Source organism: Prionailurus bengalensis, chromosome A2 (assembly GCF_016509475.1).
Source record: "Prionailurus bengalensis isolate Pbe53 chromosome A2, Fcat_Pben_1.1_paternal_pri, whole genome shotgun sequence".
Lineage (NCBI taxonomy): Eukaryota > Metazoa > Chordata > Mammalia > Carnivora > Felidae > Prionailurus > Prionailurus bengalensis.
The window spans coordinates 63,383,988-63,456,076 of NC_057348.1; positions in this window are offsets into that span (position 1 = coordinate 63,383,988).

Consider the following 72,089-nt stretch of genomic DNA (forward strand, 5'->3'; position numbering starts at 1 on the left):
TCCCTCACTCACACACATTCTCTTTCTCTATTTCTCTCCCTCTCATAAAATAAAATAAAATAAAATAAAATAAAATAAAATAATAAATAAGATACCTGATAAAAAAAAATTTGACATGTGGCCATTGTTTCATATTGAAAGATGTTCATTGAAGCATTGTTTATCATGATAAAATCTGGGGAGGCCATCCAAGAATCAGAAAAATTTTAAGGAATTCTACTAAATCTGTATGATTTAGTATATCTGTTAAATAGCGTTAAATAGTTTAAATAGTTTTAAAATATTTATTTCTGACAAAGAAAAATGCTTATGAGCCAAACTGGTTATAATCAAAGTTGTAAATACCAAATGATCCTAACTATGTAAAAAAAAAAAAAAAAAAAAAAAGAAATATTTATTATTTTAACTTGGGTTCCTTTGGGATGTTTGGATTACAAGCAATAATTGTTTTCTTATTTATAATTTCCTGATATGCCACCAATTTTCAGGCACTAATTGGTAATGAGAGAAAATAAAATGAAAAGAAATGTTCTTCTCTCACTAGGTTGAAATATAGCCACAGGCCATTCTTTATTAATAATAGATTTTGTCTATGAAATTTTCAGCAGAACCTTTATCTTAAGACTATAATTTTTTTTTTCTCCTGAAAGATCAGACATCCTGCCAGAATACAGAACTGGTTGCGAATTGCAACGCCTATACCCAGGGTCAACAGGACCAGAGTCCTGAAGTTAAGTAAGGATTTCTCTTGGCATCTCTTCACTCTTCCCATAATTAACTCATTATTCCTTTTAATCATAGTTTTCCTGGTTTGCAACAGCACATGCAGCTTCATTCTCAATCCCACAAACTCTAGAATCAGTCATGCACCCGGGACAAGATTGAAAACTAAGTTTAAATAAATAGAAAAAGCCATACTGAGGATACCATGAAATTAAAAACATCTCCAAAGGTTATAAAGGACGGTGAGCTTTGACCTGAGCCTTCAAGGGCAAATTCAGTTGGGTAGTTAGTTTGAGGGTAAGTGAATATGAAGAACAAGTTTCTTCTGTTTTAGGATATTCAAGTCTTGGGGTTTCATGTATTTGAAAACCAATTTTTCAGAGCATACAGCCTGCAATACTTTCTGTTGGGCACTGGGAGTTAGAAACAAACAAGTCAGACAGGGGCACCTGCCCTCACAGAACCTGAACTCAAGTGTGTAAGGTACCCCCCCCCCACACAGACCTAAAACAAGTATGGTGATACATAGGTAGAAAAAATGTTTAGATGGCCTAAGTTGGAAAAAGTTATAGTAAGTAAAACTTTCAGTCAAAGTGGAGGAGTAGAGAAGAAGAAAGATTCAAAAAAAAGAGAAAGTAATAAATATATTTAACTGTTTTTCTGAAGGGGGAAAACCCCAACTGACAACATTTGTCAATTTCCATGGCATTGGGCAATTGAAAACCAATGTGATTTCACTACCACTCAGATACCTCACGAGCATAGAGAATGGTAAAGTGGAGAAAATAATTTGAAGGCAGTAAGTGATGAGCATTTATTACTGTTGCTTTTAATTGATTTCATTGTAAGTGTCTGTAATTTCATTTTCAATGATGGCCGCATCCACAGCTGAATGACAAAATTTTGGAAAATGTAGCAATTGACTCTCATAAGCCAGTGCACACAAGCTCCAACATCACACTGAGGCATGATTGGTATGTGTCAATAGCTGGGTACTTTGGGATAACTGGATGATTATATTGAAGAAGAAGAAGAAGAAGAAGAAGAAGAAGAAGAAGAAGAAGAAGGAGGAGGAGAAGGAGAAGAAGACAACGAAGGAGAAGGAGAAGAGGAAGAAGGGTCCCTGGAGATAGAACAGGACATTTGACACAGGTCAAGTTGCAGACCTGGAATGCCAGTCTCATGGACCCAAGTCTGCAGCCAGTGGGGAAGCCATGGAGGCATGCATGTGTCCACACGTGCTTTAAAAAACCCTCGTGACGTAGACACTAAAACTTTGGATCCATATTCATGGTGGACTCAAATAGGTCAATGTTGGAGAAAGGGAAATCAGTTAGGAAGCTTCACGTCTCTTCAGGGAGGAAGGTAAAGAGAGCGTGAAGAAGCAGAACAGAAGCCAGGACAGCGAGCAGGAGCAGGCTGTGAGGATCACCGTACCGTGACCTGCAACCCGCCTCTGGCGTTGAGAATTGTCACTTATGCACCACACTTACAGTAAGAAAACTGTTCTCCAAGCATAAACGCTGGCAGTTACCAAGAAGAAAAAGTTAAAATAAGGTTGAAGGGAATCCACACTCAGTAAAGTAAAAAATTCATGTTGGTAGTTTGCTGTTCCCTTATCCTTCCAGATTCCTTTTATGACATGCCTAATCTTCTTATCTTGATGCTGTTAGCTAGCTAGTATTTTAAAAGGGAGATTATTTAACCTTCATTATGTCTAACGACTCAGTGGGGTGATTTTTAATAGGGTTTCTAACTCTAGGATTCCTAGGAAAAGAGGATAGCTGTGTAACTTTATCTAAAGTCTATGCCATAGCTTTAGAAAAGGAAGCGCCAGGCTCTATGTGGTTTTTCTATGCGGTATCGCAGGTATGAGTGAACGTTCTCTATCCAAAAATCAGAATAGATTTATGAATGTTCAGCCCGGGGGTTTGAACTGTAATTAAAATGCAAATGTGTTAGCTTAATATAATAGCTGGAAGAAATCTTAAAGATCAATCTCATTGAACCATTTTATTCCATAGATGAACGACTGGAGACTGAGATGTATCACAGACAGATGGCGGTGAACTCGAAACCAGAGAGGTCACGTGCACGGCAAGCCCGGGACCGGCCAGGCAGGACTCACTCCATGAATGTTCATCCAAGCTGGGGGGTCAGGGGACCGCCAGCATCAAGTTTCCATCTCAGCCCTGCTCAGTGGCCCAGGTAATGTCATCGTTTTTATTGCTTTTCACATGGTTGTTTGAAAGTCAATGCCTTTGCAAGCATGACTTAGGTATATTTCTGAACTGTATGTCAGCTAAAAAATTTTTGTTTTAGTTTATTTATTTTGAGAGAGGGAGAGCGCAAGCAGGGGAGGAACACAGAGAGAGGATGAGAGAGAGAGAGAGAGAGAATTCCAAGCATTCTCGACATGGTCAGCACAGAGCCCAACATGGGGATCGAACTCCACACCTTGAGATCATCACCTGAGCTACAATCAAGAGTCGAACACTTAACTGACTGAGATACCCTGGCGCCCCGATGAACTGTATATAAATTTTATGCAGAGAGCACCTCAAATAGCTTTATTGGATAAATGGTGAGACCTTTATACTTCATTTCTACATTCTGGCCCCCAGGTACCTATAAAATGAGGACAACAGTAGCCCTTTTGTGTGGTTAACCTGAGGATTATACTGGGCCCTGCACACACATTGCAGGGCACTGTGCCTGATACTGCTTCTTACCACACTTTGGTACTTCAAAATCAAGCAAAGCGGAGGTTGAATTATATCACTTTCTGATAATGGCTGACGGCTGATGGCACTTATCCATAATTAGAATGCAGACTCAGAAAAGCTCAGGGTCGTTGGAGAACTTCAGAAATACCAAATCCGAATCTCCCAATTTTATAAGTGAAAGTTAGCTTTTTCCGAGAGGGATCTGGTGAGATGCCCTCAGTAAGGACAAGCACCCCCATGACCACTCAACACGACCTGGAAGGAAGTTCTTCCCAGGCACCCTGGGTTTCCGGGGCAGAAGTTCCACCCTACATCAGGTTATTCGGGGGAATTCTGCACTGAACTCTTTTAACACAGATTCGCTTTCATGTCAGACTGAGAACAATTGAGAAACTTCTCAGATTCCTGGCTGATCCCTTGGCAAGAGTACTCACGCTCTCTTTGGCCATGACTCACTGTCCAAGTCTAACCCTCTCCCTCAGGTTTTTTCCCCCATTTTACACCCCAGACTCAAGCTTAGGCCTTCTTACCTTATTGACCTGTGTCTCTAGTAACAGACGCTGTGCTTAAGTCAGCCTCATAACCTATGTTTTTTTTTTTCAACTGTTGGAGAATAGATTTAGCTATATCCTCATGCTTTAAGCCAAATAAGAGAAATGTTATATATTAAGAATGTAATCAAATTGCATAAACCTCACTGAGCAGGTGTAGACGCTCTGGGACTAATGCTAGAAATACTTCGATAAGTAAGTAAGTAAGCAAGTAAGACATGCTCTTTTCATCAAGAACAACATCTCCCTCCAAAGTAAGGGGAACAGAAAGCAGACAAGCTGTGTCAGTTCAATCATTTCTCGGAAGGCACGCAAAATGCAAAGAAAACACAGAACACCTATACCAGCCTGGGGATTGCTTGGAGTAGATGAGATCTGAACTAAATCCCCATGGTCCAGAGAACTGAGTCAAGCCAGGAGAGGGGAAAGGATACAAGGAGATTATATGGCCATGAACATGGCTGCATAGACGGCGTGGCTTAATGAAGAACATGTTTTATTAAGGGAGAATAAGCCCCAGGAAGCAGAAACCTTGCATGACCCACACCTTCCTGTCTTGTTTAGTGCCTTGCGGTCATGCTTAGCTAGGTTTGGCTAATCTAAAATCAATAGAAAGGGGCACCTGGGTGGCTCAGTCGGTTGGGCGTCCGACTTCAGCTCAGGTCATGATCTCGTGGGCCACGAGTTTGAGCTCTGTGCTGACAGCTCGGAGCCTGGAGCCTGCTTCCGATTCTGTGTCTCCCTCTCTCTGGCCCTCCACCGCTCACACTCTGTCTCACTCTCTCTCTCAAAAATAAGTAAACATTAAAAAAAAAACTAAAGCAATAGAAAACCATCTAACATGTTCAACAAGGAAAGTGACACGATTCAATTATTATATAAAGCATTATGGAGTTCAGGTCTGAGGGGAGAATCTGGAAACTGGAAGATCCACTGTAGATTTATGATGATAGATCCAAGGGGAAATGATGAAGGTCTATCCCAGAGGGAGACATAAAATGTCAGCCAGTCACAACACTGTCTAATTCTGAGTAAAAACGTAACAATCTAAATACTTTGGTTCCCTAAAATTATCACTCATCAAGAGGTTAAAGAAACTATAATCCTTACAATTTCTAATACTTCTCTTCCCGCTCTCTGGAACCTCATCGAACATTCCGGTTCCGAGGCACACAGCTGCTCCAAGGACCAGGGTCTACTCTGATGTGGTGTGTTACATTTTCAGCCAACCACAAGATTGTCCATTGACGATGTATGGGTCCATGAGATTAAAGGGACAGAATTCGCCCCGATAGGCCTCTCTGTGACAGACAGCAGCTTCAGAATTTCCATTCAAATGATACAAGTCCCTGACAGCCAGACAGTTCAGCCTTCCTAGACCTGTTACTTCATTTTCTAATTAGGGCTGTCTCTAGTTTTGAAGTTTCTAACCAGAAGTCGTAGAGATTGTTTAAGTATACATTTGCAAAGGGTAGATACAATCAACACACAGTAAAAAACTACATAAATATCCCAAAATGGGCTGTATTGAGAGTCAGTCTGATAGCTCCCTTTTAAAAGAGAGACACCGGTTAGTTCCCAGGTGTCCTGACTGAACCCTGCCCCGCATGACCTTCAAGGTTCCTGCTGTTTGCTAGTCTTCTCTTGTTCTCACGTTTTGATTTTGTTCTCAGAGAGCAATGTGAAAAACAGGCTGATGGCATTTTCCCCTACACAAGAGTCCAGCTCACAAGCAAATAGAAATTTCTGTTTTAATTTCTGCTTTTTATTTGAAGAAATGGCCAAGAATCTTTTTTACCCTGCAAAGATATTATAAACCCTACTGTCATCGAAATGCACTGGGCTGGGGGGGATGAATTCATCTGGATGGGCTTGACCAGGATCTGGGGAAAACTCCCACCCAAACCGTGCAGGGGATTCCATTTATTCGGCAGACCTGAGGGAGAGTCTCAAGAAGGGTCTAGAAGGGGATAGACAAGACCAGCATGGGGAGGGCACTGGGCTTCCAGGGAAAGTGTGTGTGTGTATGTGTGTGTGTGTAAGAGAGAGAGATGGAAATAGACAGGCATGGGACAGAGTTAACAGAGGACAAGGATACATTAGAAACATCAACACTCCAAATGCTCAGGCTAGGTTTGCTAGTGGTTTCTCCCACAGACACTGAAGGTAGGTACACCCTCAGTGGAGGAACAACTAAATGTGTTCACTCTCACAAGCCTGCATCTCTTGTGTGAACAGAATTGCTTTTCTTTTATGCAGTTTGATTTTCCCTGACTCAGCACAACCCAACATGCCCTACCCTGCTTACAATGTTTCAGTGACTTTTCATCAATCTTAACAAAAATAAAAATCCCTATTCATGGTCCTCGAAGTCCCCCTGCCTGGCCCGTGCCCAAGAATACCACGGTGATGACTTCGTGCCAATGAACTGTGACCAGGCCAGTCAGCACCTCTCCAGGGAGAAGGTGAGACTGTGGCTGGTCTGGCTGGTGGATGTGGATCTTGAGAGGATGCATTGGTGAGTAACGACAGTCCCAGAGAGTCAGCACCCTAGAAGCCTGGCCCTGTCTAGTGGGTGGTCAGGAGAGGTAAGTTAGAGAGAGTTAATTCTAGAAAGTCATAGGTGATGCTTCGAAGTTGGTCCTGGCTACTGAGTTTGGGATTTTCTGTACAAAATAAATGCATTTGTGAGGCGCCTGGGTGGCTCAGTCGGTTAAGCATCTGACTTCGGCTCAGGTCATGTTCTCACGGTTCATGGGTTCTAGCCCCACTTTGGGCTCTGTGCTGACAGCTCAGAGCCTGGAGCCTACTTCAGAATCGGTATCTCTCTCTCTGTCTCTCTCTGCCCCTCCCCCACTTGTGCTCGTTCTCTCTCGGTCTCTCAAAAATAAATAAATGCTAAAAATTTTTTCAAAAAATCAAAATACATGCATTTGAGTGGAGATAGTGGGCTGTACAGTGGTAAAGATTAATCAGGGAGCAGTAGAAAAAACAGACTAAAGAAGAAGCTAGTAGAAGCAGAGATATTTGGGGAATTTATTGAAAATATCCCAAGTATAGAGTAACAGAGATAAGTCATCTGCATCCTAAAGACCTTTGGTTCGAGTCCAGACCATGTAACTCGGCAAAGAACTTAATTAACTATAAAATGGAAACATTGCTTCTTAGTTTGTGAAAGTACTTTGGAAACCAATGAGTGTGAACATGTTTTATAAACTCTCAAGAATTGTTAATAAGAAATTCATGATATTCTTTCATTCAATGCACCCAAAACCAATAGCTTCTCAAATCTCTTTTTTTTTTTTCTAGATGTTCCAATATTTCTTTCAAGGATTAAGGCCTACCAGCTACTTCCCAACACTTTCCATAAGCAAAGCCTGCTTCATAATCTGTATTTCTTAGTTGTCTCTGCTCACGTTTAGAGTAAATATCTTTACATCCTGGATGACAAATGTGGCTTTCACCTCTTGAACACCCAATTATTATGATAGTGGGCTAAGATGATATCTTGTGCACAGAGTGCTTATTAAGAAATCCCAAGTAGCTGAAAATCTGCAGCATAAAACAAATATCCTTCTTTGGCTTACTAAAATTAATCCAATATATTCTTGTAGCTCACTTCCTGCGGTTATCGGGTTCTTGTGAAGATGTTCCCTTATAGACTTCACTCAGCTCTGACTTTGAACTCCCTGAGACTGCAGGGAGACATTTCTCTGTTTTTGCCTGAAGTTAATTTATTCATTACATTAAGTAAGGGCTCCTCGGTCAGCCGTCCCCTCTCCATGGACTCACATCCTCTTCCTTCAGCATCAGATTCCAGACTCCATGAAGATGATGACCATTTAAGCTCTTGACTTTGGAGCATGAATGCGAGTCAACTTTAACTCTTCCAGCTCTCTCGACACTCTCCCATCCAATAACTCACCACCAAGATGTTATTTCTTTCTTCAAAATCACCCCAGAACTTCCGTTTTCATTGATAGCACTATCTGAGCTTTGTAGACGTTCATAACTTATTGAAAAGGATAACGATTGCACCTTAGTGTATATCACCACTGCCTTTAGGAGCTGACAAAGACTTTGACATCTGATCCTCACAAAAACCTTGGGCAGAATACATTATAATCACCACTATTTCACAGATAAGGGATAATGAAATCAAGAGGCAGAAAGTTCAGAAACTTGCTGATAGATTAGAAATTGTGACCTCAGAAGAGGTGCCTTTCCATAAACCACTAGAGAAAATGAACTTATATGCTCTTTTTTGTTTTCCTTGTCAACTCAAATTTTATCTTAATATTCTGAGTTTAATTTAAATTTTAATGGGAGAATGCAGGGATCAGGGTCAATGTCACAGTATATCCAGGTAGATCTCTTGTTTCAGATTCACCCAGACTTGCCAACATCGGAGACCGCACACATCACCTAGCTCAGCCTTCTGCCCACTGGAGGCCTGCTGTCTACCAAAAAATGACAGACTCTATTCTACCCACTTCTATGTGGGCATCCCTAGTCTGGGGTCACCTACTGTCCTCTTGCTATGTGACTTACCCACTACTAAGCAGCTCTGGTTCTTTGTGTTTCCTCTCTTAGATGTCACAAAGAACACATTTACCTTTTTTCTTGTAAAACTGCCCTTCAGTATTTTGAAGTCATTGCTGTCTGCAATAGAAAAGTGATTTCCAAACAAATACTGGTTACATGATTTTACTCTCATCAGCTGACAAGTGCAGCATTCCAACAGAACAGAGTCTGGAGATCCTGAGGTTGAGCAGAGCTGTGTTTACCAGGCAGGCTCTTGAGTTTCTCATCAGGTCGCACCACGAAATGGTTTTCAAAAGGAAAATTTACTCCATGGTTGAAGGACTTTCACATGTATTGAATGAAGATGAAGACTACAGTGTTGTGTGGATTCTCAAGAACTTACCGTCGGAAAACTGTACCGTTGAGGGAGACGAGGGCATCTTAGATGGATTTCCCACCCACAGTTTTCACTTTGAAAAGCGTGTAGAACTCACGAGCCCTCACTGAGAGGAGGCAGTGGGCTTGTCAGGAAGTTGGCTTCTCTGAAAGGCAGTGTTGTCATGCTGCTGTTGCAGATGCCACGACCGAGAGATGAATCAGCCATGGTCACGCAGAGTTGAATTCAGGGCTCTGCTATCTACAGTATACCATGTCCTCCTTTTATCTAGGAAAAGTCACCTATTCCATTGTTACATATAGTTTCATAGCATGAATGGTGTCGTTATTGGTGGATATGATATCATCCACTATACTCGAATTAATATGTGTAGATACGTCCAGGCAACGTCAAGGAAACTGTTCTTAAGAACAGTTCTGTCAGAAATTCACCACTTCAGTCTAACCCTAAAGACATACAATAAAGATGACCAAAGCCACTCAGCATCCAAGTAAAGGCTAGTGGGACCACCTGCATATTTCTCTGCCTCTGTGTCATCCCAGCATCCACAGTGAGGGGCAGCCCAAGGCCACATGGGGACCCAGCCTATAGCTAACCTTTTAGAATGGTTTCTAAATACCTTTCTTAAGGAAACTAATGTAACTCACTGTCCTTTTCTTCACATGGACAATAAACTATGTGTATCATCATATAAAGCAATGCAAACTAAAAATTAAAAACATCTACCATTTGCTTGGCCAACAGTGCCCCTCATGTTCTGTATTAGATGATGAGAAGCCATTTGTCTGTGGGTTTAATAATCACAAAAATACTATGCTATCCATATGCTTTTATAAATGGACTGGACATAGATTGGAAAATCACAAAATTATTTATACAAACACACATTCCAATTCAGCTCATTGGAAAACTAACTATAAACTCACATCTTGATAGTTCAGTGACAGAGTCAGTTTCAGATACTGTTCGGACCCTCCCTACTCCCTAGAGTCACATCGTAATCCCTGTGGCTTGTAGTATTAGGAAAATGGAGAAACGCATCATTATCAGTACATCACAGTCAATTTATTGTGCTCAAGACATGGAGGAAGTATGAAGGAAGCAGTCATTACAGAAGTATGGGTCAGCTAAGGGAGCAAATGAGAGGGGAGCCCTCAGAGAGCATCTAGCGAAGGGAGAACCCAGCAGCCTGAAACTCCCACCTCTTCCTGAAAGTAAGTCAATGAAAAATGCTTCAGGTCTCCAAATTCACTGAACAGAAGAAACTATTACCCTCCTTAGGCAGAGGGAAGCATCACTACCGCCAAGAAACACACACACACAGAATCAAAAGACCCCCTTCTCTCCCATTGCTTCTAGGTACAACGGACTTCATCCATTCATGGGAATCTTGTCCTTTAGTAAACAAATAGTATTTCTAGACTCCTGTTTCTCTTTTGGTCCTGATGCCCAGTGTCCCTTAGTGCAGTGACAAGAAAGACCTCACTTGAAGTATTCCCCAAATACAGCTAAGAAGAAATACAGAGTAATGTATTGTAATCTATGAAACACTGCACAGAATAATGATCCTTATCAAACATTTAAGAAGAAAGGAAACATATATCATTGCAGAAGAGTGAACTAAAATCCTACTGGGTGACTGAGTCTTAGAATATACTCTTAAATATTATTTTTATTAATCCTTCCAAAGTCCTATAAGACCTATATAATTATTCATATTTACAGAGAAGGACTTGAACTACAGAGATGTTGACTAACTTGTCCAATTTCAACAATTAGACCATCTGACTCTTCAGAGAAAATGAAACATTCAGAACTTTGATGAATCACTCTGTCTAGTAGCCAGGAGAAAGATACATTGGAAGCACCAAGAAGAAAGAAAGACCAATTGTATCTAGATACTGGCCATTCAATATTGGCTAGAGTTTTGTTAATTAGTAAGCCCCAGTGACTCATTAAGGGATATAAAGATTACCCAGACTTGACTATACCATATATCCACAAAAAAAAAAAAAAACAGAAAATCTAGAAGCAATCCAAAAGACTTCATCAAAAGGCTACTGTTGTGAGTATAGCCAGAAGGTGATGGTAGGGAGGGGGTTGGGTCAGAGAAAAGAAGGGACAAAAAAAAAAAAAAACACAGGGATAAATAAAGGTTGGGAAGGAAGAAAGGAAACTGTCTTTGTTTGCAAATGACATAATCATACATGTAGAAAATAAAAAAGAATTGACAAAAACACCCCAAAACTAGTAAACAATTATAGCAAGTTTACAGTTTATAGGGTTAATGTACAAGTCAATAGCTTTCCAATATACCGGCAACGGGTATACACAATACTGTTTATTCTAGTACCCAAAATGTAAAATATTTAGGCATAAATATTTTTAAATATTGTTTAAGGTTATACAGGGAAACTTACAATTCTAAAGAATGAAATTAAGGACTAAATAAATGTACAGACATTTCATGTTAATGGATAAGAAGACTCAAGATTATCAAGATTTCACTACTCAACTTGATCTATAGATTTAGTGCAATCCCAATCAAAATCCCAGCAAGTTATGTTGTATATATCAACATACTGATTCTAAAACTTATATGGAGAGGCAAAAGACCCAGGCTACATCAATATTAAAGCAGAGGAACACAGTTAGAAGATTGATAAAAGATTGACCTGGCATCAAGACTTCTAGAAAGCTATAGTAATCAAGACTGTGTAGTGTTGAGGAAAGACTAGACCAAGAGATAAATGTAACACAATAGAGAGCCCAGAAATAGACCCCCATCAATGTAGTCAACTCATCTTTGACAAAAGAGCAAAGACAACACAATGAATTAAAGATTGTCTCTTCAACAAACGGTTCTGGAACAACTGGACAACCACATGCCAAAAAACCAAAAAAAAAAACAAAAAAGAAGAAGAAGAAGATTCTGGCCACAGACCTTACGCCCTTCACAAAAATTAACTCAAAATGGATCATAGATTTATATGTAAAATGCAGAACTATAAAACTCCTAGAAGATAACAAATAAGAAATCTTTGATGACCTTGGCTATGACAATGACTTTTTGTTATTATTTTTCAGTTTATTTATTTATTTTGAGAGAGAGAGAGAGAGAGAGAGAGAGCGAGAGCATGAGCAGGGGAGGGGCATGAAGGCAGAGAGAGAGAGAGAGAGAGAGAGAATCCATGCTGTCAGCATAGAGCCTGACAAGGGGCTTGATCCCATGAACTGTGAGATCGTGACCTGAGCTGAAATCAAGACTCAGATGCTTACCCAGCCTAGCCAACCAGGGGCCCCTGGCAATGACTTTATAGATACAGCACCAAAGGCATGATCCACATAAGAAATAATTGATGAGCTGGACTTTATTAAATCTACAGTCTTCTACACTGTGAAAAACAATGTCAAAGAAAAGATAAGCCACAGACTGGGAGAAAATATTTACCAAAGACATATCCAGTAAAGGACTATTACCCAAAATATACAAAGAATTCTTGAAACTCAACAATAAAAAAAGAAAGAAAAACCCAATTAAAAAATGGTCCAAAGACCGTAAAAGAAACCTCACCAGATAATATATACAAATGTCAGACCAGCTTACGAAAAGATGTTCCACATCATATGTCATCAGGGAAATGCAAATTTTTAAAAAATGAGATACTATTACACAGCTATTAGAATGCCCCAAATCCAAAATACTGACATCAAATGCAGAAAAATGTGGAGCGACAGGAACTGGGAATGAAAAATGAGATGGTCAGTTGGGAAGACAATAGGTTATTTCTTACAAAAGTAAATACATTCTTACCTTATAATCCAACAATCGTGTTCTTTATTATTTACTCAACGGAGTGGAAAACATGTTCACACAAATATCCTCACACGGATGTGTACAGCAGCTTTATTCAGAATGGCTAAAACTTGGAAGCATCTATGAGGTTCTCCGATAGTGAGTGGCTGAACAAGCTGTGGTCCATCCAGACAACGGCTGTTATTCAGTGATAAGAAAATGAACCATCAGTCCGCGAAAAGACATGCAACTTAGTAGCACGCGACCGAGTGGAAGAGGCCAATCGACAAGGTTACATACTTGACAATTCCACTTTAGGACATTCTGGAAAAGGCAAAGACATAAAGAAAGTAAAACGATCAGTGGTTGCCAGGATCAGGGGATGGAGGGGGAGAGGGATGAACATACAGAACATAGAGAGGATTTTTAGGAAAGGGAAGTAGTCTGCATTTGATAATGATGGATACGTGTCATTATACGTTTGTCCAAACCCACTGGATATAAAACATCAAGAGTGAACGTGTTGTGTAAAGTATAGATCTGGGTGATTACAAGGCATCAGTATAGGTTCATCAAGTGTAACAGGTGCACCACTCTTGTGGCGGATGTTATAATAGGGTGGGCTAAGCACATGTGAGGGCAGAAGATATACAAGAGATCTTTATATCTTCCCCTCAGTTTTGTTGTCAATCTAAACTGTTCTAAACAAAGGAAGTCTTAAAAAAAAAACATCAATGGGACTAGCCCTGTGTCTTTTGCTTAACCCAGTAACTACCCAATTACTCCTTCATCATGAATCAAATTTTCAAAAACCTTTTATTGAGCACCTATTATGTCCTAAGTACTATTTCAGGTAATCAGGATACGAACATAGTGCATCTTTATAGCATCTGTCACGTCAACTACTTACTAAAATTAATTCCTATTTTCAACTTGTGCTTAAGTAGAGCCAAATTCAGTTTCTTAATATATTTGTTCAGTCCCAGTGCAATTGCTTCAATCTAGACTTCTCATAAAATTAATTTAAAAAAGTGTAGTCAAGTATAAAAATAACATAAAACACACTCCAACAATACCCCAAGGTGCACAGGCTCAATAAAAAATTAATTTACACAACCCAGATAAAGGTGTTATCTTAAACACATGCATCTGATCTCATTCCCTCCCAAAGCCTCACCATGGCCAGTAAAGATCAATCCATCTATCCATCTACCTATCACTTTTTTTTTTAACAAAATTATATAGTACCACTTAGTATTAGTCAGCTTGTGCTACTGTAACAAAGTACCATAGATGCAGTGGCTAAACAACAGAAATACAGAAATTTACTTCCTCACACATGAACACAAGCATTCAAATGGTAGGAGTTCCAGAAAGACAAAATAGAAAAATAAATTACAGTGAATTATGTGAAACAATGTCCCAGGACTGAAGGCTATAGGTAGGCAGATTAAACACATCCAGAAGGTATCGAAAATGGAGGGCTCAGTAGACCTAACTAAAGGCATACCTTTAAGAAATCATGTAGCATATGTGACAAGGAGAAAGTCCCATAAACTTCTGCAGAGAGACCAGACTTCTCAACAGCAATATGAGAACCAGAAGTGATCAATGCCTTGGAAAATCGGAAGGCGGTTGACTTCCGACCCTAGATTCTAAATCCAACCGAAGTATCAGTCAAGCGCGGGTAAAATAAAGACATTTTCATACTGGCAAGAAAGACTCCCAAAGTGCATCAACTTGACCCCGTGTCTTGTGATGCTACTCGTTTGTAGGTATCGTGCAAAGAAGGAATCAGACATGGGAAACCGGAAATAGGAGACCAAATAGAGGAGAGAAGTAAGTGAAGATCCTGTGATGACTGCTGTGCAGTAAAAGTAGAAAGGTGCTGGAAATATGTGATAAAAACAGTGCTTTGTGTCTCATTAAGGTGATCAGAAAAGCACAGAAAACTTTAGTGTTGTCATCGCTTTTACTGATGGTTTTCACAGTGACAAGGTGATTGCACAGGACCATGGCGCGGGGGGGGGGGGGGGGGGGGGGAATGCCCCTGAGAGAGTTAACACGAAACGTGGAGGTTCCCTTTCTGAAATCTTAGCAAGAGCTCTTCCTCGCTAACGGCAATGCCATGCTGTCGAAACGCAGATCAATACATTTTAACGCAGAAAAAAAGTGCAGAAGAAAATTAAGCATGTGTCATTTCAATAGATGACAGCGACATTTCCATATTACCGTTTTCCAAAAGGAGACTAGTACCCAGATTGAACCAATCCTTGAGGTCAGCGGAACCTGACCCTCTCATTTTCCTGAGAGGTATTAAGCCTAAACACGCTGTGGGAGAGCCCCTCCCTAAGGAACGTGCTAGAGGCCACCTCAGAAAGAGGGAAGGCAATATGGCCCTAGCAACTCCTATACGGGTATGCGTAGCTCTGACACTACTGTGTAACTTGGACTGTCTCCAACCAGACTATATGTCATTACATAGGGGAGACAAAGAAATGGAAATTGCACACAAGGCTACACCCCACTGCGTTAGTGGCTCAGTTTTTCGGGTACAAACCCACCGAGCCTGTGTGGGCATGACAAATAAAGTTGATTCCTGGACAGAAAAGCCTCGGTGTCCCATCTCTCTGTGAGAATCCTGCTACAATACCAATGATAAGAATTTGGAAATGCTCTTTAAATAAATAAAACTATTCAAAAATAATCCAGTCTAGGGACTTCTGGGTGGCTCAGTCTGTTAAGCGTCCGACTTCTGCTCACGTCATGATCTCACGGTTCCTGGGTTCGAGCCTCGCATGGGGCTCTGTGCTCAGACAGAGCCTGGAGCCAGCTTTGGATTCTGTGTCTCCCTCTCTCTCTGCCCCTCCCCCCCTCCTTCTCTCTCTCTGTCTCTCTGTCTCTCTGTCTCTCTCTTTCTCTCCAAAAATAGATAATAAACATTATAACAATTTTTAAGTAAAAAATAGTCTAGTCTAGATACGTTTCATAGTTGAGTTATTTCGGTCTTAAAACCACATGAGTGGCTGCCCAAACATTTGTAGAAAAAACACATGTAGAAAAAATACATGAGTAATGTATTAAACTTTAAACTGAAATATGTTGTGGATGAATTAGATATTTGCTACAAAAATAAATGATAGAAAAGCCATGTGAAACCTGGCATGTGAACACATTTGTTAATCTACTCTCTCTTGGAACATTTGAGTGGGAAAGTCTCCCTGAGCACAGGTGGAAGGTTGGGGAACGTTCTCACAGCATTTTGATCATGGCATTCAGTAAGCTACCGGAAGGCAGGAGAAACCACTTCTACCTGGGTTTGGGGCAGGCCACAAACTCCAATTTAAAGATGACAATAAACTAGGAAAGGCATCTTTTTTCATTTAAAAAGCAATTACCCCAAAGCCTTAGTTTATAATTAAGACCTAAATAAAAAGAAGATACAGACTCAATATTCTGGAAGGGAGATTCAATAGTGTAAAGAAACCTGTTTTTTTTCTCACATTGATCCATAGATTAAAAGCAATTACAATTGGAGGCTCAGGAGTTTGTGGGATGCAACACGCTGAATTTAAAATCACTTGGAAGACCAGAGGCTGAGGAAGGAGGGGGAAGCCTCTCTGCTCTCCGATCCCAGGTAAACTTGGGAGATGAAGGTCCTTATTAGCTCCCTTTGGCCCAGCCAGTCCTGGGTGCCATCAAACGGCCTTCACTGACTCAGCTCTAGTCTGGAAGGAAATGTATTTCTTGGTGGCTCATGGAAGATTTACATAAGGTAAGGCTTGCAAAGTTTTTATCATGGTCATTAGCATACGGTGAGGCTCTCTACAGAGTAACTTCCTTTATCCACTTCCTTTATCCGCCATGTCCCGAAATAGTGCTCCTTGTAATTCCACCCGCACTTAATGGGTCAAGACACAAGGCCCCAAGTCTGGCAACCAGTCCATTCCATACAACGTACCCAAGAAAGAGGTGTCACTACCCGGAAGAAATAAGTGACCTCGATAAACTGCAAAGACGAATGGGTCTCCTAGGTGTGAAACTCTTACCTGGGGTGCAGCCCACCTCCTGCAAAGGAGCAGTCCATCGGCAGGCTTGATGGACCCAAGCCCAGCACTGGGACACTCTCTTTTTGCCAGATATTTCTCTGGCTTGTGCTCTGGGTCTTATTGGAATCTGCGCTTCTCTATACGCTTCAACAGGAAAATCCCTTTCAAATGCTTTTCAATCAAAACACCTGCTGCGTAAGGCAGAGACTGTTCTTGCGTTTCTATTTCCACAAATCCAAAAATGAATACGCAGATGAAGGCATGGCCTGTGTCCTCTTTACCGTCAACTGTTTCCAAGATACATCACTGTGGTGCTTAAATATTAAATGTATTCCTCATTAATATTTTGACTATCTTGTTATAGTGTGTGATATTAATTTTTAGTGTCTTGCTTCTAATATTATATAATTTGTGTCTTATGTTACTTAAATAAATTTCTGAATGGCAGCACATCCATTTATATGAATTATAATTGAGTTTTTATGACCATATTTAATGTATAGTGTAATAACAGGAGACATTAAAAGTTAAGCCAAATTACTATAAATATTCAAAAGCTTTGCATATACTCCGACTCCTTTGTTGAGAAATTAGCCCATAAATTTCTATGAAAATCCGTCTTCCCTTCCCCCATTAAATTTACAAATATCATAAGTCTAATGTCTTTGTCTTTATTTGTGTCAATCTGAATATCTGTACAAATGTTCCCATGTCTTGTGGGGGAAAAGACCTTAAAAACTCCAAGAATCAGAAGATGGTAAGGAACAATCTTAGATAATTTCAAATACATTTTTCTAGGTGGCCATATCTGCTAACACCTGAGTGCTTTGTAAGTGGAGGATAATGTGATAAATAGGGAATCATGTTCTTAGTATCCCCAACCTCATTTATGGGGTCCAGAAACAGGCATTGTGAATAAGTAATTTGCCTAATCATCAGCTGGTGTCAAGGTCGCAATGTCTGGAATATGGTTTGACCACTTTTCAGACGTGATATCCTGCTGACATGTACTATGTCAATAGACACATTTTCAAGATCCATGGAAAATTAAGTGGAAGTGACTGAGGGATCCCAGAATATACCAGATTTGAAATCACATGTAAATCGTCCCATATCTGGATGATTTTGTTACATCTTATATACTTACAACCTCTAATTATTTTTTAACCCTGTATAGCAACTAAGCTTATTACTGCCATGCCTGTGTTATGTAGGGAAATGCAAACGCGCCAGGAGGTTAGGTGACCGGCCCAAACTCACCCAGCTTCTCGGCAACACAGCACGTGACCGTGAGCCCGGCCTTAATCAAACTGGGGAAAAGCAAAACTATTCTAAATTCTACTGGGTAGTGCCTTTTCTGGCAAGGAGACTGATCTTCACGCTAGAGGTGAAAGACAATATGAGGACAAGGGAAATCTCAGCTGAGCTTGGAGAGAACTTTATTAAGAGAACGGCAGGCTTTTGCAAATGCATTTCTGCCCCAGGACCATGGGGGTTACCTGTCCAAACAAGGAGAAAACTGGAAGCCCACATGGCCCGGCTGGCGCTGGTGATGTCTGAGGCAGAGCAGGGATCTGAAAGAGGGAGGAAATGAAGGAGGCACGGAAATTAATCCAACAGACTAGAGGAAGCATGGTTTATTTAATTCTGGAAAAGGAAAGGATGAAAACCAGCCGTCAGTCTGCACCCAAACAGATAAATGCAGTGAATTAGCTCTGACTTCCAGAAGATTTTTCCTGGGCAGCTAAGTAGCAGTGGTCGCTCTCTATTAATTGCACACTGTGTGCCAGGCACTGGGCTAGTGGCTGTGGACTCAATCACCAGCTAAAAACTGTTGAAACTTAGGCTTTAATTTTTTTTTTCAACGTTTTATTTTTATTTTTGGGACAGAGAGAGAGAGAGCATGAACGGGGGAGGGGCAGAGAGAGAGGGAGACACAGAATCGGAAACAGGCTCCAGGCTCTGGGCCATCAGCCCAGAGCCTGACGCGGGGCTCGAACTCCCGGACCAGGAGATCGTGACCTGGCTGAAGTCGGACGCTTAACCGACTGCGCCACCCAGGCGCCCCAGGCTTTAAATTTTTTTTAATGTTTATTTATTATTGAGAGACAGAGAGACACAGAGCATGAGCAGGGGAGGGGCCAAGAGATGGGGAGACACAGAATCCCAAGCAGGCTCCAGGCTCGGAGCTGTCAGCACAGAGCCCGACGCGGGGCTCAAACTCACGGACCACGAGATCATGACCTAAGCCGAAGTCGGATGCTTAACTGGCTAAGTCACCCAGGCGCCCCTGAAATTTGGGCTTTAAAGCTTGATCTCATCACTTTCTGTTTGCTTCTTAGGGCCACCAGTTAGTGAGTTAGCACACACCAGCATTTTACTGGAATGATTTCTGTCAATGTCATGAAAGCCGCGTGGTAGGTAGGAAGTGATATCAGAGTTTCACAGGCGAGGAAGCTGAGCTACAAAAACTTTCCCAGATCCAGAGTGGAAAGGGCTTCTGGAGGGCTCTTGCACAATGCCCTTAAGCACCCCGTGCCGTAAGAGTTCCAGGGGGATTAGAAGAACACGCTAGACATTGTGTGGCTGGGTTTAAGCCAGAGGTTTGGCAGTGGGTTTTACTTTGTGTTATGGTTTTTCTCGAGGGCAAGAAATGGGAACTGGGTGAGAGCACAGAGAAGAGGGTGTAAGTGTTAGATTCTCTGACCCAAAGAGCCTGAATAACACAGCCAGCGTGATCATCATCCACCTTCCAGAGAAGTGGTTCTCAAACTTACGTACATGACTAACCTGGAAGGCTCATTAAAACACGGATCCGTGGGCCTCAACCCCAGGGATCTTGATCAGTAGGTCTGGGGTGAGGCCCGAGAACCTGCATTTCTCCAAAGTCCCGCCTGGTGCTCTAGCCACACCCCGAGCATCACATCACCGTCCTGCAGGACACCTATGTGTTTTGTGCTGTTCCCTGGGACATTCTGGTGTGGCCAGAGCTTTCGAAAGTTAACTATTTAAATTCATGAACAAGAAGAGGTTCGTTTATAAAAGCAGATGGCTAATATTTTGAACAGCGTAATTTAAACCCAAATGTTTGTTCCAAACACAGGAGACACGATCCAAGTATAAACACGTTAAGTAAGTGGATGACAATGTTATGTTCTGACCTTCTATTTTTTTTTTCTAATTGATCTTTTTTTTTTGTTCTTGTTGTCATGCACAAAATGCTTCACAGAAGAATGTTGCTCGGATTCAGAAAATAACAGTTATTTTGCTAAAAGTTTCGGTAGCATCCAGAAGGCAAAAAGCAGTGCGTACCTTGCACAGAACATGCATAGTTTCTTTCTGCTTGAAGTTTCTAGAAAATATACCTGGTACCTCGAGGAAGCCCAGGGCCTATACATCATTGGAGGCAACAGGGGCAGCTCTAGATAACTTCTTACAAAAAAATGAATACCAGATAACTTGGAAACCTATATAAGAAAGATAATGTAGTTCAACATACACAGGCCAACAAAAAATTAATATTTATATGATCTTGGGAGATTTCATGCATGAAAAAACAAAGATCAGCAGTAAAAATGTTAATAAATTATACTTAATTAATTTGTTTTTTAGTTCCCCATCAAGAGATATCACTGGGTGGATGAAAATTAGGGCCACTGAGACTAAGAAATTATTTGAAATAAATATAACCAATCACCTCCAATTTGTTACAGCACCTACTTCCCCATGAGTAAGCATTATACGTAGCCACTAACCAGTTAGAAAATCTTTGTGACCTTGGGTGAGGCAGGTATTTTTTATACAGGACCCAAAAAAGCATAAACCACAAAAGAAAAAAAATAAGACTTAAATTTTATCAAAATTTTAAAATTTCACTCTTCAAGACACTATTAAAGAAAAAGAGGGGCGCCTGGGTGGCTCAGTCGGTTGAGCGTCCGACTTCGGCTCAGGTCATGATCTCGTGGTTTGTGAGTTCAAGCCCTGCGTCGGACTCTGTGCTGACAGCTCGGAGCGAGCCTGCTTTGAATCCTGTGTCTCTCCTTCTCTCTCTGCCCCTCCCCCACTCACACTCTGTCTCTCTCTCTCTCTCCTTCAAAAATAAGTAAACATTAAAAAAAAATTTTAAGAAAAAGAAAAGACACAGACAAGGGGGAAATATTTGCAAATATTTGTATATTCGTGTATAACCGATAAAAAAATAAGTCTTTACAACTCTCTAATAATTCCAATAAAATGTAGGCAAAAATTTGAACAGGCACTTGACAAAATATATATATATGGATGCCCAATAAATGCGTGAAAGGAGGCTCAACATTATGAACCAATAATTCAAATTAAACACAGTGAAATCCCACTGCACATTTACTAGTATGACTACATATCAACAGACTAGAGATATTATGTGTTAGTGACGTTGTGGGACAACAGGAAGTCTCATTCATTGCAAGTGGTCAGGTACAATACCATGACCACTTTGGAAAACAGTTCGACAAGTTCTAAAAAAAAAGAAAGAAAGAAAGAAAAACATTAAAACAAACACTTAACATATGGTCAAGCCATTCTTCTCCTAGTCAGGAGACACCAAAAAATATTCACAACAGCCCCAAACTGGAAACACCTAAATGTCCATTACTAGGTGAATGGATAAACAGATTGTAATAGATACGGGAGAGCTGGATACTATCTACAAATATAGCTTCAATACTGTATCTATATTTCATTTGCATGTGAATGCAAGTCAACTGAATACGACTCAACACTAAAAAATAAATCAGCTTCTGATGCACACAGCATGGATGAATCTCAAAGACTACACTGAAGCCAAAAGCAAAGGAGAGCTCACGGATTCCTCTTATGTGAAATTAGGAAATGCAAATCTATTCTGTGAGTGCCAAGGAACAGAATAATGATTCGTTGGAGCTCGGAGGGGGTGTGCATTGACTGAAAAGGGACACAGGGGGAGTTTTTGGAGTAAGAGAAATGTTCTTTATCTTATTTGTGGTCGTGACTCATATATTTTTTGAAACTCATTGACGTGTGTTCATTTAAAATAGACTCACATAGAATGTGTTTATTTTCACTACACTCCGATAAAGTTGCTTAACAAAATCAAAACATAATATATAGGTCTGAAAAGAAAGAAGTTAAGTAAAAAGAGTAATTATAAAGATAAGTCCTTCTACTCTATTTCTTTTCCTTTATTGTTGTCCCCGAACATTCCTCGCTTTGGAGACCCCTGTCCCACAACATAGACCCCTGCTAGTGACTCGACATTCCTAATAACTGACCTTGATGAGGACCCCTCAACCAAATAATTTGGATCCTAACCTATTTCTCATCAACGACCACCTCCATGGCTTTGTGCACTTTAGATGATGTCCTTTGCTGTATCCATTTTCCAAGCTCCATCGTAGGTCACCATATATTTTGTAGCACATTTGAGTCGCCACAGACTCTGATTACTTGACACTTGACTGCACCATTGTTCTTTGGAAAACATCCTGATTTGACTGGCACTAGGTCATAACTTCTGCCCTTTCCCCATATTGGTCATGTTATTATGGTTGCCGCACGGAAGAAAAGACAACATCCAAATTAGGATAAGTCATGGGAAAAAATAGTTCTTACAAGAAAATCAGCATTTAAAATATTAATCTGTAGAGTCCCATCGCCTGCTTGCTACAGATTTGAAGTAAAGAACACACTTAGAAAAGATGATAGACTACAGGCCACCTGATCCACTGAAATTTACTGAAAGTTCTTGCTCTTTCTAGTGTTTCCATAGAAATAGATACATCCCTAGTGAAGGTGATCACAGGTCTTCTAATACCATTTTCCCTCGCCAGTGGTTTTAAAGAATGAGATTCTGGTTTTCTCTGCTCAAGATCATTATCTGCTGTTTGGAATTAACCAGTGCCCTCACTTTCATACAAGTTAAAATGCAGCTGATTGAAATGCAGGTTATGCCTGAAACTATTCCTTTAGAACAATATGTCTTGATTCTCTGCTCTAAATGACATCTGACTTACCCTTTGGACTCTCCTAGTCGCTGAGTGAGATACCTCTGTAGAAACTGACAGAGACAATACACTAATCATGCTGGAAACTAGGACTTCACCTTCAATGTCATTGAGAAGATGTTTTATTAACCACAAGGACAAAAGATTGACGTGACCGACACGATCAGTGGCCTTCCCACACCATGTCCTGGCAAAAGCAGGTTGGTGTGTCTGTCTTTTATCTTTTTCTACTGCCTTTGTCTGGCTCAGAAAGGAAAGATCTCCCTCTCTTGCAAGACTGCATTTCTCTTTGAGGTATCTATGATCCTTCCCTTCCTTAAGCTAGCCAGACACCATTGCTCCGGAGTGGAAAAATGAGCGTGTGCGTGTCCTGGATGTGTGCCCACACACGTCTTGGTGGGTGGCTATGGAGCGAGGCAGCTAGAAGGCTCACTCTGCCTTGGGATAGAATTTCAGAAAGGAGGAGCTCCTGTAGAAGCAGCATCCTACCTTAAAGGAAAAGGGGGTGCAGGTCCTACCCACACAGATGCAAAGTGAGGAAAGGACAAACCACCCCGTTGTTGGCACATTCCGTGAAGTTGACAGTGACAGATGAGGACTTCTTCCATCCTCAGAGACCCACCGTGGACACACTAGAGAAAGGGGTACTAGAAAGCGATCCTTCACTTGGCATGCTCTTGAGTTAGGCGTCACACAACTAAATAGTATAAAAATACAGTATTGCAGGGCACCTGGGGGCTCAGTCGGTTGAGCATCTGACTCTTGATTTGGGTGCAGGTCATGATCTCACAGTTCATGGGATCGAGCTCCACATGGGGTTCTGCACGGACAGCACGGAGCTTGCCTGGGATTCTCTCCCTCCCATTCGCTCTCTGCTCCTCCCCCACTCGCTCTCCCTCCCCCCCCCCAAAATAAATAAGATTTACAAAAATTTTAAAAATGTAGTATTGCAAATATCGGTAAATCACACTCTCCCTTACAACTACAATCCTCGTTTCCTTCAGTTGTCAAATAGATTGGAGATGAAGATTACCTACCTTCCCCTAACACCCAGTTTTCTCCAGGGGACCAGGGGACCACCGGCTTATGCCAGGTTAGCAACTCACTGCCCCCCACTTTGTGGCAAACCAGCCGTCCTCCCCCTGTGTGAGCTCCCCTGTCCACTCCACCCCATGGAATGTTTGCCCCCCCAGGCCTGGTTACACAATGGGATGCATCCCCCACTCCTCTCCACCCCTGGAAATGGCACCCACATTCACCCAGCTAGGAAAATAATACTTTTGCCCACTTTTCCCAGGAAATAGAGAGTAAAGAGCTAAGATAGAAACAAGGGATGATAAGGGCGCCTGGGTGACTCAGTCAGTTAAGCATCTGCTTCTTGATTTCTGCTCAGGTCATGATCTTAGGGTTGTGGGATCAAGACCCACATCCACGGGCGCCTAGGTGGTTCAGTTGGTTAAGTGGTCAACTTTGGCTCAGGTCTGTGAGTTCGAGCCCCATGTCGGTCTCTGTGCTGACAGCTCAGAGCCTGGAGCCTGTTTCAGATTCTGTCTCCCTCTCTCTGACCCTCCCCTGTTCATGCTCTGTCTCTCCCTGTATCAAAAATAAATAAAACGTTAAAAAAAATTTTTTTTAAAAAGATCCACATCCAGCTCTGGGCTGACAGTGCAGAGCCTGCTTGGGATTCCCTCTCTCCTTCTCTCGCTCTCCCTCCCTCTCTCTCTCAAAATAAATAAATAAATAAATAAGCTTTAAAAAAGAAACAAGGGATGATATATCAAGTTTAAAAAATAAATTTCTAAGGTATTGACTCTGGTCAATTACCCCCAACCATTAGTCATGATTTCCAATGGGGGTCTGTTTTAGTCCCATTCTTAGGTTGAATCCAAAGCCCACCCTCCACCATCCTTGGAGGTCCTTCTCAGCACACAGCCTCACATCAGAGACGATGGAGCACCCACAGGCCCTCATCTCATGAAGCACGTTTGCATCACCGAGGTGCCCACACCAGGGTCTAATATCTCTGCTTCCAGAATAGCTAAGCAAGGTCCACCAGTGACTCATTCTTTTCAGCAATCTCCACCTGGGACCGTTCTGACGTCAGCTCTTGGGACTACATTGTAAATGAATGTTTAGGAAATCTTACACGGTATTTCCTCTTGGCTTCTAAAGAAAAACTTACTGGATCCTGACGTCCAATGCTCTGTGCCTGTTGCATGTTGCATGTTGCATGATGCCTGACGAGGGGTGGGTGTGACCACCATACCCTCTAACGTGCTTTCTGGGGCTTCTACTTCTTCCACTCCAGAACCAATCAGCCGGTCACTTTGGGGCAATTCCAGGACTTAAAAATAGAGTTGAAAGGAAGGTAGCATTGGCCACTCTGAAGTTAAATAAAGAGCACTCAAAAAAATTTCTTTCTAGCCCTTTCAGCTATGCAGCCTGCTCTGAGAATAAGGAAATTGCAGGGACCAGCATAAAAATAAAATTACCTCTTTATATGTCAGTTTTCTCTTTGAAAAAAGGAAGATGTAAGTAGAAATATGTTTCCCCACTGCACCCATCAGATGTTAACTCTTCTAAATCTGAAAGCCACAGGAAATGGAAGGCCCTCTCTGCCGACACGCCCACGAGTCCCTGGGTTTTAGGGCAACGGTGTCACTAACACACCATCTTTAAACGACTTTGGTCACACAGAAGCAGCCATGGTCTTGGCAAAACCGTACTGTTTTCTGCAAGTGATTCCAAGGGGGACGTTTCCCGGGATGGCTTTCACACGCAAGGGAAAACAGAGGTTAGGACGTTTGGGGTGTGTGTGTGTATGTGTGTGTGTGTGTGTGTGTGTGTGTGTGAACAGCTTTGCTGACATGTAATTCACATGTAAAATCCATCCACTTCAATATGCAATTTCTTGGTTTTAGTATATTCAGAGAGTTATCCAGCCATCGCTAGAACCTATTTTTAGAACATACTCATCACCCCAATAAGAAAATCAGAACCGGGGGCGCCTGGGTGGCGCAGTCGGTTAAGCGTCCGATTTCAGCCAGGTCACGATCTCGCGGTCCGGGAGTTCGAGCCCCGCGTCGGGCTCTGGGCTGATGGCTCAGAGCCTGGAGCCTGTTTCCGATTCTGTGTCTCCCTCTCTCTCTCTGCCCCTCCCCCGTTCATGCTCTGTCTCTCTCTGTCCCAAAAATAAATAAAACGTTGAAAAAAAATTAAAAAAAAAAAAAAAAGAAAATCAGAACCGTTTTACAGTCACTCCCAGCCCCTCCAAATCCAACCCCAGGCAAACACAGATTTACCATCTCTATCCACATACTGACTCTGGGCACTTCATAGAAGTGGGTCATACAATATATATCTTTTTGTGTCCTGCTTCTTCCACATAACTTAGTGTTTTTCAAGTTCATGTTGTAGCGTGCATCAGTACTCAATACCTTTCTATGGAGGAATAATATCCCATTATGGGGAGAGACCATTTTCGCCCATCAACTTATCAGGTGACGAACATTTGTGTTGTTTTCACTTTTTGATTATATGAGCCACACTGTGAAAACTTATTTACTTTTTTTGTTTGTTTGTTTTTGTGGAAGTATGCTTTCTTCTCTCTTGAATAGAAACCTAGGAGTGGGATTATTGGATCCTAGGCGGGTCTATGCTTAGTTCGTCATCTTGAGGCATAGCCAAACTGGTTTCCAAAGTGGTGGCTCTGTTTCTCCTTTCCATCAGCACTGCATGAGGGTTCTGCCCTCTCCATATCCTCAACAACACTTGTTATGATCTGCCTTTTCCATCACAGCCATCCTAGAGGTGTGAAGCTATATCTCACGGGGGTTTTGATTTGTATTCCCTAATGACTGATGTTGAGTATAGTTCCATGTGCTGTTGAGAATGTGTATGTCCTTTAAGGAGAAACAGCAATTCAGATCCTTGATCATTTTTAATTATGTATTTGTCTTCTCATTAGTTGAGTTGGAAGGGTCCCTTATACATTCTGGACACAAGTTATTTTATGAGATAGAATATGCTACAAACCAGTGAATACAGTATTGTAATACTCGTTTGGGGGCACCTGGGTGGCTCAGTCGGTTAAGTATCTGACTGTTGGTTTCGGCTCAGGTCATGATCTCACGGCTTTGTGGGTTCAAGCCCCACATCAAGTTCTGTGCTGGCAGCATGGGTCCTGCTTGGGATTTTCTCTCTCTCCTCTCTCTCTGCCCCTCCCCAACTGACACTACCTCTGTCTCTCTCAGAATAAATACATATAACTAATAATAGTAATAATAATAATAATAATTTTACATAGTGTTTTCCAAATCAACTAGGATAAAAAACATGTCTAAAATGTTTATACTCTTTTTTATATTTACCTATATAAATGGTTTCGCTGATATGCTTTATATCTCTATACGGATCTGAATTAACCACTTGTCCATTTTTTTTAGTCTGAAGGACTCTTGATATTTCGTATAAGGCAGGTTTATGGGAGGCAAATTCTTTGAGTTACTTTGTCTTTCTCAGAATCCCTTTCATTTCTGAGAGATAATTTTGCTCACATAGAATATTCTTGGCTGTCTTTTATTTTAGCACTTTGTTTATGTCACCCCACTGCCCTCTGCCAATCACTGCCCATGATTTCTGATAAGAAGTCAGTTGTTTATCTTATTGAGAATCTATTGTACACAATGAATTTTTTTTTGCTGTTTTCAAGGTTCTCTCTTTGTATTTTTCTTTCAAGAAATTTACTCTGATGTGTCTAAGTGTAGATCCCTATGAGGTTATCGTATTTGGAGTTTGTTGAGCTTCTTGGGTGTGTAGACTTAACTTTTCATTAAAAATCTCTATTTCTTGAAATAGTGCTGGACTCAAAACTGGACTTTTTCAGAGTGCGTTGGTAGTTCAGTTGGCTAAGTGTCCAACCCTTGATTTTGGCTCAGGTCATGATCTCACGGTTTGTGAGATCAAGCCCCATATTGGGCTCTGTGCTGACAGTGCAGAGCCTGCTTGGGATTCTCTCTCTCCCTCTCTCTGTCCCTCCCCAGCTCGTGCACTCACTCACTCTCTCTCTCTCTCTCTCTCAAAATAAGTAAGTAAACTTAAAAAAACAGTGGACTTTTTAGGTTATATAATGTGACGGCTCTAGAGATCAGATTTTCCCATCTCCCACAGGATTTGATGTCATTGCTGTATTTCTTGTCTTTCTTTTTTTCTTTTATACCCTGCTATTTGCTTGCTTACTAACTTTCCTGGACAAATGGTGTCAGCTAATGATTGGTCAGAGGTGTCCTGAAATGCCTTGAACCAGTCAGTTTCCCACCCTGACCTGTGAGGACTCTGAATGTTTTAGGACATTCCTGAGACATTCGTTTACAGTTCTGCCCTATCCTTCATTCCTGCTGGCGCAAAACCCTAAAGTAGGCCATAGGGGTCCTCTCTGGTCTGTCGTACGTATGCACACTGCCCTGTCTGTGGCCTTCTAGATCCCCCACAATGTCAGAGCTTTATGAAGTCTCCTTATGGGTATATCCTTTCCAAGGTTTTCCTTTTAAACGTTTGATTAGGCCTTTGTAACTGGTATCACAGTGTCCTGTAACTATCGAGAGCTGTGATATTGATGATGTGCTGACCTTGGACTCCACGAGGAGCTCTAAGCCTCCCCCTGGTGGTTGTAAGGCTGACTGTTTCAGGATCTCCGGTCACTGAGGAAGGGGGATGGGCTAAGGCCAAGCCACAGAACTGCAAACCCCGCTGTTCTTACTCAGAAGCAGCAACTTTTCACGGGTAAACACTCCTCAAATTGCTTCAAGCCCATGGCTAACTCTGCGACTTTTGAGTAAAGTTGATTTTGATGCTTTTTGACAGTGCTTTAATTTGCTTTTGTGGATGAGCAGATTCATATAAATCTTTACATGGCCATTCTGGAAGTATGGCTTCTCTGGAAGCTGGCTTCTCTGTCGCTTACTGTAGAAATGACTCAATATCAGAAGACCCAGCAGACACTGAAGGGATGTTAGCATTCTTACGATGTTTGGAAAATCACCTAAATTTGATAGTCTGATGTATGATGGCGGTAAAAGGTAGCTAATTAAAAATATTTTTTGAGGATTAAATAATCCACTGCAAGTAAAGTGTTGGACATTAAGAACTGAGCGTGCCTGACATACATATAATGAGAAGTGGGTGTTAGGGATAAGGCTAGAAAGGGAAAACATGGCCAGGTTGGAGGACCTTCAGTGCCTTGAAGAGTCACTGAGTTTTATGAAGCAGAAATAGGATACCACGACATTTATGCTACAGAAAGAATCACTTATTTGCAGTATAAAGAATTCAATTATCTCTTTGTCAAAAGGCATTTCTAAAACAATGAAGAATATTAAAATTCTAAATTGGAGCTAAGAACCATAAAAATGTAGCGTAGCTCAGCCCACTTTCTCCTTCAAGTTTTCCCGGTGCCTCAGTGGCACGCGGCATCCTGGGACAGAGAGAAATACAATCTCATACTGTCCCTTGCTTCCGCCACATACATTTCTTGCATCGATATTCAGGAAGAACTTTCAAAAATCCTCTATCCACTTTAATAGTCTAATTTAAACAATGAGCATAATCCAAGGAAGGCTAACTTAGTTCATGAGCTAACGTGGTGGCAGTGAGGACACAGGCGCACTCAAGGTCAATGGCGGCCACCCTGCCTTTCACTGTTGAACTTCCCCGTGAGTCATTCCTCCGTACACAGCGGCACCTCTTACTACCAATGCTTCCTGTCTTCAGTCCTTCGCGGGAAAGAAAACTTGCCCGTAGGTATCGACTCCTATTCCTTGCTTGGAAACAAAGGATGGCAACATCCACAGAATGAAAAGAACAAGCAATTGTTGAGTATATACTGTGGAGTTGGAAGGGCCTTCACTTATAGTTCTCTTTAATTTTCAAAAGTGTATCATCATTATCCTTAGTTTACGCGAGGAAACCAAATAACTCAGAACAGAGGTTTCAGTGAACCTATCTGTCAACAGGTAACAAAAGTCAATTATGTGGCTTAAAAAGAGTCCCTGGTACTCAGTCTGCACATGTACAGGTGGCATTAACTCAAGAGGCTCCAAATTGTGTTTCCATATTGTTTACTTTACTGAAAATTAATGGACGACTAGGAAAAAATCCTTAAAGAATTCAAAATGTCTCATGTTAAGTAGAAGCAATTGGTGTGTGGAGGAAAAGTGGGTGTGTGTGGGGAAATCTTTGGGAGAAGACGATCATGTTACTTTAGTATCCAAGATGGCTCATGCCAAATATGATCCAACATGAACCTAACATTTTAGGGGAAGTAGGCGAAAAAAATAAAAGAGGCAAACAAACAAAACCCTCTAAGTGAAGATAAGTTTTATTTCAGAAAAAGGGATTGTGGAAGGGAAAACATGTTAAGAGACAGGACGCACCAAAAAGTGTAATTATAATAGGTGCAGAAGATTGCAATGTCGGAGGTCCCTCAAAAATATAATGTTGCCATGCTCGAAGCACTCTCATTAGGTAATATTTGTAAAAGATTTATCTGTTAATGGAGTCTTTTTAATGAACTTTCTTTTTTTTAACATTTATTTATTTTTGAGACAGAGAGAGACAGAGCATGAATGGGGGACACAGAATCTGAAACAGGCTCCAGGCTCTGAGCGGTCAGCACAGAGACCGACGCGGGGCTCGAACCCACAGACCGCGAGATCATGACCTGAGCTGAAGTCGGACGCCCAACCGACTGAGCCACCCAGGCGCCCCAAATGGAGTTTTTTTAAAAGAATAATCCAGGGGTACCTGGGTTGCTCATTGGTTGAACGTCCAACTCTTGATTTTGGCTCAAGTCATGGTCCAGGTCATGGGACTGATCCTCATGTCAGGCTCTGTGAAGCTGGATTAAGGTTCTCTCTCTCTCTCTCTCTCTCTCTCTCTCTGTCCTCTCCCCCAGTGACACTCATGCACTCTCCCTTTCTCCCTCTCTCTATCAAAAGATGGAGGAGGAGGAGGAGGGAAGAAGAAGGAGAAGGAGAAGGAGAAGAAGGAGGGGAAGGGGAAGATGAAGAGGAAGAAGACTCCAGATGGAATAAAAGAATAGTAAATAAGCCTTAATAATACTGGAAATTCATAAATAAACAGAATATTATAAAAATTTCTAGGAACAACAAAATGACTTGGTAGCTTTAACAAAAGCAGAGCAATGGCCCACTGCTTAGGGGAGAAAATCCCCAATAGCAACAATGACCACTCGACCACTTTACATACTGATACTAACAGCAATGGCAGTGGCTCACAGAGAGGTGGAGGAAATTGGGGTTTGACCATAAATTGGACCACAAGACAGCTCGTCAATAAAACGGTGTGTGAACCACTTAGCATAGAACAAATGACCACCCAGAAGTAGTTTGAGTTCACTGAGAAACCTACCGGATTTCAACTCATTTCCCCTTTGACAAGAGGTAACAATGGAAGGAAGAGAAAACGGGTAGGGGAACACACTCTGCCTGGAATTGGGCCACTATCACGGAGAGTTTCCCTGTGTGATGTCTTTGTGACAAAGCAATTTAAAAGTGAGCAACAGTGATGCCGGTCACCCGAAATTTGTTTATTAGAGTCTCTGTGGTGATATTTAAAGCTGCAGTGTATGATAATGCTAATGAAGGGACTAGTACACGTGTGACCTTCAAAGTCTTTAAATTAAGCTCAAGTTTCTACAAATTTGAGCAACTATCTCATGTGTGTGTCCTCCTGTGGTAAAACGTCAGGACGATTAAAAAATGCATGAATCCGCATCCCAAGGACCACATCAAAAAAACCATCAGTAAACAGTCCACTCTTCTCTCTTCTCATGGTGGAGTGTCCTTTTGCACACCCTGGGGGGTGGGCTCCACCAGCCACACATCTGGAAAAGGATTTCGGATTCTATGACCATGAAGGTGCCTTCCATGTTTGAGATTGCAAAGATGGGTGCTAAAAATGCAGATATGTTTATTTATAACTCTTTTCTTTTTGTCAGATTTTAAGACTCTCAAGAAGGAGAACAGTGTTTTGAAAGTCTTTGAAGATCTCAGCGCCTCAATCAGGTAACGCACTTTGTGGTAGCTTCATACATATTTATTGACTGACTGACTGATTGAATAAGAGGGAGAGAAAATGCCAGAGCCCTTGTACCCTCCGTCTGCCAGTCAAGTTTACTCTTAACTCAGAGTCACTTGGAAGGCACATTGGGAGATGCCTTATCTGTGGCCTGACCAGGAGTTCAGTCCCTCCGTGTCCAGATGTGATCAGGGCTCCTTCCAAACAGCATTTGCCGACTCTATGGCTGCACATCCAGGCCCCTTCTTTGTCACTGTCATGATTTCTAACCTCCTTGCCTCCCCACAGGCCCCGGGTCCCCATAGATCAGTCCTCACTTGTTTCTCAAAAAGAGATTTCTGCATTTTCTTCTCACCTGTGAGTACAATTCTTATAAATGGCATATTGCCTTCTTTTATTTAAATCCGAGTTGTTTTTCCTAATGTATATTCAACTGACACCATTAAAAAAATTCAATGAGCTTGACAGCAAGAAGCAGAAGGTAAAACTTAGTGATAGGCTCATGATTCTCGTCTCCTACCACACTTGGAACTATTAACTTCAGGTGACCCTGGCATTCTGAACTCTTACTGGGTCTACTTGGAGATCCCTTTCTGACCAGTGAAGAGGGGGAGTTGTTTCAGTCGGGTGTGAGCAGACCCCAGACTAACTCCAGCCTCGCATGAGTACTTACTAGTTTTCAATCCTTGATGAGTACAATCCCCAAGCACTGCCTTATGACAGTGAAATACCCAAATTCCCCCCTGGGCTAACTCTGCAGTAAATTTCTTTACTAGTGTATTTTCCCTTGAATGGAGAATCAGTGACCTTATACACATACATACACACATACACACACACACACACGTGCATGTACACATGCATGTGTATATAAACCTATTATATATGAATGCATGTATAATCACCATACATTAGCTCTGGTCATCTTTCTTTTAAAATTCTTATTTATTTATTTTTGAGAGAGAGAAAGAGAGAGAGAGTGAGCAGGGGAGGGGCAGAGAGAGAGGGAGACAGAATCCAAAGCAGGCTCTGCACTATCAGCGCGGAGCCTGATGCAGGGCTCGAGCTCATGAACTGCAAGATCACGACTTGAGTCGAAATCAAGAGTTGGATGCTTAAACAACTGAGCCACCCAGGCGCCCCATCAGGTCATCTTTGCTCTGCTGTCCCAGTGTTAAAAACAGGGTTAAGATTAAGAATCGATAATGCGTAAGTTGCCATCCCAAGAATGTTTCTTATTTTCTGCAAACGATGCAAAAAGCATTTGGTTATTCTTTCCTTTTTTCTTTTTTGAAGTTTACTTATTGTGAGAGAGAGTGAGCAGGGAAGGCGCAGAGAGAGTGGGAGAGAGAAAGAATCCCAAGCAGGCTCCACACCGTCAGCACAGAGCCTGACACAGGGCTCAAACTCACAAACTACAGAGATCATGACCTGAGCCCAAATCGAGAGTCAGACACTCAACCGACTGAGGCCCCCCAGGAACCCTGATTATTATTTTCTTGCTTGCTCCTCTGCCTCCCCATCCAGGCCCTCCTCCGTTAATGAGTATGTCGTATATGCACAATGCAAAAAAAAAAAAAAATTCTCCAGGGACAAAGGGATTATTTTTTCACAAATGAAAGTACATCTTCTAGATCTTTCCCCAAATCACCTGTTTCCTTCTCTGATATTGGTTTCGTTTGTGTCCTTCCATGAGTGGTGCACACATATACAAGCATTCATACACCTGAATATCTATATTTTCCCCCAAGTGGGCGGCATGCTGTAAATGCTGTGTTGTATCTTGCTTCTTTAATTTCCCATAAAGCCATCAATAGACTTGCCTTGGTCTTTTAATAGCGATGTCGATAAACCACAATTTATTAAGCAATTCACTTAAAATGGATTTCTGGATTGTTTCTAGAGTTGTAGTCTTGTGCATTACGGTGAAATATTTTACAATACGTCATTCCCCTTATTGTGCATAGTGGTGAGAATATCAATATTCGTTTTCATGTGCCCTTAAGATACACACTTCCACTTAGGGATTTTTCAAACACATTGCCTTCCAAATGTACAAGGATATACATCCATGCATTACAGCAGTCCTGTATTGAAGTGTAATTGAAATTCAATACGCCGCGTGTATTTAAAGGATACAACTGAATTAACTTCTGACATACGCGTAGAGTCATGGAACCCTCACTCCAGTCAATATCATGAACGTATCACCTGTCGTCCAAAGCTCCTTCCTGCTCTTTTCCAATCCTTCCTTCCCACCTCTCTCCATCCCTCACCCCCTCCCTAGGCACTTCTGAGCTGCCTTCTGTCACCATAGATTAATTTGCATTTCCCAGACTTTTATATGTAAGGAATTATAGGTTCTCTTTTGAGTGTCTCCTTTCACTCACAGTATTTGTTGTGTTGTTTCACACAGTTTGTCTGTGTTATTTCATGTATCCGTAGTTTGTTTTTATTTCAGAGCATTTCCCACTGTATGGAAATACCACAATATGTTTATTCATTCAACTGTTGTTGAGCTTTTGGGTATGGAAAAGAGAGCTCATAGACAGACTCATGTACGATCTCTGTGTGGACATAAGCTTTCATTTGTCTTGGGTAAATACGTGGGAGTGGGATGATTGAATCATACAAATTTTTCAGAAGCTGCCAATATCTGTTCCCAAGCAGTGTGTCTGATTTAATCTTCCCTTCAGCAATATTTGAGAGTTGGATTTCCTCCACATCCTCGCCCACACGTGCAGTGATCGGTCTTTTAAATTTTGGTCGTTCTCCCTAACGAATAATGGTGATGAGTATCTTTTCCTCTGCTTCCTTGCCATCTTTGCATCACCTTTGATGAAGTATCTCTTCAAACCTCTTCCTCGTGTTTTAATTGGGTGTGGAGTTCATAGTCCTTTATTGGAGATACGATTTTAAAATACTCCCTGGGATTTATTTTTTCACTTTTTCTAATGTCATCTTTCAAGGCCCAGAAGGTAGAATTTTGATAAAATCTGTTTTTAAATTTATTATTATTATTATTATTATTAAGAGAGAACATGCGTGTGTGAGTGAGCATGGGAGGGGCAGAGGGAGAGAGAGAGAAAGAGAGAGAGAGAGAGAGAGAGAGAGAGAGAATTCCAGGCAAGCTCTACATCTGACACAGAGCCCAACTAGGGCTCGATCTCACAGCTGTGAGATCATGACCTGACCTGAAATCAGGAGTCAGATGCTCAACGAACTGAGCCATGATGGCACCCCTTTAAATTTATTTTTAATAGATAATGATTTTGATGTGTTTAAGAAATGTCTGCCTAACCTAAGATCTCTAAAGTCTTCTCCAATGCGTTACTTTAGAACTGTTGTAGTTTTAGGTTTTACATTTAGGTCTACGATCCATTTTGGGTTAATTTTTGAATTGGGGGGAAATTTTCCCCTCCTCCTTTTTTCTTTTTATTCTCCATCTGTTTTTTTTCTTAAGAAAATCCAATCATTCCACAACTTTTATTCTAAATACTATTTCCACTGAATTAGCTTCATACGTTTGTCAAAATTCAATTGTCCATATATGTGTGAGTACATTTCTGGACCCTCTAGTCTATTCTGTTATCTATTTGTCTCTCTTTACAAAACTGACATGTTGTCTTGCTTACTATAAATGTATAGTAAGTCTTGGAATTAAACCAATAATAAGGGGCACCTGGGTGGCTCAGTCAGTTGAGCATCCAACTCTTGATTTGGGCTCAGGTCATGATCCCAGGGTCATGGGATTGAGCCCTGCATCAGGCTCTGCACTGAGCATAGAGCCTGTTTAAGATTCTCTCTCCTCTCTCCTGCTTGCACTCTCTCTCTCTCTCTCTCTCTCTCAAATTAAACAACAACAACAACAACAATAGTAACGATAATCTGGGAAGATTAAAATGCCCGTGTGCAAATAGAAAGCAAATATGGAGTAGAGAACTGGGGGAGAGGGGTCATGTGTTCAGGTCGGGACAGCTGGAAAACCCGGTGTGATTCTGTTTGTCCTTCCCCTAGTTTCTTGTCGTTGGAGCTCTCCCACCGAATACCACCTCTTTTGATGTCCATCATCTTATTGCCATTTGCAAACAGAGAAACGTTTGTTTCTAACAAACACGTTGAATTTGGGAAGAGTGGTAAAGTTTCCAAGCTTCCCAATTGTGCCCATAACCTAGTGCTGAAACCCAGCTCTGCAATGGTGACTGGGATTTCCAAGGGCACTTTACCTGCAGGTTTCATCCTCCAGAGAGCTTGTGACCCTCACAAGCACCACCTCGCTGTCCAGGGTCTCCCCTTCTTAGTGACTCCTTTTCATTTTCTGAACAGTGAGCATCCTGGAGCACCCTGACCTTCCTGACCACTGTTCTTGGAGGAGATTTCGAATCCCCGCTTGAGCCAACAAATCCAATTCAATTCGATCCACACTGTGGGGTGCATACCACATATAGGCCTGAGGTGGGTGTTGGAGGTACAGGACGGATTAAGACAGTGTTGCCCCTTCCCCAGAACGTAGTCTAACACGGAGGCCTCCATCACATCCAGGGAAGTGAAAGAAGAAATGGGGCAGTTAGGAATGCAACCTAAGGTAATTTAGGTCTGGAGAGAAGTCTTCCTAGAAAGCGCCATTCAAGGTGAAACATAAAAGATACATCAGATATAGGTAAGGGGTCAGGTGTAGTGTTGCAGGCAGAGGCAACACTGAGAGAAACCCCGAATGTCACGAGGACTTGGTAGATTATGAGAGAACACCAAAGGAATTTCAGTGTTGCCAGGAGGCCCTGAACAAAGGATACTGACATCACCATGACCAATCAACAGGTAGCGATTCTGACATAGTCATCACTAGTTGACGTACCGATGTGAGTTGACTCTGGAGGTTTGGAAAAAATCTCGCCATGTGCTGATGGAAAGTCCCATTTCATGATTTGGGAGGCAAGGACAGGACATTTTACCATGATTCTTATTCGTCTTGACGAGCTACCATTCACATGTTCGATTGACTCCACTAAGCACTTGGCACGCATCACGTCACTGACCACACACGACAAACTTCTGTGGTGCCCTGGTATCCTTTTGCCACAGATGGAACTGGGTTCCCAGCTGGGAACTGGCTGGAGTTCACTCTGGGGCTGAAAAAGTTGGGGTTTTTTCCTGTCTGGTTGGCTTCCAAAGGCTTGTCTAGCCTCTCTATTTAACAGCCGCTGAAGGACTGGGTCCCAGGGTGGCAGAGCTGAGGCCCTACTCTTGCTTTGGTCTGGCCTGCATCCTTCCTTCCGCAGTGGTGTCTCTCATGCAGTTTCATCTGGTCCATCCCAGGATACCTTTAGTTGAGCTTTGTTTCTGTGGAAAGACTACTTCCTTCCAAGGTGTCCTGTCAGCATGATAATACCATCTCAAACCTGAATAACAGGCAGCGATGTTATCTTAGAAACCATTTTCTTGGGGTGCCTGGGTGGCTCAGTCCATTGAGTATCCAACTTCGGCTCACATCATGATCTCATAATTCCTGAGTTCGAGCCCTGAATCAGGCTTTCTGCTTAATGAGGAGCTTCTGTCTCCTCTTCTCTGCCCTTTTCCACTCACACATTCTCTCTCTCTCTTGCTGTCTCTCAAAAATAAATAAACATTAGAAAAAAAGAAACCGTTTTCTTTGCCTAGCGTGACCTGAAGACAGGAAGTTCATTAAATATTATCTAATTCTATTATTATTTTTTAGGTTTATTTATTTATTTTGAGAGCGAGAGAGAGAGCATGAGCAGGGGAGAGGCAGAGAGAGAGAGAGAGAGAGAGAGAGAGAGAGAATTCCAAGCAAGCTCTGTGCCATCAGCACAGAGCCCGATGTGGGGCTTGAGCTCATGGAGCGTAAGATATGACGTGAGCCCAAACCGAGATTTGGACGCTTAACCAGCTGAGCCACCCAGGTGCCTCTCTATTATTACTGTTAAAAAAGAAATCTAAGATCTCAGAACAATGTCTTGAATACATTGCTGGTGATGTGGTGTGGGTGTGCCAGCGGCATGACATATGTGTGTTGGTGTGCCCATGATGGTGATATGGTGTCGGTGTGCTGGCCTGCGTGCGCTGCTGTGCATCGCAGAACATTCCAGCTACTTCTCATCGCCAGCTTGAGCTCATTCTTGACACACCTGAGGCCTTCACTAAATCCCGAGCTAAAGGACCCCGCCCCCAACCTCAGTAGGGTTGCATTTAGGTATTAGCGTCAGGACAACTTAGTGGAGGTTGGCCTCTGGAGCCAACACAGCCAGCCAGAGAAATCTCTCGCAGAGCTTCTGGGGGAGGCCCCAGGCTCGGGGGGCGATGTGCTTTCCACCCCCGGCTCAATCCCCCCAAGTCCCGCCTTTCATGCAGGGAACTCGAGAGACTTAAGAGCCTTTCTGTGGTCATCATTTTTATTTAGTACCGGGCTAGATCTCTGCCTGATTGTCCCCTCTTTTGAGTCATATTCAAAACCTGCTCCATAGACTGTGAAATAAACTTTCAAGATAAAAGGGATTCTAAAACATTAGCCGGATCATCTTTCATGTCTTTGACAGGTTAAAAATCCACACTTATCCTTTTGGAGTGGATATATCGGGGGCCCAGAGAAAGCAGAAGGAAGAAGAGTTTTAAATGATTTCTGCGGACAGAAAGCATCATTTCCAGAGCCTCCTTTTAGCAGATTATGAAGCATATATGTGGCAGGCAGCTGGCAACACTGGCAGCATTCTCCCTAATATTTCAAGCGTATATCCGCTGGTCGTGGAATAAATGGGAAGGGAAATGGCGATATAAGGAAACACGACCATATTCCTCTACATTAGCCTGAAAGTTATTACCCAGTTTGATGCCTTACTATTCTTCAAGGGCCAATAGTCATTTGAAAATAGGTGGCCTGGTGATTGCTACGTTAAAAGTTATTTATTCCCATCGCTTCCCCTAACGATGTGGTCCAAAACCTGAAAACATTTTTGAATTTTGTGCTTCGATCTCTATTATTTCATGTGAAGCCTCTTCCCCGAATTTCCACATAATAAGTGTGTGCGTCCCTCCTTCTGTAGAAGTAACTGATGATTGGATCAGTAATGAGCTCACAATAGCAATGGAGTAGTAGCAATTACATAGATTTGTGAAGAGGAGAGAAGCATGAAACAATATAATGATCGTAATACCGTTTTTTTTCCCCTGGTAAGCTAATTTCTATCACTTAAAAAAAAAAAAAAGAAATGTGTAATGAGTAGCTACTTGAAGAACGAAATGGTGTCGTGGAAAGTTTGGGTGGAAACTGCCCTTCGGGGTCTATTCAAGAGTGAATATATATCCTCTGTAGGAGGTAATAACACCAGCCACGTGTGTCTGAGTCTCCTTTGTAAGTCAGCACATTTGATCCACGGACAGGCTTGTTAAGGTTTTGTGGCTGTGATGGTGGTAGAATATGCAATATCTAAAATTTACCATTTTTAAGTTTCAGTTCCAAGGCATGAAGTACATTTATGTCATAGTGCGCCACCCCCCCCCCCACCGTCCATCTCCAAAACTTTCTCATCCTCCCAGACTGAAACCCTGTCCCCATTAAACACCAAGGCTCTTTGGCCTCCCCTGGCCCCTGGTGACCACCGTCTGCTTTCTGTCTCCATCAATTTCCCTCTTCCATGTATCACCCCCGAGCCGAATCACACAGTATCTGCCCTTTTGTGGCCGGCTTCCTTCACCCAGCATCACAACCTAGAGGCTAACTCTGGTTTTAAAATCCAAGCATTGACCATTTTTACTTCATCTCCATCACTGTCCCACCTTACATCAAAGGAACATCTCAGCACATCTTTTTTAGGAAGTTGTGTCTCATCGCGCTCTGGAAAATGGCATCTGTCAAACATACAACTAGATTATTTTGTTCTATTACTACGCTGATGTTCACAAAAGACATCCCTGATACTTACTTAGTCTTTGATCCTAACCCTAATTATGAGGGGATTTCCTTTCTATTTTATACATTTCTCTGTTTGAAGTTTTTACAAGAATGCTTGTATTTGCTTATTCCATAGTACTACTTTTTTAAAAAATATTTTTGATGTTTATTTATTTTTGACAGCGAGACAGACAGAGCATGAGCAAGGGGGGGGCAAAGAGAGAGGGAGGCATAGAATCCAAAGCAGGCTCCAGGTTCTGAGCTGTCAGCACAGAGTCCGACGCGGGGCTCGAACCCACGGACTGTAAGATCATGACCTGAACCGAAGTCTGATGCTTACTCGACTGAGCCACCCAGGCGTCCCCCATGGTACTTGTTTCAAATAGAGTCTTACTCTTTAGGATATGAATTGTATTTCTCAATGGTTTCACTTCCAATAAATGCTGTGGGGCTCACTCACTTTGCTACCTACCCAAGTAGTCAAAGTGTCTCGGAATTTACACCATAGCTGAAATGTACCTTAACTTACTCTCAACCTGGCATGGCTTAAAATTTGATTCTGCACAGGACTGCAACCAGCCGGGTAGACCGTGCTCTGGAGGCCAGAAATGATGGAAGACATCCCTGAGCCTTCCCAAGAATTGTGACATGCCTTGAAGTGATGAGGTTTCAACCCTTCTCCAGCCTTTCCTGTCACAACAGATCCAGTGACATCTGAGTTTTTGCAGAGGGAGAAGATGACTTCATCATATTTCTAAAAAATCTTGTTTCTCCTCTTCACTGATCTTCTTGGGTGGTTTCATCTCTTATTGGGTTTCTCATTGTAACATTTTTTTTTTTTAATTTATTTTTGGGACAGAGCGAGACAGATCATGAACGGGGGAGGGGCAGAGAGAGAGGGAGACACAGAATCGGAAACAGGCTCCAGGCTCTGAGCCATCAGCCCAGAGCCCGACGCGGGGCTCGAACCCACGGACCGTGAGATCGTGACCTGGCTGAAGTCGGACGCTTAACCGACTGCGCCACCCAGGCGCCCCTCATTGTAACATTTTTTTAATGTTTATTTATTTTTGAGAGAGACGGAGAGACAGAGCGTGAGCAGGGGAAAGGCAGAGACAGAGGGAGACACAGAATCCGAAGCAGGCTCCAGGCTCGGAGCCGTCAGCACAGAGCCCTACGCAGGGCTCAAACTCATGAGCTGCGAGATCATGACCTGAGCTAAAGTCAGGCACTCAACCGACTGAGCCACCCAGGTGCCCTGGGTCTCTCATTTTAAAAGCTAAAATTATAAGAAGAACCCTGTCTCTTGGCTCCTCACGTTCACCATGCACTAAGCATCTTCTATGTTTAAATACCATCATCACCGACTGTTGTTTTCTTGTACATTTCCCCAAGACTCTGGTCTACCACAAACATGGACAGTTTCTGGTGGCAATAATGACAAGGACATCCGGAGCCCAGAGCCCGTTCTCCTGTACCTAAAAGTACATATCAGCATGACAGATGGTCTGAAGGTCTGTCTTTTTTGTTAGTAATGATAGCAGGGGACTTCATCAGAGTAGCCCTAAATTCATACCAAGGGATTGAGTGTGACATTTCTGATTTGTCCCAAGGAAGATGGGTGTCTGTATATTGAGAGTCCTGTCGGGCTTGATGCTCCTACTCAGTTCCTTGCTTTTGAAGTTTTTGTCTGCAGAACATCTTAAATCCTGGAGGCATCACTGGTGTCACCAATACAAAATACTCATGGCTTTCAGACTTGCCTGACTCGGTATTATATAAAGGGCATTGTCCACGGGGCCCAATGAGCCTTGGAAGACACCAGAATTCCATGTTACAGGTACAGTGTGGGTGGGAGATGGGAATGTATACTTTAATCTTTGAGAATCAATCTCAATTCTAGCCTGAGCGTTAGAAGACAGAATGTATTTGCCTGGTTCAAATATGATGAATTCTCTTATTCTTGCCAAAATCTTTAAAATTGTTCTTGAAATCGGTTGTCATCCATTCTCTAACTGGGTGTTCCTCCATCACTGCTCCGTGCATCAGGCAGCCCATTGTAGACCTGAGATGCAAAGCCCAACATTCCACAACGAGGAGGTGATCAACTGAAGTGTCTCCTCCAGCATCAGGTTCTAAACACTGTCCTCTATACAAAATTCCTTTTCCAAGCCATCAAACGTCAATCAATGGTTGACGTTTTCACATCCTGCAAGTTTCCAGTTCAAGGACAGGTGATGACGAGTTCAATGTTATTACAGATCAATGCAAGGAGACCGAGTCTCAGTTCTGCCCTTGGCAGCTTGAGTGAGTGATCTCACACCTCTGAATTTGTTTGTCCATAAAACAGAAGTAACAGTATGCAATACACAACTTCCTTGTGAGGAAGAAAGTCAGAGGCAGTTTCATTGAGAACTCTGTGACAGATTTTATTTACTGTGAATCTATGATCACTTTGTTTAGAGAAAGAAATCTCTTGAAAATACAAAGTCAATATTCTGTCCCTAGATGTTTAATTGCTGAAACAAAACAAAAACTTCTATGGATGCTTGTTAAGTTTGTTATTTAATACAATGTAAGATGAATGGAAGACAAGTATACCTGTTAAATATACAACACAGATTATCCATTGTGTATGATGTTACATATTGTACTTAACATATAAATATAGCATACTATAATTATGGTAAGAGGAATATATTTTATGCATTATATGCCATCTAATTATATATCATATGTTATACCTAAAATTATATTAACATAATTACTATATTATAATACTAAGATGATTTAAAGAATCATAGATTTTGTATTTGTAATTTTCCAAATTATTCTGTTTTCAACACATTCTCATAAAGTTATTCAGGTGAAAATGTTACTTTTAACGTAACGTTAGTAAAATCTTCAGTAGACAGCCAATTTTAAAGTGCTAACACGATTTAAACTAGCTGCTTTTTGTTTTCTTTAATAAAGTTTTTTATGTCCTGTGGCTATGAATGTGTAAGTATCTACATCAAATTATGGATTAACTGTTGTGAGTAAATTGGCCTTTTATTTCAATGAATCTGGTAATACATTTACCCAAATGAAATGTTTCCTCTTAAACTGATGTGGGTATTGACTTGGTTGCCAGTATAGACTAGTCAGGAATTAGGTAGGTACACTGTAGAACTGACAGACTGGTAGAAAGAAAGAAAGAAAGAAAGAAAGAAAGAAAGAAAGAAAGAAAGAAAGAAAGAGAAAGAGAGAGAGAGAGAGAGAGAGAGAGAGAGAAAGAAAGAAAGAAAAAGAAAGAGCACAGTTCTTATACTTTTCTACAGGTTTTTTTTTGCAAAAACAATTGTCTTTCTCAAGTTCAGAATATGAAGTCTTATGCTGATATACTGGAAATCAATTTTGGCTGTATTTTCTAAGTGATAAATTACCCTGAACATTTTTTTTTAACTTCAGAGCAAAGGTTGATCAGTTTTACCCATGGATAGAGCCCAAGCAGTCAGAAAGTTTTCAAATATTTGCTGCATATGTTGATATTCAGTTCACATGCAACTGTCTTCAGACAGCATTGGACGTAATTGAACAATACAGGCAGAGGAACCACAATCATAGTGGGAGACAGTTACGTTAAACATGAGTTGTTGTGCAAAATGGATGAAAGGAATTCCAAATTAGCCTGTATCTGTACACATTTTCCTTTCAGGCAACTATAGACCACCTCAGACAATAGTTTCACACTTACCTTTTAGATATATATCTGATACATATTTGCTCTAACTGTCTGATTTCCACTCTTCTAGGTCTCAGCCTTGCCAAGACCCAGAGATCAGACCATCAGTAGAACATCACATAAATTGTCTCATTCCCTTCCCCATCTCTGTTGAGTCACCCATTATTTGAAAGCCAGAGATTGTTTTAATTTGCTCCCTCAAACCCAGGGGTTTCCTACTGTGTTGTTCTCTTAGTCTTTCTCGTGAAGGATCTGCTTCTCCCAGGATAGCTGCTCAGTGAAACTGAGGGCCATGTGTGAAGACAGAAAGTAAACCCAGTGAACGAGGGGAGGACGACATTGGGGATTGCATGTCTGGTGTCTTGTGTTCAGATAGCTCGAGAGAAAGAGCGCCGTCTCGCCTGAAGGCAAGGGCAGCTGGTTGGAGTTGGAGACAATCACTTAGATGCAGGATTCATGGCGGAGATTAAACATTAGCCTGAATACTTGTTTGGGAAGGTTTTCAGGCAAGTCCAAGTTATGACATACGAAGCCAGCATACATATTCCCAATGATACAGGCTTGTTGGTGATTCTAATCTCAAAAGTGATGGAGAACTCAGAGTTCTCTTTATGGGCAGAGCTACATGGGTCATAAATGGTAAGTTTTGGAGCCAGATAAACTTGCTTTGATCCAGTGACAGTTGCGAAACCTTCTTAATAAATATGGCTAATGTGGAGACCATTTCTACTGTAGATCATTGGATCGACCTGGGTCCAACTAAGAGACAGAAATTTAGAAAGAGGAACTATTGTGTATGTTTAAGAGAAGTCTACTCCAGGAATTGTTAGCCTATGAGAGATGGGTACCTATGAAGATGTAAAGAACATTCTAAAAGGTCCCATTTGGCTGAGGAGAATGCCCATAGAAAGAAGAGCTTGGAAGGGATCCATCTCCAAGCCTGGACTTTGGTGGAATGCAGCCAAGGATGAGTGGATGGCAGAGTTGGGTTGCTGTAGCCATCCCTGACCCACTAGAGTCACTGCAAGAAGAACATGGTCCCACGCCCAAGTGAGCAGAGGGTGACAGGTGCTCCTCTGCAGGCCAGATGCGAAGCGTGCGGGATCTGCGTTGTGAAGACCAGGGAGGAGGTCACCAAGGTTGAGCACATTTGTGCCAAGAGGCTGGGTGCTCAGGGTGTGTGTGACTGGGGCAGAGCGACGCCATTTCCCCTGTCACGTGCACCGCCGATGACCACCTAACCCTGCAGGAGCAAACAAACAAACAAACAAAAAGCCAAGAGAGCATAACGGAACCAGATAGATGCTCTATCCTGCAGGCCCCTTCCAGCACCTTCCGCTATGGATGTTTGGCAGCACTGAACCACACTGGGAACCTCTAAGTGAAAGCCAGGATCCTGCTTGGGTCATGGCTCTACAACGGTTTCACAGCCAACCTCAACCAGGTCACTTCTCTAATCCGAACACTATCTTACTCATCTGTAACCTGGACTAGAGGCTTCCTGGGGTCTACCAAAGCCTTGCTTTGAAAGACCTCTGATGATTGATCCATAGTGAACGTATTTTGTGAAAACTGAAATAGAGCACTGTAAGCAAAACAAAAATAGAATTCGTATAAGGACAAGGGTTGACTAAAACCAAAAAAACCTTGAGAAATAAGATACGGGAAAAGTAAAGAAAATAGTAAGCTAAATTTGTACTAGCACTTAGAATTTCACATGTACAAAAGTGGATGGATGATCCGAACATACTCCGCTCCTCCGTTCTCCTACGACCGAAACGAGCTGTTATAAGTCTTACGAGACCGTGTTTTGTTTCACTCATTGATTGCTGATATGGCTGGCATGATACACATCTTACAAATGGGAGACACTGTATGTTCAATAATAATTTTTAGGAGCACCTGGGTGTCTCCATCGATTGAGTGTCCAACCCTTGATTTCGGCTCGGGTCGTGATCTCAAGCCCCGCGTCGGGCTCTGTGCTGATGATGTGGAGCCTAAATGGGATTGTCTTGCTCCCTCTCTCTCTCTCTGTCCCTCCCCTGCTCTCTCTCCTCCCCCCTCTCTCAAAATAAAGAAACATTAGGGGCGCCTGGGTGGCGCAGTTGGTTAAGCGTCTGACTTCAGCCAGGTCACGATCTCGCGGTCCGTGAGTTAGAGCCCTGCATCAGGCTCTGGGCTGATGGCTCAGAGCCCGGAGACTGTTTCAGATTCTGTGTCTCCCTCTCTCTCTGCCCCTCCCCCGTTCATGCTCTGTCTCTCTCTATCCCAAAAAATAAAATAAAAACGTTAAAATAAATAAATAAATAAATAAATAAATAAATAAACATTAAAAGAAAATTTTAAAAATAATTTAAAAAAAAAATTTTTTTTTTAACGTTTATTTATTTTTGAGACAGAGAGAGACAGAGATGAACGGGGGAGGGTCAGAGAGAGGGAGACACAGAATCTGAAACAGGCTCCAGGCTCTGAGCTGTCAGCACAGAGCCCGACGCGGGACTTGAACTCACGGACCGCGAGATCGTGACCTGGCTGAAGTCGGACGCTTAACCGACTGCGCCCCCAGGCGCCCCTAAAAATAATTTTTAAATAATAATTTCATATGCAGTCTAGTTTAAGAATAATTACAAACATTCGCCTAACTGCCCCTCAGGTGAAGTTACGGCTAGCACCAGCACACGAGGACTCCCACACCCTCCACATGCTTCCTTCAGTCAAACTTCCTCTCACACTCAAGCCAAGCACGGTCCTCATTCCAAAACTAATTTTGTTTAGCGTCTTTAAGTATTGATTATAGGCAGCATTGATCATAGGTACTTGTTTTTAAAGATTATAAATAGAGAACATGGTCAATATCTTTCCATCTGGTTTGTTAATTTTAATATATTTAGGAACCATATTTTGTTGCATGTAGTTACAGTTGTTTTTTCTTTTTTTTTTAATTTTTTTAACGTTTTATTTTTGAGACAGGGAGAGACAGAGCATGAACAGGGGAGGGTCAGAGAGAGAGGGAGACACAGAATCTGAAACAGGCTCCGGGCTCTGAGGTGTCAGCACAGAGCCTGACACGGGGGTCAAACTCACAGACCGCGAGATCGTGACCTGAGCCAAAGTCGGCCACTTAACCAACTGAGCCACCCAGGCGCCCCTACAGTTGGTTTTTCATCATTACAGCGTGAAACCCCCTTAATGTTAATTTTGTTCTTCACGGTGACCCAACGTTCTTCAATGCTCCTAAAATCTAAGTGACTATGTCTTCCACTATCACCATCTGAGACAGTTGTGTTAAAATCTACAACTATGACTTTGAATTTCTCACAGACGTTGTGACCTTTCTCGCTCTAAATGTTTTGCAACTATCTTATTGGATGTACACAACTTTAAAATTACTTCCTCCCTGTTTATTCTGAGAAATCACACCTCACGAGGTAACAAAGGCTTGTGTTGAGAGGTGAAGGACAGACAACACCAGGACAGATTGCACAGGATCACCAGATTGCCACTTAGCCTAACTGAAATTTGCATGGTCCCTACAGCAAGCTAAGTGGCAACTACAGACCATAGAGAGCAGAGAGAGGGAGGCGGGCACTGAGTTCTCGTATCATGTGCACCACTGATGACCGTACAATGCAGACCTGGCGGTGCACAAGTTCACGTGTCACAGACGTCTGGCCTCTCACTGGCCTGACCGCCATTTACTCCTGGCCAGCACGTCTCGCCATCACAGTGTCCCACAGAATTTCTCACTGCTAGGGGAAACGTTAGCCAGATGTTTGATGGTCTGCAAATGAATGGTACGCTCAGGAGAAAGCAGGGCATTGATGCCACTGGTATTTTGGAAGGCTGGACTTGTACCTCTTTGGGAATCCAGACACTCCACCTGTCCTTTCCACTCTGTTGGCTTGCCCTTGATGGCACATTCGGATCTGTTACACTCGGTGTCCCGTGCCACTCCTCAGGTAAGTGGTTTACGACGTATACCATTCTTTATCAATAGATTCTCCATCTCCCAATACTTTCCAAACATACCTGTACAACTTTTGGGGTGTACGAAGTGTTTATCTCTTTGGGGTGGGGTAGGCCTATGTGTTTCTCAACAGTGCTGTGCTTTTCAGTACTGGGATAAACTCGTTCACAAATGTAACCATTTGGGAAGGAAAACATCTACTCATCTGTTTTGATAAAAGCATGCCTACCGGTTCTCTTGGAGAAAGGTCATGGTTTCAAGCAAAGGATCATTTTCGGAAGCAAAGTTCTTTTACCACTTTTAGGCACAGCTAAAGGCACCAGGCACACTTATTAAAATTGGAGGACTGAGGAATCTGCAGAAAAATTCCTGTTTTGACAATGCAATCCACCTCTGGGTGATCATTCTTGTATCTTTCTGGTTTTAAAGGGAATTTTCCCTCCTACAGTATTATTAATGGTATCATTATGGTTCCTGTTATTAAATATATTTTATTAGCTCACTAGTATCAAAATGAATCTGATTAATCCAACGATTCCAATCATTCCAAGGGTGTTCTTATGGATTATTTCCTCAACTGAGGCAATATAAATTAAAATATGACACCTGTCATTATTTTTTAGCATCGCTTCTGAGTGTACCGTTAATTTCTATTTCACCAATTTATCTATTTAACAAACAGAGGAGGCTAGCTGGTGTTATTTCTTACTATCTTAGGATGTTAAGTAAAGTAGAAAACTGTTTTTTTTATTTCCTGATTTTCTCTTGTCCCTAAACAAATGGAAATACCTGTTTGGGAATACTCCCGAAGTCCCCCTAACACTCTTGGGTTATCTGCATGTCTGAACAATACCTCCTCTTCCTTCCTTGATCTCAGTTATTGCTGCATGAAGCTTCCAACACCCGACATCAACTTCTCATCTCCCTAAACTTTCTTCTTCTGACACCATATTGAAGTACATTCCTAATTGTTTGCCCAGAAATTCTACCATGAACATTTAACACATCAAATTCTAATGGAATCAGTGCCCGTCCCTCCATATATTTGACCCACGGGCACTAAGACTGCAGAGGAAATCTATTTCTGATCGCCCTTTTATCCCTGCTTGTAGGTTACTGATACCATAGATTATTATTATTATTATTATTATTATAGAAAATACTGTTTATGTCTTTCTTTTCTTTCCCACTCATCTTAGGAATATTCTCCAGATTTTCACTTAACGCTCCAGAGATTTTCATATTTCCCCATTCTTTCGTCTCTACGGGGTGCACTCCACTAAAGTCTCCCCATTCACTTCCTGAATCCCTCCACGGCTCTGTGAAATCCGATAGTGCACCCCAATAGTTACTTTTACATTTCAGTTATTGGGTGTTTTTTTTTTTTTTCATTTACAGATATACTATTTAGTTCTTTGAAAAATCTGATAGCGGAGGGCACCTGGGTGGCTCACTCAGTTAAGCGTCTGACTTCCGCTCAGGTCATGATCTCATGATTGCCCGGTTCAAGCCCCCAAGTCGAGCTCTGTGCTGATAGCTCAGAGCCTGGAGCCTATTTCGGGTTCTGTGTCTCCCTCTCTCTGTCCCTCCCCTGCACATGCTCTGTCTCTCAAAAATAGTAAACATTAGGGGCGCCTGGGTGGTTCAGTCTGTTAAGCATCCGACTTCGGCTCAGGTCATGATCTCACAGTTCGTGAGTTCCAGCCCCGCATTAGGCTCTGTGCTGACAGCTCAGAGCCTGGAGCCTGCTTTGGATTCTGTGTCTCTCTCTCTCTGCTCCTCCCCCACTCATGCTCTGTCTCTCTCTCAAAATAAATAAACATTAAAATAAATTAAAAATAGATAAATAAACATTAGAAAAACTTTTTTTTTAATCTGATAGATGATCTTTGTAGTTTTACATTCCTTGTAGACACACTAGAGTTCTCTTTTATTTATGCAAACAGTGTTAACAGAGTTGTTTTACTATTGTATCTACTTATTCAAACATTTTATTTATTTGTGATTTATTTGTGCTGGGCAGCTCTGCCTTTCTCATCCCATCCCATTTTATGCACCAGACTGGGGAGAACTATTTTTTTTTTTGAGCACAAGCCTGGTTCCTTTTCAGCCTTCCTGCACTCTCCTGTGATCCACACAATGCACACAGTAGAGTTAATCAAGGCACTTTACCATCTGAGCCCCCACTTGCCATTTCAGCCTGTGCTTACCTCTGTCTCCCTCATAAACACTGAGCCACAGCTTTGCTAAGCTCCTTGGTCTTCCCTGAACACAATAAGGTATGCTGTCATTTACATGTAACGGAATCACTGACAGGTATGTACTTATTGCCATTTTGTTTGCTGTTTTCTGGTTGTTTGGAAGTTCTTCCCTGGTCCTTTCTACTTCTCTTGATTTCTTTCATTGTGATTGATGTTTTTCTGGAGTGTCATTTTGGCTTTCTCTTTATTTTTTGTGTACCTATTACAGGTTCTGGGCTTGTGGTCGCCATGAGGCTTATATATAACATCCTGAGTATGGAACAGCCTGTATCAAGTTAATGGTCATTTAAGTTTACAAAAAACATTCTTGGGGGGCATCTGGGCAGCTGAGTGAGTTAAGCACCAGCTCTTGATTTTGACTCAGATCATGATCTCATGGTCGTGGATCTAGCCTCATGTTGGGCTCCACACTGAGCATGGAGTCTGCTTGGGATTCTCTCTCTCTCCCTCTCTCTCTGCCCCTCCACTCATTCTCTCTTTCAAAATAGATTAAACTTTAAAAAAAACCTTCTTTCTTTTTTTTCTCTGTCTTCCATATTTTATGTATATGCTAGAAACAAGTATGGAAGTTCTTCAAAAAATTAAAAACAGAAATTCCATATGATCCAATAATTTCACTACTGGGTATTTGCCCACAGAAAACAAAAACACCAATAAAAAAAGACATATGCACCCCTATGTTTATTGCAGCATTATTTACAATAGCCAAGATTTGAGAGCAACCTAAATGTCCATCAGAAGACAAATAGATTAAGAATATGTAAGATATATTGTAGATGTATATTTACATGTATATTACATAGCCGTAAAAAAGGATGGCATCGTACCATTTGCAATAGCATGGATGGACCCAGCGGGTATGATGTTAATTGAAATAAGTCAGCCTGAGTCAGTCAAATACCATATGATCTCACTCACATGTAGAGCCTTTAAAAAAGCAAATGAATAAACAAACAAAGAGCAGAATCAGACCTGAGAGCAAACTGATGACTGGCGGGGGGAGGGGTGGTGGGCATGGACAGAAAAAGGCAAAGGGAGAGGGAGGTACAAGCTTCCAGTTAGGGAGGGAATAAGCCACAGGAATAGAAGGCACAGCATAGGAAATACGGTCAGTGATATCGTAACAGCATTGCGCGGTGACAGATGGCTGCTGATGCCTGAATCATTGTGATTGAATCTCTGGGCTGCACACCTGGTGCTAACGTAACATCGTGTGCCGACTGGACTCCGATGAAACTAAAACAACAACAGTAACAACAATAATAACAAAAGATATGCTCTCGTTATCCTTTGCTTTCTCCATGAACTTTCACATCTTCTAGAAGGTGATTCTTTCCCTTGTGTACCTAGAAAGCTCGTGTGCATCCTTCAGGATTTATTTTGTAGGACTGGTGTTTATTGGTTCATTATCCTGTCCATAATACAAGTTAGTTAGGTACTCTCTTCTCTGTCTTCTGCCACAGAAACACACACACACACACACACACACACACACATGAATATGTGCAGAGATATTACTCTGTATCCCAACACTCAATTTATTTGAGTGCCTTCCCTAATGGACAGCGAGAGCAAAGGCCATACCCTTCACCTCTCGGCATGGGATCCTGAAACATCATATAGGCACCGAGTCAATGCGGAGAGAAAGAACATATTTAAATGTCCATGTCACAAGGAAGATAATTTAGGAGCTTATTCTGCCTTTCTTCCAATGTAAGAAGGACTTATTTGGGGGAAAAAAAACAGAGAAGAGCTTTTACCATTCTGTTGTAGAATGAGAATTGGTGATGGAAGTGTCAAAGAAAGAATTTGAACTTAATAGAAGTAAGAACATTCCAAATCATAAGCATTGTCAAGGAACAGCACGGGCCAACTCCTAAGGCTCAATGCTCCTCCTTCCAGTGCAAAACCTTCTGGAGAAAACTGTGCCAAGGGGCCTTTTGGGTCCCTTCTGACTGAGGAACGTGTGACTCTCTGTATACTAAAAACAATAAAAATGGTGCATATTTAAAAACAAATGTTTTCATAAGCACGGTGACTTTTTCTTCTCTTCCCAAAGATCCTTTCTGTTGTTTTTTTTTTTCAGAAGGAAAACCTAAATATTAGTCTGCTATATCCAAAGACATTACATTAAAATCATCCTCCTCTCTGAGTGTGATTCGAGAAAAGTCTCCCCTGCCCTAGGTTTCTTGGGCTTTAAAATATAATGTCTTCTAAAGGGCAAGGCTTTTTGTGAATTAAATGCAGCCCCGGTGAATCTAAAATATCAAACAAAAGCATATGAGAACAACTTCTTATTTTAATAATCTCAGGGGCAGGAAAAAAATGTGTTGACTGAGAAAGTAAAACTTGAAGAGGCATCATGCTAAGGGAACAGAGCTTGGCTCTTACACTGGTGATATCGGCAGAAAGGGGTCTGCCTTTCCGCAGACCACACCCCTAAAGGGAAATGATAAATATGTAATGCGAGAGGAAAAAAAAGCGTCATAATTATAGCTCACTAGCTCTGACAGGGATATGTTTTGCATGAGACAATGTCAATCTTTGAAATATTGTCATTTCTGTTGGCAAAATCATAGAAATCTTCCAGGGTATCATCTCTTTGATGCGTAAATGGGTGCAGGACCCAATGCACGATTTGGCCTCAGTACTGCATGTTACTGGATAGGGGACCACACTGTCATTTCCCCGTAGGATTGCCCTGCCCGTGAGGAGATGTCAGTCTGTGTCCATCAGCACCCCTGGAAAAATGGGGTTATCCTGGAGGGCCAGGCATCTTTGGCACTCACTCGGCCACATGGATACCCAGCATCATTATCCATTTGCTGTATTTAGTATCAAGTAACTCGTCATTTCTGCAGAGCAGATGCACAAAAAGTGAATGTCTCACACTATCTTTTTGAGATCTCTCCGTCTCAGGACATCTCCCAAGAATCTTCACATACACAAAGACTCCTATTTCCAAAAGGACTGGTACTAACACAACGGTGCCATGGAAATAGGGAAAACACACACCAACGTTGTATTTATTTACAATCGCAGGCTCTGTGCCCAAGTGCCCCAGTGATGAGCTTTGTGATTTAAGGACGTGTTAGTAGAGTTTAGGTAAACGTAGGGAAAAGAGTAAAATAGGAGTAAAACTGGGAACCATAATTGTTTCTTCCTCTTTAGAGCGAGATGGTTAGCCAATCAAAACTCCACCCCCAAAGGCTCACATGTTCATTGATCACTAACTGCTCTGTGGCAGGTGCTCTGTCAAATAGGGCAGGAAGAAGGAAGTCAAGGTTCCTGACGTCTGGGAGCTTCTACAAAAGACCCGCTCATGTTCTCCTCAGAAGTCCAATTGGCCCATGGCCCAGGACCTTGCCTGTAGCTATAGAGAGAACTTTCTGGCACCATGCTTAGGGAAACAAGCCATTAATACAACCACCTCTGGGAAGGTTTTGAGGAAAGGGCAGTTCCAAGGGCAGTAAAAACAAGCCAGAGAAAAGCCAAATTCCCCATTCTCTTCCTCAGAAGCATGGATCAGCATTTCCCTTCCTCTCCAGACCCCGCGGGTGTCCTTATACTCACACAACAAAGTAAGCCAAAAGATTCCACAAAGTTCCTCCAACAGCCTCCAGGTAGCTCCTCTCCTAAGTCTCCTGGTCGGTCTGACTATGCACACAATATGTCCCCAGGACCACACAGGATCTGTCTGTCTTCATCTTTCTGGAAGCACCTTGCCAATGCTAGTAGCAGTCATGAGAATTTTCATTTTGCCCTACAGATTCTTGTTTCCTTTTTACAGAAATTGTTAACACCTGTCCTTATTCTTGTCTCAGACTCCCACTTCAAGCCTTCTGCCTTGGATGACACATTTGGGCATGACTCCCCCTCAAACACACACACATACACACACATGCACAGACACACACACACCAAATATGGAGCGAATGCCAATGTCAACACCTCTTGATCACCTACCAGATTCCCCTGTTTTTCTTGCAGCACAGGTGTGTGAGCCATGTGACACGGGGTCCTGTCCTTTGCTCCATTCGTGTGAAGAGCAGTAGTGTAGTGGACCGTGTCATGTTGGGTAATTTAGGGGATGGGGATTATGCAGTATTCCCAATACCTTTGAGGAGTTTGTTATAACTAACTGAAGGGCAAGGTCTACACCAATCATGCGTCAGTTTCCCTGTACCTGGAAGGTCCAAATCTGCTACAATTTCCCGACATTGGATTTCAGATGCATCTTTCCATGAACGTTTGCCTTTTATCAGCCTCGGATTCGCTTAATTCTTCATCCTCTGTGCACAAGGACTAGAAAAGAGACGTCTGTGTGTCTCCCTGAGAGACACCCACTCCCGGATCTTAGTGAAGCTCGTTCTTGGTTCTGTTTCACAGGGAAAATTACAGTCCAGAGGACTATGTGGGAAATCTTCTGTATGAGAAGACACTACACCTGTTTATGACAATTCTGGGAAATCTCCATACTTGGACTGAAGAGGAGGTTGGCAGGGATTGGGAGAGGGGTTAGCTCACTTTCCCATTCTTTGAGTGGTCTGATCCCCAAGAAAGTCTGTTTTCTAAACTTTCTAAAAGCAAGCAGCCATCCTGGTTCCTGATCCTCACTCTTCCTCCTCCCCTCCTCTATCACCTCATGTTTCCTTGATCCCAGACCTGTGGGCTCCAGGCTATTTTCCAGGACTCATCTAGAGAGAGTCTGGCTCCCCTGCCCTCTTGCGCTGATTCTCAAGCTCTCACCTCAAAGCCTCTCCAAGATGCCTGCAGACATTTGTCCTCAGACTGCACTCCTGTGGCCAATTGAAGAGATGCTCCCACTGCTGGCCTTAATGTCCCAGGACTTCATCTGGGAAGTCCCCTCCAGCCATCTCTCCTGGGGACAGTGTGAGGTTTTAAACCAAGAACCCAGAACAACTACTTACAAAGACCACCTGTGAGCACATCGCGCCCCATCAGCACGCAGGTAAACATACTGTCATTGAGCAGTGAGTGTTCACTGGAGTTCCCCAAAGGGATGCTCAGGTCCCATGTCTAAGTAGAGAAAGAGTATGGTCCTCGTAATATCTACGAGAGAAAGCTCTAGGTCCTTTTTTTTAAAATATGAAATTTATTTTCAAATTGGTTTCCATACAACACCCAGTGTTCATCCCAACAGGTACCCTCCTCAATTCCCATCACCCACCCTCCCCTCCCTCCCACCCTCCCGTCAACCCTCAGTTTGTTCTCAGTTTTTAAGTCTCTTATGGTTTGCCTCCCTCCCTCTCTAACTTTTATTTTCCCCTTCCCCTCCCCTATGGTCTTCTGTTAAGTTTCTCAGGATACACATAAGAGTGAAAACATATGGTATCTTTCCTTCTCTGACTGACTTATTTCACTTAGCACGACACCCTCCAGTTCCATCCACGTTGCTACAAAAGGCCAGATTTCATTCTTTTTCATTGCCAACTAGTATTCCATTGTATATATAAACCACAACTTCTTTATCCATTCGTCAGTTGATGGACATTTAGGCTCTTTCCATAATTGGGCTATTGTTGAAAGCGCTGCTAGAAACATTGGGGTCCAAGTACCCCTAGGCATTGGCACTCCTGGATCCCTTGATTGAATGATGTGATGTGTTGTGTCTTCATGATGAGAACAGTTTGATGCTCAGGAACAGGGTTTACAAGCTGGCTCTATTTTCCAGCTGTGGGTCTGGGGAAATTAATTCACCCTATCAGACCTCGACTGGCCTTCTGTAGTCCATCAGTAACATGGTACTAACAATAATATCTACACTCAGAGGAATGCCGTGAGGTTTTCAGGACACAAATAGACGCCTACTGTGAACATAGCACCTGACACGTACAGTTTACTCCACATTCCCTATTCTGATTCTCCAAATCATTAGTAACACAAGTACCTTTCCAAAATATTCTTTTTATGTAACTAATTAGACCACTTTTATGGTCTAAGTGGTGAAGATTTCTGACCTTGTTCCCAAATTTGGGGAGGGGAAACATCTTGATTCAGGTCCTGAGTCCTTTACGTATGTCGAGTGAACTTCATGCCCTTGAGAATTATTTTTATATGTATAAATCTAATCAGAGCTTTACTTACAATTGAAACAATTAGCATTTCAGCTATTAAAGCTATAAAAAAAACTAGATATTTATTAATCTTTTAATTCAACTTACAAAATACTCTATTTATAAGCCTTGCACATGTTAGCAATCACTTTAAATGAGCATTTGAATAATATTTGGTCTCATTTACAAAGTTTGCTAAATAGTGACCTTTCAAAGCCATTTATCTACAGGATGATATATTTAACTTCCATCTTAAGTATTTTAATGTGGTAGCCAAGGACAATTTATTCTCGAGAGCTTCAACTTTCTTAATGTAGTACGTTTGTCCCTTTATACTTTATATTTATTTAAATATACTTTATGCTTAAAGTGTCCTTTAATCCCATAATGTACACAATTTAATAATTATTTAACTTAAAACTCACAGGTAAAAGTATAGCTAAGGGCGCCTGGGTGGCTCAGTCGGTTAAGCATCCGACTTCAGCTCAGGTCATGATCTCGCAGTTCATGAGTTCGAGCCCCACGTCGGGCTCTGTGCTGACATCTCACAGCTTGGAGCCTGCTTCAGAGTCTGTGTGTCTCCCTCTCTCTCTCTTCCTCTCTCTCTCTCTCTCTTCCAAAAATAATCATTAAAAAAATTAAAAAGTATAGCTATAAGGTCTATAATTATAGCCCAGATTCTTTTAAACATCACAACAGCATGAATACATAAAATGCCAACTATGAACCAATTCTTTCTGAATTGGAAAGATCTTAACTGGTTTTGACCCCTTTAAACTATTCTGTTCCTGGTTATAAATGTGTCCATCGTTTAAGAGGAGTAAGAAAACAGCTCCAATCCAATTAACTGAGTTTGCTCAATACCAAAAAATTAGATGACTTTATGTAACTCTGATGGGACACTGAATCTTAACTCTATTGCTGCATCCATGACATAGGAGGGACACTCAGCTCCAGATTCAAGTTAGACACCCCCAGAGGGTGCCACCACCACTCAGATTATGACTGATCAAATTTTACATCTCTTTGTCTCCTAAAAAGTAAAATGTCTGGGTGCCTGTGTGGCTCAGTCAGTTAAGCATCCAACTCTTGATTTCGGCTCAGGTCATGATCTCAGCATTCATGAGATTGAGCCCTGCGGGCTCTGTGCTGACAGTGCGGAGCCTGCTTGGGATCCTCTCTCTCTCTCTCTCTCTCTCTGCCCCTCCCCTACTCTCTCTGTCTCTCTCTTTCTCAAAATAAATTAATAAACTTTTCTAAAAAAAAAAGTAAAATCTTTCATCCAAGGTCTGAAGACTTTTGGACATAAGGGTACCTCTCATTCTTCTCTATTCTGTTATCTCCTTGGTTGTTGCAGGGAGAATGGACCTTACTGATTCTGGGAACCAGCATTCAGTGGGGCCACTACATACTGGTGAATGGGTTTACCAGGAATGATCCAGGCTACCACATTACACAAATGATCACTTTTCTTTTTCCCAGAAGTAAAACAGCATCGACGCCTTTTCAGAGAGAGAGAAGAAAGGAGGAATGAACAGACATAATGCACCCCGTAAGAAGAGATTTGCTCAGAAATGAGGTAAAGGAAACCAGCCCCTATAAGTAGGAAACACAAGTGTGTCTTTTGGCTTCCTGTTAGGTTACATCTCTCCATCCGTCTCCGCAGGTGAACAATTGAACAATCGAGTCGAGACAAAGGATTTATACCCAGGGATAAAAAGATTTTGCGGCATAAACCGATTCCAGCTCCTGGCATTGAAATTGACTTCACTCTGGTCCGAATCCTTCCATGTAGGATACACAAGAATTCATGTGTTTTATTTTTGAGGTCTCTTATTTCTATTTGCCCATGGTTATAGATTAAGCTATTTGATTCGATCAAATCAAATCCAGATTTATTGTTTGAAGAGAAAACAGGTGTAGCACATGACCATTGAGTCTGTGTTTCCAAATCTGCATATATAAATTATGCAAAGGCACAGGCTGTTTTTGTAGAAACTGGCCAATCACAGTGATGATTTGAGTCGAAAAACCATTACCAATACTGACTGTGTAGACTGGTTCCCCAGCACGAGACGTCCTATCCTCACCACGGGAGCTATTAAAAAACTTTTTTCCTTTATGGGGGGTGAGAGGGCGGGGTGGGTGGGTGATGGGTATTGAGGAGGGCACCTGTTGGGGTGAGCACTGGGTGTTGTATGGAAACCAATTTGACAATAAATTTCATAACGAGAAAAAAAATTTTTTCCTGACACTCGTGCTCTCTCTGGTTATTCTTCTCCTTGAACATCTCTTTAATTAGGTTTGATGTGGATTTAGAAATCTTAATATATTTTTTTTAGTTCCCAGGAGGTTCTGATGCACACACAGATTAGACAATTAGTGCAGGCAAAACCAATGACAAGCAGACATGCTGAACGTAAGAAACATTGAGAGTCAAGCTAGCCCAATGTAACACACTGTGGAAGAAATACTTAAGGCAAGGACAGTTAATCTAACTTGCAAAAGGCCATCTAGTATCATAGTCAATAAATTTGGCTTTCCAGGCCACCTGGGTGGCTCCGTTGGTTAAAAATCTGACTCTTGGTTTCAGCTCAGGTCACAATCTCTCAGTCCGTGAGTTTGAGCCCCCTGTCAGGCTCCGTGCCGCGGGTGCAAAGCCTGCTTGGGATTCTCTCTCTCCCTCTCTCTGTCCTTTCCCTACTCTGTCTCTCTCTCTCAAATAAATAAATAAATGTAAAAATAAATAAATTTTGCTTTCCGTATCCCAAAATATTTTTTATAACTAAATACTCCTAGGCTTGTTCTTTGTTTGCTTGTTTGTTTTATCTAACATTTCTTATTGGAAAATCATCATCCATTTAAAGGCTTGCAAAGAATGTTGTGTTTGGCGTATCACAAATGCCAATAATAAAAATAAAATCATCACGTGTATCTTTTAAATATAACAAATGGAACTATCATAGTCTATGACAACAGACACTTATCATCACCCATTTAAAATTGATTTGAACAAGCTATTTTTTCCAGGCAATAATTTTAATTACTTTGCTTTCCTTCTTAAAGTAACTTTCTAATTTCATTTCCACCATAAAATCAGATTTAATGTAATATATTTGAGACTTGAACGTTTTTATTACTTCATGTTATTATCCTTTTGTATGAGAAAATGTTTATAATTAAAATTTTCCATTTTTAAAGACCAGGTTTTAAATAATTTAACAAACCCTCTGGACTGAGTTACATTTTTTATCACTACAGGCTCACAATCGATCAAAATAATATAAATGTATGCAAAAGTTGATAAAATCTAGTTAAGCAAATAAAAGAAAATTGCATTGGACATTGGAAATCTATTCTTCGGTGACATAAATGAAGGTATTTCAACTCAATGAATTCATACTGTTTGAAAACTTGTTCACACACCTAAGTGGGGACACAGGAGAGTTTTAAATAGGAACAATACAGAACTCTTCTTGAAAATTATCACGTTAAAAACTCTCAAATTTATTTTCAACTATGAGGGGTCAGCGTAATAAATTCTCCTTTAATTTTGCGGAATATAAAGGAAATGGCAGTCTTGCAAAAAGAATGGAGGAACCACACTGTCATTGGCTTGCTCACTTTCTGCGCAGTACCCAAGAGACTGTACTAACATCATCAAGTGTTATTAATATTTCTGTTATTCTTCCACTTAGACATAAACTCAGAGTATTGAAACACTATTAATGCTGATACGAAGTTTTTGAAACAGAAATTATTTTTTTTAATTTTTAGAAAATATATTTTTTTGCAACCACGAAAACGTGAGTGGGGGTGATGGTTGGGGGGGGGGCGATGGAGGACCCAAAGCAGGCTCTATGCTGAACCAAGAGATCACGACCTGTGCAGAAGTCAGACACGCAACCAACTGAACCACGCAGGCATCCCTGAAACAAATTTTTAAATTTTTTTTTAACGTTTATTTGTTTTTGAGACAGAGAGAGACAAAGCATGAACGGGGGAGGGTCAGAGAGAGAGGGAGACACAGAATCTGAAACAGGTTCCAGGCTCTGAGCTGTCAGCACAGAGCCCAACGCGGGGCTTGAACTCACGGACCGCGAGATCATGACCTGAGCCAAAGTCGGCCACTTAACCGACTGAGCCACCCAGGCGCCCCAGAAACAATTTTTTAAAATAAAAACACATTCACCTCAAGTGCTTCACACATGACTGTCTAGCTGAAGGACACCGGGAGCATGTGTCATTGTACAAGAATGACCCACCTGCTCAGTGCAGCCTGGGAGACCTCCCACCATGGATGTGAGTTGGACAGTAAGAGGATATTTCACTGGACATCTAGTAAAGGTTGTAGAATACAAAACAAGCTTAAAAATCAATTATACTTCTATATGCCATCAGTGAATACCTGGAATTCTGTAGTGAAGAAACAATATAATTACTATAGCACCAAAACACATTTAGCTATAAATTTCACAAACTACATGCAGGTTCTGTATACTGAAAATTTCAGAACACTGATAAATCCGAGAAGACAAATAAATGGACAGGTATATAATATTTATGGATACCCAATATTTTTAAGATGTCAATTCCTTCCCCCAATTTGTTCTATGGGTTCAATGCAATTCGAATGAAAATCCAAGCAGGTTTTCAAAGACAGTAATAAGCTTATTCTAAAGTATATATGGAAAGGCAAAGGGACTGGAATAGCTAAACAACTTTGGAAAATAACAAAGTTAGACAACTCACACTACCTGATTTCTGAACTTATTATTAGGCTACACCAAATAAAAAAAAATGTAGTGTTGGCCAAAGTATAGACTTACAGCCACACAACTCAATGGAACAGAAGAGAGGGCCCAGAAATAAATCTACACCACTGATTTCTTACAAAAGTAGGGAAAAGTTCAATTCAAAGGAGAGAAAATAGAGTCTTCACAAACTGATACATACCAGAATAATTAAACCTCCACCTGTAGGAAACAAAAGTGAAACAAAAAGCGCCAGCCTGTGCTTCAAAATTATATAAAAATTATGAGAGAGTTAGAAATAAATATACATGGCTTGTGTAGCCACATATTAGCAGATTTACATGTACCTCCTTCTTCCATCCACCAAGAAGGGCTGGTGACACCTCAGTGGCTATGAGCACATCTAGTTCAGATATTGGTTTCTAAATACCATTCTCCAGTCAAAAGACCCAGAGCATCATGGAGAACCACCTCTGGTGTTGGGGAGGGAGGGAGATGCAGTATCTTAAGTACCTTAAGTACCTTAAAATACTGTAAGATGGAGTATCTTACAGTAACCAGGCTTCAGTTCATGGGGAAGCTATTTTGGTGGGTATTCTGGAAACTTAGGCTGCCCCTGTTGGAAATAAAGTTGCAATAGCTAGTGCATGACTCCCAAGTTTACCATGAGATAGAAACTAGGATTTGGGGCCTTGGAAGTTTGAGAGACTTTGAGCTTTGATTATTTGGGGATTGAAGTTCCTACTTCTTCTCTCTTTCTATTTTCCGCAGGTTGGTGGAGCCTAAAGGAAAGCAGAAATTTGGAGAGTAAAAGGAAACCTCTTTCAGGCCAGCTTGATACAGCACCAATAAAACATGTGCCCTTGTTACAGGAGAGGAGATTTAGGAATCACTAGGTTGGAAAAATACAACCAAACAGGTAAATGTTTGTAATTACGACCACAATTGTTTTCCAGCAGTACAAACCACCCACTCAAAGAAGAGAGTGATCAAAGTCTTGAGGCTTTGATTCTTGCGTGGCCCTTTGTTTACACTCTTGTCAGGGCCCAGTCATTGGCAGGTGGCACAAGCACTGGAAAATACATCAGCGATACTTCTTACAATCTCCCTATCAACGTTGGTTCAATGTCGTGCCCTAATTTTTTCTGCTTCTGCGGGTAACGCCACGAAGCACTCTTGCTAAATTCTGCCTTTATTATGGATATGTCCTTAGTTAATAGCAAAGCCTCTCAAAACCTTGTAACTTACAGTTCATTTCATACAGTTTCCATTAGTGATAAGGAAATCTTTGTTTCCAAAGAAATTCGAATTCAGAGAACAACACAAGATCGTATTTACAAACTCCCTATTGGTATGAAATTTGCTGTTCTATCTTTTGTCAGTAGGAAGGTCTGGGCAAAGGCAATTAATTTAACTGTCTATACTGATTTGCTTTTTATGAAAAGCATTTATCTCAAGGGTGAACTTATGTCTGGGATAGCATGGCCTCCTTGGCATGCTTTAGCTTTCTTTTTTAAGCATTTACTATTGACATATACAAACAAGGGTTATCCAAAAGAATCCCTATCTAGAAGATTTCTACAAGGCATGGGTGGTTCCCTGACAGAAGTCAAGTGATCACGGGATTCTCCTTTTTGGGGTAAAGAAAAAAGAACGACTGGGTTTCAGGTGGTGAGGGAATGGGTAGTTGTGCATAAAGAAAAAAGATAATAACTTGAGTAGAGGTTAGGAAACAGCTCAAAAGTGCTGAAGGTTTTCTGTTGGTGGAAGCATCTGTAGGGGAGATATTTGGAAGATGGAGGCCAAGTAGGAGGATGCTCACCTCATCCCATGAATACAACTGGGTAACTTTCAAATCACCCTAAATTCCCCAGAAACCGACCTGAAAACTGACAGGACAAACTCCACAACTAAAGGAGAAGAGAGATGCCTGGATGGATCAGCTGGTTAAGCTTCCGACTCTTGGTTTCAGCCTAGGGTATAATCTCAAGGTTCAAGAGGTGGAGCCCCATGTGGGGCTCTGTGCTGACAGTGCAGACAGAACCTGCCTGGGATTCCCTCTCTCTCTCTCTCTTTCTCCCTTTCTCTCTGCCCATCCCCAGCTCACTCTCTCTCTCTCTCCCAAAATAAATAACTAAAAATAAATAAATAAACAAACAAACAAATAAAAAAATAAATAAAGGCAGAGAAGAGGCCACACTGAAGAAGGTAGGAAGTTCAGAGAAATGGTTTGGGAGCAAAAATGGATCATGGCCACTGTGGTGGGAAAGGAGCTGTGGTCCCTGGAGAAGGGCGAGAGACAAACTAGCACACAGGAGCTCACGGGAAAAAGAAGAATCCCCATAACAATTGGCTAGGAAGGTGAGTGGGGCCACATTTTGTGAGTTCTTCAACCAGCGGGGATTACAGCCTGGAGGTTTCAAGGTCATCGGGCTTGGCTGGCATAGAGCTAGAGGCCGTTGTGCTGCTCTTGGGGAAAAGGCAGGCAAACAACCCGTGGACATACTGTGTGGAAACAGCCATCTCAAGAGCACCTGGTGCACACAGCGGGGAGGTTACTCATTCACCTCAGAGTGCATCCCAGAGACACAGCATTCACAGAATGACCCCTCTGGGAATAAAAGAACTGGCTGGTATACCAGTTCTCTCCCCAACCTCTCAGCTAAACATGTGCGAACCAGTCAGCATCCACACTGGCTATCTCACTTGCTTACAGCAAGGCTGCCCCCCACACTTTGTTTAAACCACCCCACCCAGTCACACTTGCCTTAGACCCAGCGAGGCGGGTGCCCTGTGCCAGAAGACAGGCCTGCGTGGTATCTCCCAACCCAGGAGTTTTGAAGAGCCTCTGTTCCAGTGGCGGTGGCATCAGGTCTCATTTCACAAAGAGATCAGGGCACAAGTAGTTAAAATGTGCCACATGCAGGCCAGGAACCAAACACTGCCCACAGCTGGCAAGGAGAGCCTCGGCAGATGACGCAGCCAGGACAGGACAGCAGAGCATAGGCAAAACAAATTGGAGAAACTCCCCAGAGGACCAGGCCCTGGGGAATAGGAGACACTCCACAACAGGGCACGAGGGGACCCCTTCTTCATAAGGCCAAGATCCTCAAGAACAGGAGCTGCTGACTTTCCTAACACAGAGACTCAGAATGAGAAGACAGAGAATTTCTTTAATGTTTATTTTATTTTTGAGAGAGAGAGGGAGTGTGTGAGTGGAGTAGGGGCAGAGAGAGAGAGAGGGAGACAGAGGATCTGAAGCAGGCTCTGTGCTGAGAGCAGAGAGCCCCATGTGGGGCTCAAACCCACACACTGAGAGATCGCAACCTGAGTCAAAGTCAGATACTCAGGTGACTGAGCCACCCCGGAGCCCAGGAGAAGACAGAGAAATTTATTTCCCCCAAAAAAGGAAAATGACAAGTCCATAGCCAGAGATCTAATTAAAACAGATACAATTTATCATAAGGATACTTGCTGGACTTGAGAAACCAGTGGAAGATGTGAGTGAGACCCTTAACACAGAGATAAGGAAAAACATAGCAGAGATAAAGAGTTCAATAAACAAGATGAGAAATATGCTTGATGGAATGAACAGTGGGCTGGGAGAAGCAGAGGAATTAATTAATGACCTAGAAGACATAGTAATGGAAAGTAATTAACCCAAAAAGGAGAGAGAGAGAAAGAATTATGCAAAATGAGAATAGATTTAGGGAACTCAATAACTCCATCAAACAGAATAACATCCCTATTATAGAAATCCCAGAAGAAGAAAGAGAAAAGGGGGCAGAAAATTTATTTGAAGAATTAAGCTGAAAACTTCCCTATGCTCGGGAAGGAAACAGATATCCTGATCCAGAGGGCACAGAGAATTCCCATCAAAGTCAACAAAAGCAGATCCATAGCAGGACATATTTTAATTGAATTAGCAAAATATAGTGATAAAGAAAAAAAAATTCAAAGGAGCAAACAAAAGAAGACAGTAACATCAACAGGCCAGCAGGGGATTTTTCAGTGGAAACTTTCCAAGCCAGAGGAAAATGGAATGATCCATTCCAACTGCTAAATAGGGAAAATCTGCAACCAAGACTACTATATCCAGCAAGCCTGTCATTCAGAATAGAAGGATGTAAAAAGTTTCCCAGACAAACAAAACTAAAGGAGTTCATGGCCACTAAGCCAGCCCTGCAAGAAATATTAAAGAGGATTCTGAGTAGAAAGGAGAGACCAAAAGTGATAGTATAAAGATAGGAAACACAAAAGCAGTAAAAATGAATATTCTTATAAAAGTCAGCCACAGAACTCACAGAATAAAAGGATTCAAAATATAATAACATATACCTAAAACTTGGGGAGGACAGGAGTAAGGATGGGTTCAAACCTTAATGACCATCACCTTAATATAGACTGCTATGTGCAGAAGAGGTTATGTAAAAAGCTAATGGTAACCGTATATCAAAAACCACTAATAAATTTGCAAATAATAAAGTGAAAGAAATCCAAATATATAGTAAGAGAAAAGTGGAAAACCATGAAAGACAAGAAAGAATCAGAGAAAACCTTCAGAAACAACCACAAAACAAATAATAAAATGACAATAAATGCATGTCTATTGATAATTACTTTGAATGTAAATGGACTAAATGCTTCAATCAAGACATAAGGTGACAGAATGGATAAAAAACAAAAAAAAACTAGACCCATCTGTATTCTGCCTACAAGGGACTCATATTACACCTAAAGACACCTGCAGATTGAAAGTCAAGGGACAGAGAAACATCTATCATGCAAATGGATGTCAAAATAAAGCTGGGTTAGGAATTCTTATATCAGGCGAAATAGACTAAAACAAAACTGAAACAAGAGACAAAGAAGGACACTATGTAATAATAACAGGGAAAATGCAACAAGATAAAACCATTATAAATATCGATTCACCCAATATAGGAGCACCTTTATATATAAAACAGTTAATAATGAACATAAATGAACTAATCAATAATAATACAATCAATGGTAGGGGACTTTTACACCTCATTTATATCAATGGACAGATCATCTACACAGAAAATAAACAAGGACACAATACCTTGGAATGACCACTGGAACAGATGAATTTAACAGATATGTTAAGAACAATCCATCATAAACAGAGGAATACACAGTATTTTCAAGTGTCCATGGAACATCATCCAGAATAGATCACATATCAAAACAATCTTGAACAAATTCAAGATTGAACTCATACCATGCCTATTTTCTGAGCACAATACTATGACTCCAGAAGTCAACCACAGGAAAAAGTCTGGAAAGACCACAAGTACATACAGGTTAAGTAACATGCTACTAAATAATAAAGCAGTTAACCAGGATATAAGTGAAGAAATTAAAAAGCATATGGAAACAAATGAAAATAAAAACACAACACTCCAAAACCCTTAGGATGCAGCAAAAGTGGTCCTACGAGGGAAGTTTATAGCAACATAGGTCTACATCAAGAAGCAAGAAAAATCTCAAACAACCTAACCTTGCACCTAAAGAAGCTAGAAAAAGAAAAACCAACAAACCTAAAATGAGCAGAAGGAAGGAAATAGTAAAAACAAAACGAAACAAAACACAACAATGATAGAATAGTTGGATGAAACCAGGAACTGGTTATTTGAAAGAATCAATAAACTTGATAAACCGCTAGCCAGACTTATCAAGATAAAAAAAGAGAGAGGACTAAAATAAATAAAATCACAGATGAGAGAGCAGAAATAACAACCGACACCAGAGAAACACAACCAATTGTAAGAGAACACTATGAAAAAGCATATACCTAACAATTGGACAACCTGGAGGAAATGGATAAATTCCTAGGAACATATAAACTACCAAAACTGAACCAGGAAGAAAGAGAAAATGTGAACAGACTGATAACCAACAAATAAATTAAATCAGTAATCAAAAAACTCCCAAGAAACAAAAGTCTGTGACTAGAGAGCTTCACAGTACAATTCTACCAAACATTTAAAGAAGAGTTAATACCTATTCTTCTCAAGTTATCCCAAAACATAGAAGAGACAGGAAAACTTCCAAGTTCATTCTGAGGCCAGCATTGCCCTGACACCAAAACCAGATCAAGACACCATTAAAAAAGTAAACTACAGTCCAATATTTGCACTGAACCTAGATGCAACAATTCTCAACGAAATATTAGCAAACCAAATCCAACAATACATTCAAAGAATCATTTACTGTGGTCCAGTGAAATCTACTCCCGGGTTTCAAGGGTGGTTCCATATTTGTAAATCAATGAGATATATCACATCAATAACAGAAAGGATAAGAACGATATGATCATTCAGTAGATGTGGAAAAAACATTTGGCAAAGTACAACATTCATTCATGATAAAACCCCCAACAAAGTAGGTTTAGAGGGAACATACCTTAATAAATGAAAACCATAAATGGAAAACCCACAGATAACACCATACTCAATGGTGAAAAACAATGAGCTTCTCCCCTAACATCAGGAACAAGACAAGGTTGTCCACTTTTACCACCGTATTTAACAAAGGACTGGAAGTCCTAGCCACAGTAATCAGACAACAAAAAGAAATAAAATGTATCCAATCAGGTAAGGAAGAAGTAAAACTTTCACTATTTGTGGATGACATATAGAAAACCCTAGAGACCAGAAAATAACTACAAGAACTGATAAATGAGTTCATTAAAGTCGCAGGACACATCATCAATGTACAGAAATCTGTTGCATTGCCATACAGCAATAATGAAGCAGCAGAAAGAAAAATTAAGAAAACAATACTATTCACAATTACACCAAAAATAATAAGATACCCAGGGATAAACCTAACCAAAGACATGAAATGTCTGTACTCTGAAAACTATAAAACACTGATGAAAGAAGTTGAAGATAACACAAAGAAGTGGAAAGATGTTCTACACACGTGATTGGACGGACAAACATTGTGAAAATGTCTATACCACTCAAAGTAATTTACAGATTTAATGCAATCCTTTTCAAAAAACCAACAGCTTGAAAAAGAAAAACAAACCTAGAGGCCTCACAATTCCAGATTTCAAGCTATATTACAACGCTGTAGTGATCAAGACAGTATGATACTGGCATGAAAACAGACACATAGATCAATGGAACAGAGCAGAAGACCCAGAAGTAATCCCACAACTATATGGTCAGTTAATCTTTGACAAAGCAGGAAAGAATATACAATGGGAAAAAGTCTCTTCAACAAATGGTATTGGGAAAACTGGACAGCAACATGCAAAAGAACGAAACTGAATCAGGGGCGCCTGGGTGGCTCAGTTGGTTAAGCATCGGACTTTGGCTCAGGTCATGATGTTGCAGTTCGTAGGTTTGAGCCCCGTGTCCAGCTCTGTGCTGACAGCCCAGATTCTGCGTCTCCTCTTTCTCTGCCCCTTCCCTACTCTCTCTCTCTCTCTCTCTCTCTCTCTCAAAAATAAACACTTTTAAAAAATTAAAAGAAAGAAGCTGGACCACTTTTCATACCATACACAAAAACAAACTCAAAAGGGATTAAAGACCTAAATGTGAGGCCTGAAACCATAGAAGTCCTATAAGAGAGCACAGGCAGTCATTTCTCTGACATCAGCCACAGCAACTTCTTTCTAGATAAGTCTCCTGAGGCAAGGGAAAGAAAACCAAAAATAAACTGTTGGGGGGCGCCTGGGTGGCGCAGTTGGTTAAGCGTCCGACTTCAGCCAGGTCACGATCTCGCAGTCCGTGAGTTCGAGCCCCGTGTCGGGCTCTGGGCTGATGGCTCAGAGCCTGGAGCCTGTTTCCGATTCTGTGTCTCCCTCTCTCTCTGCCCCTCCCCCGTTCATGCTCTGTCTCTCTCTGTCCCAAAAATAAATAAATGTTGAAAAAATAAATAAATAAACTGTTGGGACTTCATCAAAATAAAAGGCTTTTGCACAGTGAAGGAAACAATCAACAAAACTAAAAGGCAACCTACAGAATACAAGAAGATATTTGCAAATGACATGTCTGATAAAGAGTTAGTATCCAAATCTATAAAGAACTTATACGACTCAACACCCAAAAAACAAATAATCTAATTAAAAATGGGTACAAGACATAAACAGACATTTCTCTAAAGAAGACATCCAGATGTCCAACAGACACATGAAAAGATGCTCAACATCACTCATCATCAGGGATATGTAAATCAAACCTACAACGAGATGTCACCTCACAGCTGTCTGAATGGCTAAAGTTAACATCTCGGAAAACAACAGATGTTGGCAAGGATGTAGAGAAAGGGGAACCCTCTTGCACTGTTGGGAACGCAGACTGGTGCAGCCACTCCGGACACTGTATGGGGGATCCTCAGAAAGTTAAGAATAGAACTACCCTACAAAACAGCAATCCCACTACTGGGTATCTACCCCAAGAATACAAAAATACTAATTCAAAGGATTAGGCACCCTGATGTTTATGGCAGCATTATTTACAATAGACAAACCATGGAAATAGCCCAAGTGTCTGTGGATACATGAATGGATAAAGAAGAAGTAATGTGTAGTTTACATATGTATATATACATATATATATATGTATATATACACATACATCTACATATATATACATACGTATACATTACTTATTCTTTATCCATTCGTGTATCCATATATGTGTATATATATGTACGTATGTATGTATGTATATATATGTATATACACACACAGACACACACACACAATGGAATATTATTCAGCCATAAAAAGAAACAAATATTGCCATTTGCAACATGGATGGAGCTAGAGAGTATAATTCTAAGTGACATAGGTCAGAGAAAGACAAATACCACATGAATTCACGCATATGTAGAATTTTCAAAACTACATGAATGAGCAAATGGAAAAAAAATGGTGCGACAGAGAGAGGCAAACCGAGAGGCAGACTCTTAACTACAGAGAACAGGCTGATGGTCACCGGAGGGGAGCTGGGTGGGAGGTGGGGGATAAGTGATGGGGATTAAGGAGGCACTTGCAGTGACGAGCACTGCGGGATGTATGGAAGCATTGAATCACTGTATTGTACACCTGAAACTAATATTACATTGTATGTTAACTACATGGAATAAAAATACAGACTTAAAAAGTGCCACCAAAAAGAAGCATCTGTAGAGTCTGGAGGACGGGTAAGTTTAGTGAAGATCTCAGAGCTAAGTCACCTGATGTTTTCACGCATTGCAGTCTTGCTGCCATTGTACCCGGAGACAAGGTGGCTCTGTCTTGCTGTTGGGTCTTTGGAAAAAGTGAAGTAAGGAATAGCTCCTTGATAATTGCCCCATCAAGTCAGCGCCTGTCCACAACTTGCAAGCACAGACAAAGAAGAGTTTGTGGGTCCAGAAACCAAGTGTTTTGTAGATAATTAATTATGCCACTCTCTGGGTTGGGCATGGGAGAACTTCCAGAACGGTCCCGTGATTCCTGCCTCACTAGCGTGCACACCTGTATAACCACCTGCCCTTAAGTGTGAGTGGGACTGACTTGATCAGTGAAGCCCTTTTAAAACAGGATCCCGAGGTTAGTGTCTTAGTCCATTCAGACTCCTGTGACCAAGTACCACAGACTGGGGGGGGGGGGGGGGGGGGGGGCGGGGCTTAGAAGCAACAGAGATTTATTCCTCATAGTTGTGGAGGCTGGACATCCAAGGTTGGGAGGCCAGCGTGGTCGGGTGAGAGCATCTTCAGGTCACAGATGGCCAACTTTTCACGCTGTCCCCAGGTAGAGTAAGGATTGAGGGAGCTCTGTAGGGTCTCTTTTATAATGGCACCAATCCCGATCATGAGGCCCCACCTTCATGTCTCAAACACCTCCCCAAATCCCCACCCCCTAACACCGTCATTAGGGGCAGGTTTCAGCTTATGGGTTTGGGAGGGACATTTGAGACCACAGCAGTCAGGGATAGAGGATGTCAGAAAGTGTGAGAACCAGGGGGGGCCCATGGAACCCAAGAAGTACAATTTAATTAATTACCTTTTTTTTGGATATTTGACAATTTGTCATAAAAAGGTACACATGAAAATGAATTATTTATCTTTGTATCAGCCTTTTCCAAGAGTGGGAAAGTTTCCTAAGAGAGGGAAAAAAATAAAGGTCAATAGAAAATAAAATGAAAATGAGGCAGACAACAATATCGTCCTTGTGTAACCGGCTAACTAATTTCCTGGGAAGAACATTAAGATGTAGAAAATGCAACCTGTGATACAAACACACCAGGCAAGTGACGCTTACCTGGTTTTGACATAACTTGGGCCTTTGCCACTTTGATCGATCTAGATCATTATAAAGCCAGCACTATTCATCTTCCAGGTAAAGAAACACAGGGAGGGCTGCTTCCTGTGTTAAATGAAATGATGTGTCTTTTAGACAAACAAGGCAATGTCCTCATGAGGCTCTTCAGGTTTTTCTCTAGGTACCTTTCAAATGAACCATTTTGTTCATGCCGAGAGCTGGACTAAGCCCCAATTCCAGACAGAGGAAGCAGCACAATGCAGATCTCAGGGACACTCAGACCAGGCTGAGGCAGATGTCCTCAGAGGATGGTGACCCGATGCACAGTTTGTCCAAGGGGACTGGGTTCACTGGGTTCACTGCGGTCTGGGGAGACCTTCTGTGTTTCTCAGCCCCTGGGGGTGGCTGGTGACCAACTCATGTGACCTGGGACCACGCTCCCCTACAGAGTTGTGTTCTATACACAAGCACTCCACACGCCGGACACGCAAATGGATGGGAGGTGAGGGAACCAGATGATTCTATGAGGGTCTTAATGAACCCTCCCTGTGAGAATACAGGAGGGAACCGGCCCTAGAACTGAGGTTGGTGAGGGGCAACAACCCCTCACATTAGCAAGGAAAGGAGGGTTTATTCATGTTGGGTTTGGATGGTGTTTATGTTCCTGTGCGTTCAGACCTCATCACAGGGAGGCCTTGTTTTCGTCTTAACCTATCATCACCCACAGAAAGGCCTGTCAGTGAGTCTGTGGTTCGGCCCCACACTAGGCCAACGTGGGGGCACCAAAGGGCCAGGCCATGCTTTCCTCTCTGCTAAAACGTTGGAGCTCATTTCACGAATGGAAAATCTGTCATAAAATGTGATCACCAAAGTTTGACCTTCTTGACAAAACTATCAGATTGGGTCAGAGTTGACTTTGTTTCAGAGATAGCCTGACTTTGTTTCCCCGTTTATGTAAACACATGCATCTCTGTGACAACCGTTTCACACTACCGTGAGGAAAAATAAATTAATCCCATATGCTCACACACCACTCGTAAAAAGGCGCAAATTTAATGTTGTTGGCTTAATACTTTCATAGCGACAGGGATGGTTCGTGTGAATTGGAATGTAACCCGTTAGTGACCAACAATTGTTCATGAATAAATATGTTCGCCCAATAAATAGCATATAAATCATGAATACAAGCAATAGGCTGCTCTTGTTTCTGGAAATTGCAACAGCTTTTTATGG